Genomic DNA, 72,089 nt, shown 5'->3' on the forward strand with positions numbered 1-72,089 from the left:
TGGAAATTGTGGTTGAAAGGTTATGAAATGGAAAGGGATGGTATTTGAGGTTGGAAGGTTTGATGGTTGAGGTGGTTGTGTCCATGAGGACTACCTACGTATTCACGTGAAGTGAAATCAAACCAGATCGTAGTTCTGAGGTTTGGTTAATTTTGTTTGGGTGTTGTGGTTGTATCCCTCTTGTGTAAGAAAGTACTGCCTACGTATTCACCTGAAGAGGTGAAATCAAACCATGCTCGTAGTTCCGGTGTGTGCCTAAGCTATGTTGTCAGGGCCTTAAAGTGCATGGGTCAGGAGGGTATATTCCTTTGGTGACTCGAAGAATCGATTTCAGATAACTCCCTCTGATCACAAAGAGTTATAATTAAGTTTGTAAAAAATTTCCTTGTCGTGTGAGCACACCTAAAAGTGGACTCTACGGATGAATTGGGTATGTCCCGTTTTGAGTAGTAAAGTATTGAAGACTCCGTGTCTGGGTCAAGGTAAAGCGAATTGGATATTTGGAATGTGGAGCTCGGAAATAAAAGGCTTTGATGAACAAATCTCTAGAGCTTGATTTTGTGGAGTTGAGGCTTGATGGGATTATGGCTTGTAATATGGCTTGGAAATGGAGTCTCATGGCTTGATGTAGCCTGAGCACATAAAGGTAGGTTAATGGACGCGAGATCAAGTTTCCATGTCTTAGCCATAAAGGTTGGGTATACTTGACGATAGTGTTCGATCAAGTATGTTTTCTACTCGATCGAGAGGTTTTGCTATAAATTACTCGATAGAGAGGTTTTAAACCACTCGATCGAGTACTTCTATCTGCCACAAGGTTTTAATATCATTTAGGTTAATAATTGTCTTTCCTATAAATAGGAAAGACGTCATTAGGTCAAAACACTCTTCTTTTCTCTTTTTCTCTCTTGTTTTACCTCTGGTTACTGTTCGATTGTTCTGCTCTCTTTTCCGGATCTCTTAATCTGTAATTCTCCCTTTTACTCTTTCTCTTTCTTTTATTCTCTTCTTAGTTTGTGATGATTATTATTCCTCTATCCCTTATACTTGCTCTTTTCTTATTTATGTCTAGCTAATTTAATCGCTAGGATTTAGGGGATTCGATGAACTGTTGTTAGTTGCTAATTAGGTTACGGATCTTTCGTTGTTGTTATGTCTATGTTGTTAATCACTGCAATTAACTGTAACTAGCTACTTGAATCGATGCATTTAGCTTAATTAATCTTGGTAAGCCTTAACTTAGACCGGAAGGTTGGAAGGGGTGAGACCCGCCGTGAACAATAGGATGCTTTATTGAGGGCGGAAGCTAAGCTAATAGTATTTTAGGGCGAATTGAGACCGGGAGGAGATATTCGTTGCCCCTTAGACCGACACACGCGACCGATCTGTAACCTTAGCAACAGTTATCCGATATTCATTGATGACATGACAATCCTCGTTTTCTCTCTTTCTTGTTAATCCCTCTTATCCTTAATTCTCTTGCCTTTAATCTTGATTAGTTTAGAAAACAAATTACAAAACCCCCAATTGTGACCGTAGACAGACTAGAATTAACAAGTAGATAGTGACCGCCTCCTTGTGGAGATCGACCCTACTTACCGCTGACTTCTGTTGGTAGTACTTAGGTATTTATTCTTGGTACTGAAACGAGGGTATAATTAAGCTCTCTCTGAGTGTAGATATATTTCAGACTCTTATGATCTGAAAACACCTTAAAGGTTGCCCCGTAGAGATAGTGCCTCCAAATCTTAAGAGCAAAGACAACTGCATCCAGTTCTAAATCATGAGTGGGATAGTTCTCCTCATATGGCTTCAGCTGCCTTGACCCATAAGCTATAACCTTCCCATTCTGCATCAGAACACATCCCAACCTATTCTTTGAAGCATCAGTATATACGTCAAAGTTCTCACAACCCTCTGGTAAAGCTAGGATAGGAGCCGTGGTCAAACGCTCCTTTAAGGTCTGGAACGCTGTCTCACAACTCTCATCCCATCGAAATATGGTATCTTTCCTCATCAAAGCGGTCATAGGCTGTGCTATCGTAGAAAAGTCCTTCACGAACCTCCTGTAGTAACCAGATAGACCCAAGAAACTCCGAATCTCAGCAACATTCTTCGGTGATTCCCACTTGGTCACTGCCTCTATCTTGCCAGGATCCACGGACACACCCTTTTTGGATATCACATGACCCATAAAAGCCACTTCCTCTAACCAAAACTCACACTTAGATAGCTTGGCATATAGTTGATTGTCTCGTAAGGTCTGCAAAACTAACCTCAAGTGCTCCCCATGCTCTTCCTTAGTCTTAGAGTAGACTAAGATGTCATCAATGAAGACGACCACAAACCTGTCCAAGAACGGACTAAAAATCCGGTTCATCAGATCCATGAAAGCTGCTGGTGCATTCGTCAAACCAAAAGGCATCACTACATACTCATAGTGACCATAACGGGACCGGAAAGCTGTCTTGGGAATATCCTCATCTGCTATCCTCAACTTGTGATAACCTGACCTCAGATCGATCTTAGAGAACACCCCTGCGCCACTCAGCTGGTCAAACAGATCATCAATCCTAGGCAAAGGATACTTGTTCTTCACCGTGACACGATTCAGCTCCCTATAGTCGATGCATAGCCTCATGCTCCCATCTTTCTTCTTCACAAACAACATTGGTTCTCCCCATGGTGACACACTAGGCCGGATATACCACTTGTCTAACAGATCATGTAACTGTTTCTTCAACTCTTCCAGTTCTTTAGGTGCCATACGATATGGTGCTTTAGATATAGGACTTGTTCCCGGTTTAAGCTCCACATTGAAGTCGATATACCTCTTTGGTGGCAACCCCGGTATCTCATCTAGAAAGACATCACTAAACTCTCCCACCACATGTATACCAGAAGCTGTCAGCTGTTCCACGCGCCGATCTCTCACTTGGCAAAGAATCAAGGGACACTTCTTCCTCAAACATGACTTTAAGGTCATTACCGCAATGAACTTATACTTAGGCCTCACAAAAAACCCCTTATAAGACACCCTTAGGACCCTTTAAAAACACTTTCTTTTGTCGGCAATCTATCTTAGCGTCATACTTACCCAACTAATCCATCCCGACGATGACCTCAAACCCATCCATAGGAAACTCTAGCAAGTTGACCGGTAAGTCTACCCCTCCAACCAACATGGACACATCCCTATACAACTTGACACATGACACCGACTCCCCAGAAGGTATAAATACATCATCCTTTACAAGATCAAACTCCCCCAAACCCATAGACAAAGCATGGCCTCTAGACACAAAGGAGTGTGTTGCCCAGAGTCAAATAAAACAAAAGACGGTGTATTATGAACAAGAAAGGTACCGAAAACTACATGGGCATCATTCTCAGCTTCCTATTTATCCATCATGAAGAGCTTTCCACTGCTTTTATGACCTCCACCCTGGAACGAGGTGTTAGAAGTACTCGGCTTAGCTGCCGAGTTCTTAGTCACACTGTTGTTCGGGCGCTGATAAGATCCTCCACTGTTGCGGTTGAAGCCGCCATTGTTTTTCTGCCCTCCACGGTTACCCCACGACCCAGATGGCATGTTGCTGGCAAAACTCTGACTCGGACCCTGTGAGAAACTTCTCTGGTAAGCCCCCGACGTTCCTCCAGCTCTGGCACTAGTACAGTCATACCTCTTGTGGCCTATTCCCCCTCAGTTGAAGCAAGTAAGATTGGATTTGTCACTCACAATCCGTCCACCACCCCTACCCCATGCTCACGATCCTCCAGAGAACCCAGCTCGTCCTGAAAAAACGCTTGACTAGCCAAAGTTGCCCTTCTTGTGGCCCGACCGGTTGCTACCCCCACTCTCTGCTTTCCTCTTCTCAGTGGCGGTCCTTTCCGTAGCTTCCTTGAATAGGTCCACTAACCTCTCCACTTGCCCAGCCCTTAAGTCCACATCCTTCAGATCGGTGATAACCCCAGCTGGTAACCGGTTCATGATCTTGGGTGCCAAACCCCTCTCAAAATGAAGAGCTAAACCCCTTTGCCCTAACTGCATGTCTTCCGTATAGCAAGATAACTCCAGGAAGCGGTGATAGTACTCTATGACCGTCATGTCGTTAGTCATGGTAAAGGAATCGAACTCGGATCTCATCTTATGACAGATGTGTTCCGGCACAAACTGTTTCCTCATAGCGCTCTTCAAACCCGACCACGGTATAACACCGAGCCCCTCATCCTTGTAGTAAGCTCTGGCATCTTCCTTTACATTCTGCCACCACACTGCAGCCTCACCCCTCAGGTAGTACACTACCTGCTCAACAGCTAACTCCAGGGGACACTTCACCACTTCAGGAGACTCTCCATCTCACGGTGCCAGTTATCGAGCAGCTTGGGTTCCCGTGTGCCCTCATAAGTTGATGGGTTGAAGCGGGCGATGATAGTGCTCAGGTGGGTAGCATCCACCGGTTTCTCAGCCCCCTTACCCATATTCTTAAGAGCTTCAAGGAGTGCATCCTGCTGCTCGATCATACGAGCTACCTCATCTGTGGTCATCTCGGATGCTTGAACATACGCGGCTGACCTCTTTGGCGGCATTTTGAGCTGATAAGAAGCAAGGAAACGTAAGCACAAAGCCTACGGCTCAAAATAAACATGACCCTCCGCCAGAGAAGCACTCGGCCGTGTATGGTGAGATACTCGGTCGAGTAGTCCACTCCAGTAGCCAACGTCAGAAACACAAAAAACATACTTAGTCGAGTGTGTGTGATACTCGGCCGAGTATGTATGATACTCGGTCGAGTATGCTCTACTCGGTCGAGTATGATCTACTACTCGGTCGAGTATTCACAAGCAGAAGCTACTGTTTCGTACACCTCAAACAACACTCGGTCGAGTGCCTGTTACTCGGCCGAGTACCCCTACTCGGTCGAGTACCCTCCCTGCTCGGCCGAGTCATGCTAAAAATGAGCTATTACTAACATAAACATACTTCACACATGCTTTTCAACCAAGATATATATGATATGTCACTACCCTTTGGAAAGCCACATAATAAACACTTAACATGCCAACATGTTCCATACTCAAAGTTTAACATCAACAAATTCTTGATACATCTTTCAACTACTATCACGTTCCACTTCTTTCATCATTTCATCCAACCATACACAAGATTCAAGTTACAAGTTCTACACACACATGACTCAACATACAACAGTTTCCCTCATGTGACGGGCTTGAGATCGTAAGGGCCTCAATGCGACTTCGGGACATCTCCCAAGTCTTTGCGGTAGCTCCAAACAACTCACCCCGGGTTCATTTTATTTAGACTCCCTAAGTTCATTGAGTTCATTAGTTTAGGTGCCAGAATCGTTGCTCTGATACCACTTTGTGACACCCCCACATACCAAGGTGCCTTACCAAGACCACCCTAGCATGAGAGACCGTCACCATTTCGGTTGCCCGAGGTCAGTAGATCAAAGTTAACAATCCAAATACAATTAATAAAGTATAAATGATTAAAGTTTACATATTCTCCAAAACCAAAACCAAAGTACAACAGTGAAAGTTTAACAACTAGAAATGAAAGCTAAGTCTCTTAACGGCGGAAGCTAGACTTGAGTGATGACTCCCCATGACTGCCCCATAGCTAAAGAACTTCATCACCTGTCACAATCTGCTCACCATCCCCAAATGGCACCACAGATTTTATGAAACAACAACGGGGTCAGTTACTGAATAATCAAAGTAAGACAAGTACAAAAGGCAACCAGCTGATCATCATCCACCTCCAAACTCCCGATCTCACGCAGTAACCGACTACACACCAAAGTGTGTAGCCCTGCCGGATTACCCATTGCAACAGGTAATCCTCATCGTCAGTGGGGGAGCGCAGCCAATCCCTACCTAAGCCCCACTCATCAACAAGCAATAATCCTGTTCATTAATGTGCACATCCCTTCCTGTGGCGCGTTCCATAGAGGGCGAAAGTAGGGCGTGAAGCCACTCCCGCAAGTGACTTCACTTAACCGAGGATGTGCCTCACGAACATCATTAACAACCATCACATCACCAACATCAACTCCAACACACCAACGATCAAGAGATAAACAATCGTACAACAATACAACATACACTTATAATGATTAAACAGTAAACCGAGTAGGGAAACTCTACCTTAGCACAACTGCAAAGAGACACAAGCAAGGCAATCTAGAAAGGCTCCTCTACGAATTCTTCACCTATCAATAATCACATAAATTCCAATTACCACATGCATCACCCTTTTCCCCCAATTCATAAATCAAAGTAAACCCTAAAAGATAATCAAAGAACTAATAAAATCAAGGACTTACCGACACCAACGATAGAACAAAAGATAAAGAAACTTGCTAACAATCACACACACCAGGGAGAGATTTGGAGAGGATTAGAGCGTCGTTGAAATGTTTAGGTTTTGTAAAAAGTGATTAGAAACTGGTTAACACGTTTTATATAACTCTAATCATCTCTAAATCAAACCGCGGAAATAACATCCGTCAGACTGGATACTCGGTTGAGTATAGAGAATACTCGGCCTCAGTCGAGTATTCCATATACTCGGCCGAGTATTCCTAGGCAGTAAGCTGTCCAGGATACACGACACCCCTTACTCGGCCGAGTAGACCATACTCGGCCGAGTAAAAGCTTAGAAAATCCGTAGTATTACAATAAAGGGAAGAGAAGGATGAAAGTAAGCTGAGAAAACGTCGACCAGAGTTAAGGAACATGAAAGTAAGGAATCATGTAAATGTGTGATTGCATCATGAGAGGATGTGAGTTAATGGTTATATAGGAGTTTCAGAACAGCATGTTAGCCATGAGTTTTAAGGAATTAAGGAGAGTAAAAGTTGGTAAAGTATTGACACGATATGAGATTTTGGTGGGGAGTTAGGAGACGATACAATTACGGATAGAATTGGAATGAGTGTTCAGGCAAATTTTGTTGATAGATTTGATGTTCGATATTTGGGATGTTAACCGAAGATGGGAAAGGAATCGTGATATTTAGAGATGAGTATAAGAGATTTGTTATACAAACGGTGGTGGTGTTGTCACTAGTGGTTAAGGATGATGATAAGTAGGAAAGATAGCCATTCTAAAGAGGTTGATTTTTTAGAGGCCGGATTGGTATGTATGGTTGTGAAGGAATATACGATGTGGTTATAGGAGGCGGTTGCTAGTAGTTGGGTATTAATGGTATGGTTACATTTGTCAGGAGGTGATAGTTATGCGAATGGGAGAATGTGTTATGAAGGGCACGCGAGTTAAGCTCGGGCGAGAGATAACCTTTAACAAGTGGTAACTTACGTGATCAGGATTGACTAGTTGGATGTGATTACGGGTCTATGATATGTATAAATATTTGAGTGAGGTTCTGACCTCACGATAAGTGGTATGGTGTAATAGTTATAAAGTTGTTATCTGAATATTCTGTAATATTTGAGTGATCTGGTATGGCTAGTTATACTTGTATGTGTATTCATGATATATGTTTATTCAGTGTAATGGTATGGATGATATTCGTGAGGTTCTTATTTGTTTATTCCGTGTAATATGTTGCGTTGTGATCTAGTAAAGCGGTTTTGAGTAAGTTTTCTTGTCCGGGAAGTTATACTAAGTCAGTGTTTATGGGATTGTATAAGTTGTGATGGCTATCGATGTGATTGTTGTGCCTCGGGTGGTGATCCGGGCACGGTACTTTGTGTTGTGATGCGGGTATTTTCGCGCTGCGGTGCGACTGTTGGTGGCGGAGTTGCGATGCAGTCATCGGTTGTGGTGGAGTAGGCGGGATGATTACGATACGAGTTTTCGAAAGTACATACCAGTAATACATAGATTGTTGTTTTGTTTATTGCAGTTTCCTGCGAGTTTCGATTTGGACAGGTAGACGGTTATTTTGTTTATTGATGTTTGTTACCAGTTTCAGCTTGGGAGTGAGGGTAGAGTGTGATATGGAAGAGAGTTGTGTATGTTTCCGTTGTTGTTATGGTATAATGATATCCTGTTTATGGGACACAGTTGCGAGAGGTTGTTAGAGTACTTTTGATCTTCTTTTAGAGGAAGCATTGGTTGACATAGTAATGGCAAGTGATTTGTGGAACGTGTGTTGTACTAATTTGGAAGCTGCAGATGGTTCATAATCTTTTATTGGGACAGTGAGTATAGGGTGTTGGAAATTAGTATCATGTTTAGTTGTGGATAAGTTGTGGTAATAAAAGGGAGAGCTTGAGGATCTAGTAAGAGCGTGTGTAACAATTATGGATTGTGAATTATGATTATGGAGATAAACGCATGTATAGAGGAGTATGTCGTTTTGCGGTAATATTGAAGAGTTGGTGTGGTGATTTTGCTGAGGAATTTATGGTATAGATTAGATGGAGTGCAGTATGAATTGAGGAATGTGGGCTGTTAGAGGAAGTGAGACCTGGATATAGGAATGGTTGTAGGTGTTGAGGTTATAGTCGGTTATCTTTGACATGCGGTGGTAATGCGAATTTTGGGAAGTATAGCAAAGGATCTAGTATTAGTGAGTTACGAGGACGTAACTCTTATATTAAGAGGAGTAGGATGCGACAAAGAGAACTTGATGGTTGTACATGTTGCGGTATAATTGGGAGTTTGAGCTTTGGTGTAGAATAAAGGATGGATTTGTGTTGTGGTTGATATTATTAACGGTCATGACCGTGCTTATAGTGGTGCGATGCTTAGAAATGGGAGAATACTTTGATAGTGTTGACAGTTGGATGATGATGTTTATGAGTTCGATAGTGTTGACAGTTGGATGATGATGTTTATGAGTGTGAGTAAACTTCGAGGACGAAGTTCTTTTTAAGGGTGGTAGAATGTAACATTCCATTTGGTGGTAGACCTTGCTTGGTGGATTGTCTTGATATTGGGTTTTCTAGTGGATAATATGTTAGTGAGACGAACCTAGCGGCGTTTGTGGATGGTATTTTGAAGTGAATGGAGTTAGTGTCGAGAGACTATAATGTGGTGGATACAATATCATTTGCCATTTTGTGGAGGTAGGCATAGTTGGTGGAGTTGGTGTTAAGAGTTCATGTTTTATAGGTTGGGGTTTTGTTTTGAGTTCTTAGTTGCGTTGTTGTGTCTTGATCGAATTAGTATGTTTGTTTTTGAGTATGGGTTGAACGTCAGGGACGAAATTTCTTTTAAGGAGGGAAGACTGTAATACTACGGTTTTCTATGTCTTTGGGTACTCTATTGAGTGGGGCTTAATATGTCGAGTAAGTATGTTTGGATACGAAACAGTAGTCTGCCTGATGGGTACTCGATCGATTATGTGTGACACTCGATCGAGTAAGGGTCATTCGATCGAGTAAGTTACTTTTACGGGTTGCTTTTGACGGGATTTGTTAATAACGCGTGATTCATATTTAAAGGTTTCTGTCACTTTATTCATCACTTGTACTTTTTCTAAAAACCTTTCAAAGAGAAAATAAGTTACGTTGTCTCCGTCGTCGCGTTACTTTCAAATCCCAAAGGCTAAGGTTGTCGGATCGTCACGTCTTTACGCCGTTGAGTTCGTCGTTTCGAGGGTAAGATCCTTGTATAGTTTTTATATCGTTGCGTTGATTTTGGGTGAAACCCTAATTGGATAATTTGGGGGTTTGGGAGTATTTTGATACTAGATGGTGATTGTATGATTGTATATTTGATAGGAGGTGATTTCGTAGAGGAATCTTGCTGATTCGCTATTGTGACGGTATTGGTGATTACTTTTCCAGGTAGGATTTTCTACTCAGTTATTGGTTACATATGTGTTGGTTGATTGATTGTTGGTGGTTGTTGATTAATAACATTTGTCTATATCGTATTATAATTGATTATTGTGATTTTGTAGTTGGTTGTGATTATTTATCTGTGGTTCTCGAGGTGCGTCCTCGGCTGTGTGAAGTCACTTGCGGGAGTGGCTTCACGCCCTTGATTTGCCCTCTGTGGAACCCGCCACAGAGGGGATGTGCACATTAGGGAAAATGGGTTATCGCTGGGATGAGATGAGCGGGGCTTAGGTGGGAACGGCTGCGGTCCCCCGCTGGCAGTGTCGAATACTTGTTGAGATGGGTATTCTGGCAGGACTACACACTAAAGTGTGTAGTCAGGTGTGTGGAGTTATGATGGAGATTGGGTGATTGTTGTATTGTTTCTGTTGTATTGTTTTTGTGTAATTAGTAACTGACCCCGTTTAAATGTTTTAAAAACTGTGGTGATCCATTCGGGGATGCTGAACAGTTGTCTAACAGGTATACTATGGATGAGCGCGGGATTAGCTGGGGATGGAGTTGCCACAAGTCTGATAGTAGTCTTCCGCTGTGTTGTCTTAATACTTTTGTTGCTTTAGTTGTAGTTTGGTTTTAGAACAGTTGTACTTTACATTACAGTTGCTTCTGATATGTAATCACTTAAACTTATCTATTAAAGTACGTTCTTTTATGGTCTATTTGATATACATTGCCTCGGGTAACCGAGATGATAGCATTCCCATGCATTAGGTGGTCCTGGTAAGGCACTTGGTGTATGGGGGTGTTACACCCACACTCATGAAACACCATCAACCACTACCAACGAAACCTCCTCTCATGATAACACCTTAAAAAACACGAGCAATTCCTCCGTGGCCCACGATGACTGAGCATTAGGCAAAGGACACCGCACCAAGTTTCCAAACTCATGCCTTAAGGGTTTCATTCGACCCCCGATACGCCCCTTGACGCATCTACTCGCTCCAGAAACATCGTCTCATGGTACAAGGTATCCTACTTCACATTTTGTTGATTATACGAAGTTTTCTCCAATGCATATTTGCGTTGGGAAATAAATATCCCTGTTTTATTGCGAGCAATCTCGAGACCCAAGAAATATTTTAGAGGACCAAGTCTTTCATATGAAAGCATGTATTAAGATCCTCTTTGAAGCGATGAATGACGTCGGTGTTATTGCCACAAATGGCGAGGTCATCCACGTAGACGAGAACGTGAACTTCGGTGTCATTCGTTGTCATGGAAAATAAGCAGTAGTCGTATGGGATCGGAATTGTTTAAAACCATAATTTATAAGAGCGGTGGCGAGTTTGGCATACCAACAATGGGGCGCTTGACGAAGACCGTATAATGATTTTCGAAGACGGCATAGGTTCCCATCAGTGCTCGAATTAAAACTAGGGGGCGGCTTCATATAGACTTCTTCTTGAAGGTCGCCATGTAGAAAGACATTGTGAACATCCATTTGGTGTGATTCCCAATGCTTGGCCGCAACAATGGCAATCAGAGTTCGGATGGTAACGAGTTTCACCGTAGGTGCGAAGGTTTCATTATAGTCAACTCCTTCGATCTACTTGTCGATTTCCCATTACCACCAAGCGAGCTTTGTAACATTCGATGGTTCCATCGGCATTATATTTTATTTTTTAAACCCATTTCGATCTAATTGCCTTTTTATTTGGTAGGAGATGCTCAAGAGTCCATGTGTTATTTTTCTCTAAAGCGTCAATCTTGAGCTTTATGGCGTCTCGTCATTCCTGTACCTGCCTCGCTTCTACAGGGCTCCTGGGTTCTAAACCAGCACTTGTTCCAATGGATGCTAATCATCACCAGGCCATCTCCACTTCCAACCTTATAATGGATCCTCAACCTTATCGACGACTTGTGGGACGTCTTAATTACCTCACAATCACTCGACCGGAACTTACTTACACCATCCTCATACTAGCCCAATTTATGCATGCACCCCGACTCGATCATTGGCAAGCTGCACTCCAAGTGGTGCGTCATATTAAAAGCAGCCCTGGCCAAGGGATATTACTCCATTCGAATTCTCCGACTACATGCTTATTGCGATGCCGATTATGCAAGCTGTCTCACAACACGGCGGTCACTCTCTGCCTACCTTGTGTTCTTGGGGTCCTCACCTATATCTTGGAAAACCAAGAAGCAAACAGTCGTATCCCGCTCATCCGCTGAAGCCATATACCGTGCCATGGCACATACGACCTGTGAGCTCAAATGGCGTAAAGGCCTCATTCGTTTCCACGGTCTCAATAACAACTTTCCTATTCGTCTCTTCAGCGACAGCCAATCCGCCATCCACATTGCTCGAAATCCCGTGTCCCATGAACGCACTAAACACATTTGAAGTTGATTGTCACTTTGTTCGGGACGAGATTTTACAAGACACTGTATCTACAAGTTACGTCCACACGAAATATCAACTAGCGGATATTCTCACTCAAGCTCTTGGGCGTACTACATTTGATGATCTTCTCTCCAAGTTGAACGTCTCAACTCTCCACGCTCCAACTTGAAAAGGGAAGAGGAGGGGGTAATAGAGTCGTTGCTCAGCACAAGCCATAGAGCCGTTGGCCATTTATCACAATCAAGGCCACAAATCATTCCATTCCTATTCCATAAATATTATAGCTGTTGTAATTATCCTTTCCGTCAATACGTGATTCTCTATGTATTATATATAGAATAACATATGGTATAAGGAGAACAACTCGAATGAATATACATCAATTACATTGCTCACATTATACGATTCTCATTATCCTCCATTATAAAAGAGTTGGAAACTCCTAGTAATATTGAACTCCTACATTTTTCTCAAAAATGGACAAACAAACAAGTCCCTATTTTGTAATTTATGGGATTTTTCAACTCTCATGATCTATGAAGAACAACCTAACACGTACTTAATTTTCCAAATCAATTTACATCTCCACAAAACTATCTTTTTGTAAACGTAACTAAAAAATTGCTTAATAATCACTTCTATTAATTGTTCATTCAATCAGTAGTAGACTCAAAGATAAATGAAGAATTACACTATTATGATGATATTCATATTTTCCTATTTACTTATGTAATTCTCATTTTCCTTAGCATAAGTTCAAAACTTTAAAAATAGGACCACGATTTTCTAATAGGTTGCTTCCTTCTTATGAGTTCATGTAAGTTAATAGTTTCATGGAGCAACTAGCTCAAACTTAGTTAATCTATGTAGATAACTCCAATGGTTAAATTATAAGCTTATAATTTTAAGAAATTGTAAGTAAGTCCCCAAGTTAAAACATTGGAGTTGATTTTAATAAAATTAGACCATAGCTTAAGCTCGGTATGGCTTTAGAAAAAAGCTCATATGAGCTCGTTTATAATTTTCAAATTAAATTTTCTAATTTATAACTATGTACAATACTAAATATACTTTATCTTCATGCGTGTGTGTGTATGTATGTATGTATATATATATATATATATATATATATATATATATATATATATATATATATATATATATATATATATATATATATATATATATATATATATATATATATATATATATATATATATATATATATGGCCAGGATCCGGTGAGAACCACTAAGATAATGAGAACCGTGAGAACCATCATTAAATCTCTACCAAATCTCGATTTGAAAGTTTAGGTGAATCATTTAGCCTTAACTTAGTTTGTTCAAACACATTATTTGGTATAACTAAACAAAATTTATTGATTTTATTAACAAAATATAAACATAATGTACAAAAATACAATTAGGTATACTAAAACGACTATAGATTCACCAAAAACGAATACTGGGTGCATGAAAATTTTTACATGCATGAAATTGATTACTAGGTGCATGAAAATAACGGGCTCTACATGCACGAAAACGAGTTCTAGGTGCATGAAAATTGTTAGATACGAGAAAATGGGTAGTCGGTGTATGAAAATTAATAAAATGTATTTCGCCTCGATTTGTGTCAATAATTTAAAATGTTTGGACCAAGAAATATGTTTTCTAGCCATCAAATTCAATGTCGAATCCAATTATGTCATTATTTTTTTAAAAAAATTTCCGTAAGATGGAGTTCTCACGGTTCTCGTTATCTTGACGGTTCTCATAGGATCCCAATTCTATATATATATATATATATATATATATAAAAGGACTCATGACCCACCACTTTCATCTGGAAATGGTTCTTCAACCATCCTTTTACCGAAGATAAGAGAGGAATGTCATTCCCAATCAATAGTATGTCATCGACATACAATATCAAGAAAACAATCTTGCTCCCACTCGACTTGACATATAAGCATGGTTCCTTGACCGATCGAGTGAAACCATACTCTTTTATCACCTGGTCGAAACGATGATTCTAACTCCGAGAAGCTTGCTTAAGTCCATAAATGGAACATTTAAGCTTGCATACTTTCTTAGGATTTTCAGGATCTATGAAACCTTCGGGTTGTACCATGTACAATTCCTCCTCCAAATAACCGTTTAAGAAGGCGGTTTTCACATCCATCTGCCAAATTTCATAGTCATGAAAAGCGGCAATCGCTAAGATTATCCGAATGGAACGCAGCATAACTACGGGTGCAAAAATTTCATCATAATACAATCCGTGCACTTGAGTGAAATATTTTGCCACTAGTCGTGCCTTATAGGTATCTGGTTGCCCTTCTATAGAATGCTTTATTTTGTAAAGCCATTTGCACTGAAGAGGTCGTACCTTGTTAGGTAAATCAACAAGATCCCATACGTCATTCTCATACATGGAGTCCATCTCGGATTTTCCAAGTCCTTACTACATCTCTTGGATTTTCCAATATTGATGGTTGAGATTGAAAGCAAGAAACACTTAACACTAATTAGTTTCCTATACACTAATTAATTCCACTTTCTCTCTCTAGCTTTAATTATACATTCACTAATTGATTATTCTACACAATAAACACTATCTTTTGTCTTCTTATACTTTCAAGTTTATACAATTTTGTTTTTTTGAGAGAGAAAGTTTATACAAATTTTATGACACTTTTACTGTTTTAAAAGTGTAATTTTAACAAAAAAAAAGTGTAACTTTAACAAAAAGAAAGCGGTTTTGACGGATATTATTTTGAAATTTCAAATTTTGAAGCAAGTTTACCATAAATTTTGCGTTTTACGACAAATTTGAAAATTTGAAGCAAGTTTACGACAAATTTTGAGAAATATTATTTTGAATTTTTTAAATTTTAACACAACTCATTGTAAATTTAGTGAGTTATAATTGTAACTTTAGTCTTTTAGAATTGTAACTTTAGTCCACTAAAGTGTAATTTTAGTCCTTTAAATTGTAATTTTAGTCCAGAAGTGTAACTTTAGTCCATTAACGTGTAATTTTAGTCCATTAAATTGTAATTTTAGTCCATTGAGAGTGTATCTCTAGTCCATATTAAAAGTATAACTTTAATTCATTGAGACTTTAAGAGTGTAACTTTAGTCCTTTGAGAGTGTAACTTTAGTCCATTGAGAGTATAACTTTAGTCATTAAGAGGGAGGGTAACCTTAATAGAGATAAGTGTAACTTTAATGGAGATAAGTGTAATTTTAATAGATAAAAGTGTAATTTTAATGGAGAAAAGTGTAACTTTAATAATAGAGAAAAATATAAATTTAACAGAAAAAATGTAACTTTAATAGAAAAAAGTGTAATTTTAATAGATAAAAGTGTAATTTTAATGGAGAAAAGTGTAAGTTTAATAAGTGTAACTTTAATGGAGAAAAATATAATTTTAATAGAGAAAACTGTAATTTTAAGAAGTGTAACTTTAATAGAGAAAAGTGTAACTTTAATAGAGAAAAATGTAATTTTAATAGAGAAAACTGTAATTTTAAGAAGTGTAACTTTAATAGAGAAAAGTGTAACTTTAATAGAAAAAAGTGTAATTTTAATGGAGAAAAGCGTAACTTTAATAATAGAGAAAATGTAACTTTTTCATTTGTAATTTTAATAGAAATAAGTATAACTCTAATACAGAAAAATGTAATTTTAATAGATAAAATTGTAACTTTAATAAAGATAAAGATGAATGTAAATAAGTGTAATCTTAACTTTACTAGAAGATAAAAATCAACAAATAAAGAGGAAATATGAAAAAAAATAGATCTAGTTTTAACTTTTCAAAACAAGATCTATCTTTTCCATTTGTTTTTTTTAAAAAAAATACTCAAATCTCCGTTATCAGTACACCACCAACCTAACTTTACTAAAAAAATAATAATAATTAAAAACGTTAATGAACCACCAAAACTGAAAAACAAAACACCCAAAGAAAAAGGAAAAAAAAAGCACAAATAACATTATACCTCCAGTGCTACAATAACATCATACAACCAAGTTATATCTTATCGAGTTTATGTGTAATTTTTTTGAGCTTTCTTAAAGTTAAGTTTTTTATGTTTAAGTGAGTGAGTTCAGCAATTTTATGGTATAGCTCGACTTCTTTAAAACAAAACTCGAAAACTTTATTATATAGCTCAAGTTCTAGAGCATACAACTGGGTACAACTGGTTGTAGGATCTATTAACTGAAAAAAAAGTGGTAGGAGATCTGAAAAAAACGAGGAGAACAACACCACCATAGACATCCAACAACGCGCCATGACACCCGAAAATAAATAAAAAATGCATGTAACAAGACAATAAAATACAAATAAGATCTGAGAAAAAATAAAAAAACGAGAACAAATAAAAAAAACGAGATCTGAAACATTAAAAGAAAACGAGAACAACAAATTATACTTAAGAAATCAAAAATCTACTACATATTATGTAGATCTAAGATTTGTAAAAAAAAAACCACAAATAAAGACAAAAAAAATCGAAAATCAGAAAAAAAAAAAAAAACAAAAAAAAAAACAAGAAAAACGAGATCCAACAACAAGAACCGTGGGTGGTGGTGGTTGGCATGGGGCAACAGGCGAGGTGGTGGTTGGCGTGGGGCAGCAGGCGAGGTGGTGGTTGGCATGGGGCAGCAGGTAGTGCGGTGGTCGTCGTGGTGTTCTGTCGGGTGAGGGTGGAAAGGTGTGTGGGGCTGGTGGGTGGTGGTGGTGTGCGTGAGGGTGAAGGGATGTGGTGTCGGTGAGGGTGGTGAAGGGAGTTGGCCGTGGGCTGGCACTACTACAATTCTAAGCTAAGAGAACGGTCACTAACCGTTCTTAAAACAACTTTCAACCGTGCTGTGGCCAAGCGTTCTCTTTGACATAAGAGAACGGTTAACACGAAGTCAAACCGGTCTCTTTGTAACTACAACGAGAACGGTTCTATACTACAACCGTGCTATTATGATATTAGAAAGAGAACGGTTACATATGGAACCGTTTTCTTTGTAAAGACATAAAAAGCGCCAATTTGGTAAAATGAAATTTGGCGCCGCGCCAGTTACTTTTTTCAAATTTGGCGCCATTATAGTATTTGAGGTTCAAGGAGAACGTGTATTGCATGAACCGTTCTCTTTGATTTTTTTATTTTTTTTTAAATATTTTTTTTCGAAACCCCTACACGATTAAATCGTATAGTTTATAGGAATTCTATATATACGTGCAATTCAGAAACTTCACAGCATGTATTACGGAACAAAAACCAAACTTTTTCATTTAATTGGAATTCATGACTATAATTCTTTACAAAAATTGACAAAATCCTATCCAAGTGCAAAAATAAGTATACGTATAAATATCGAAAAAAATGTATAAATAAAAATCTTTCAATCCGCATCACTTATTCCTATCCAAGTGCAAAAATAACTCTGGTAATCATCGTCTTCATCCACCATTACTTGTCGGCTTAAAATTGAGTGTGAATTCAGCCCAAATATTTCGCACCTCGTCAATTTGCTCAACCGTATATGTCGTTGGGGCGGTTAACATGAACTGTATACATACACCCAAAACTTCAGTTAATACTAGCTTGTTACGTAAAATAATTACCAAGACGGAAAGAATAAAACAAAGAGATGAAAATGATTGAAATGATAAGGAAAAATACATACATTATGGGCGACATTAACATATCTTGCTTTGATAAGCTCCAACATATATCGGCAAACATAATATCCGCATAATACGGTCCCAACCGGCTACCGAGGACACTAAATTAAAAAACCACAATGAGTTGATGAGTTCTTTGCAAGTACATGATCAAAAGTTCAAGAAAATGTCAGAAAATCCAAGAGAAGGACGCTTTTCCAATCAAGTCTAATTCAAGGCATATAAGTTTCAAATACCAACAGTGGAAGAAAAAGGTTCCAGTAGAGTTGTTGTAGTAGTAGTAGTAGTAATTCAAGAGTAGTTTGTGAAAGCAAGCTTAAAATAGCAGAGTTGGTGTTAAGGATATTGATATTGGGTTTGGGTGTCCTTGCAACTGCCCTTATCGTGTCTAACACTCAGGTCCAACTCATCTTCTCCATCAAAAAGAAGGCTAAATACACTGCCATGAAGTCTCTCCTGTAACAACTTTAACCCTCCCTACTCATATCTATCTATATATCACCATCACAATTCACACGTACACTGACATGCTGCCTATTCCTTGCTACATATACTCAGATGTCTTACAGGAATCGCCACAGGGATCATTCTCTTTAGCAAACCTATAGCATGGCTCATCTTCTCCGGCGATCAGGTTTACATACATACTGTGCGGCTCATGTTGTGGTATAGTCAATAAATAAATATGCACATTATAGAAGATATACCTTAATAATTTTCCAAGAAAGCGGTTTTGCGTCGAACCCGGCAAGTGGATCAATTGAGTTTCTTTTCTCGAATGCTCTGTATTTCAATTAACTAAAATAAGTACTTACTTCAAACATAATTCAAACCACAATAAGTAGTGTCTCAACCATTTTCTAACCTAGTAATTGTGTCCACGAAAAATCGGCGAGGCTCCGTATATGCAGCAGGATCACACCAATACACAATATTATCAGATGGACTAATCGCAGCCAACATCCAATGATCACTTCGATTACAACAAGGGAACAATGAGAATATCTTCACGTAGTTAACAACAATAATAAATAAATATATATAAAGTTCGAGAAAATATGTATACCTTTCGTGATAAGTCGCAAATATAAGTTTTCGACCCCCGCCACATTCCCTACAAGTCATAGCTCTAGCAACATAACCGATCGAAAATCTTCACTTTGGTGAAAATTTTGACAACAGCTCGGGGGACAAGAATCCATATAAAGTACTAGACTTCATAGTATCACTAAGATCACTCAGATACCTACAACAATTGCAACTAAACTTGTTCAAATAGTTCATAAAAAACAAGTGAATTGAAGAAAATGGTAAACAGGAATGAAACTTACTGTTAATGCTATAAAATGTTCAAAATTCTTACCTCATAAGAATAGCAATGTGAGAGGCTCCTATCTCGCCCTCGTCACACCAATGAATAAGCTCCTCATAAGAAATCAAAGATGTGTAGTTATGAAGGTGTAATACATGGTCATCAATAGGAACGTTTATAAGTGCTCCGCTCGTCTTCAATATGCGAGCCTCATGTAGTAAAGATTTCATCAGCGGGGTTCTCAACTTTTGCTTAAACTCAGAGCTAACTTCTACACCCAGAAAAGTCGGGACCAAAGGTTGTGGAAACCTTTGAGTCGTCTTCTTCTTCTTCTTCATTATGATCCCCATCTTTATAATTTTTTTTTCCTCAAAACAGTTAGCATTTATAATTACTTAGTATAAGATAATAATTTGAATTTAAATTTTTTTTATAAAATTACCTTAGTAGGAGTATGAATATGATTGAGAGGCCATCGAACATATGAGTCCTTTGCATCGAAGTACTATCAACTCATCTCTAATAGGCAGGCAACTTAGCATTTTCCGATCCAGAAACACTTTCTTAAGTTCGACTTTCTTATAACCATCAAGTAGTGAAGCGCCGTGAATAGTTACGAATTCCCCCTTACCTTCCATGTACATCAAGCCTGATGCCACCATCTTGTTTGGATTCTCAGGTAATGATAATTCACGATCTCTCCAACCCTTAAAAATTTTAGTAAAACCTTTACTAGGTTTCGCATAAATAATAATAAGTTTCGTGCAAATCAAAATGATAAATCGAAGATGATACCGCCGCTCACTAGGTGGCTCTTCATGTGGTATTTTTTCACGGGGTATCTCTATACGGTGTGACAGTTGTTTGGATTGCTCCTCACTGTCTTTAAGGTGTGGATCTTGACGAGATTGTTCTCCACTCTCTTGTATAGAGATACTACGAGAACCATCAGGAGATTCATAAGCATTCGATCCTTGAGTACTCATAGATATTCCTTTCATGAAACATTCTATTTCTTCTTGACTTGGCTTCTCACCACTTTGCCAAAAATGCACCATCATCTTTTGCATATTTGCCACTTGTGATTGCAGAGTATTTATCTGTATGTCGTAAGAAATAAATTTTTAAATCATGCTTGAAATTAAAATATTCTAGGTATACATAATTAATTACCGTCTGTTTGAGAGAATCAACTTCTGTCGGCGGCCTTTTCGGAGGCTTCCCAAAATATTCAGTTATGCAAATGCCGTCAGGAACTCCCCGTACACGGCCACCATGTTCAGGTTTGCCGAGTGCCTTAGCAAGTATATCTCATTCTTTCTAACGAATTCATAAAATTCAGCTAAACCAGCATCATATGTAGGATCACCTCTTTTCCCATCCATCATCCACGTACGATCCATATTAATCTAAATAGTAGAAGAAAGTAATAAATATTACAACGAATTTTTTTTTTTAAATGTACTCAGCCGTAAATACTGTGAAAAAAATAATCCCTATTAGAAAATAACGACATATTTAATAATTAAAATAATAACTATATTGTTATAATTTGTTAAAAATCAACATTTAGTTACTCAATCCTACAAAAAAATAATATAATTAACCAGCATACATTATCAATATAGTATAATGACCTCGAATGTAATTTTTGATTTCATGTAGATTTGTGAAAACTTTATATGAAAATAAATAAAGTGAAAACATGGAAGTGAAAATTAGGCTGATGGAAGAGAAAATAGCAAATAAAGTTACTTATACTGTCTTTCTGAGGTAATGGAAAGGAGACATTATCTAGCTAATTAAAGTCACTAGATTAGAGTTTACACTACAGTTATAGCCAAACTACATGCTGCATCTATGAAATTTGGTGGAAAAAGAGTAGCTGCAGGATGCAATTGCACCTCTGCAGGCCTGAAACTGTGGCAGAAGAAATATTCGGAAAGCCAAAATTCGACTTGCAAAGAATATCATATACCCATGTAAGGAAAGAGACAAAACATGGCTAGCTAGGTTTCAATTTTGAAGGAAGTAAGACTGAAACTGTGGTGAATGTATCCTATATTTGACTTGGTTTTGATGCAATGATGCAATAATATTTACATGTGATCCAAAAAAAAAATTAAAAGAAGTAAGTTGTGAAATGTCTTTAATTGAGAACCGAATTAAGGAAGTAGTGACCTGAAACACATGGACGAACTCAGCATACACTTAACTTGGTTAAAACAGAGGATGCACTATAATTGAAATACAGTTGATTACTGATTAGCAGGACAATAATATTGACCAAACTTGACCTTTTAAGACGGGATGGCACTACTAACTATTGAAATACAGTTACTCTCTTCTAAGACGGAAAATATCCATTCTAATATTTAGACAGATTAAATAGCACCCTCTTAAACAGAGATGGGGACAGACTTATTATACTCGAGAAATCGATTAAAATTGGGAAAATTAGTGTACTATATTTGTATGAATTACAACAAAATAGGAAAGGAATACTCATTCAACTCATAAAGACGGAATAATTGATACTATGCAGGACAACGAAGCAAGCAGGCTCGCTTTCGATAAGCGGCGGTGTAACAACTAGCAATCATAATCCACTTAAGTACAATCATATCATCACCAAATACTAAAAGAATCACATCAACATACATTAAACTAACATTATTGTAGTATTATCATAAAAACTTAACATTATTGTAATTCTGTAAAAAAAAATGGGCATACCAGTGGCAACAATAATCAGCAACGATGAAAGCAAGCGGGCAAGGTGGTCGACGGTGAAGAGCGAACGCGGAATTGGCAGATTATAAGGAAGAAATTGAGAGTGGCGGTTGGAATGACGGCAAGACGAGAGAGTTTTTTTTCTTTTTTGAGGGGAAGACAATGACTCCTTATTTGGGTTTACGTGGAAGACGGGCTGTCTTTTACTTCTAGTCCGGTTTTGTCATTGGGCGTTCTCTTTGTTGTATCAATGAGAACGGTTTCTTGATTTAACCGTTCTCTTTATAATATTAAGGCGGTTGGTCAAACTAACCGTTTCGTTGTTAATCTACCAAAGACGGTTGGAATCAATCACCGTTCTCTTGTGAAGTCATATTTGCGCGCCCATAACAAAAATAAGCAAGAGAACGGTTCCGTTATCGACCGTTCTTTAAGTGGCGTTCTTATAGCTTAGAATTGTAGTAGTGTGGTTGAGGGAGGTTGTTGTGGTGGTGAGATAGGTGGTTTTGGTGTGTGTGGTGTGGGGAGTCGTGGTAGGGTTGTGGTGATAGTGTGGAGGTGGGCGGTGGTGGTCGTGGGGGTAGGTGGTGGTGGCCGGCGGTGGCCGGTGGGGTTGGGGAAGGGAGGGGTGATTTCTTTATTTTTGTTGGGTTTTGAATTTTAGGGGTTTTGAGATTGAGAGGTTTTGAGAGAGAGAGTGGAGGGGAAATTGTGAGGATATGATATAAGTAGGTGGGAGGAAAAAAGTATATATATTGAATAAGTGGTTAATTAAGATTAATTAGTGTGGGTAGTGATAGAGTGGATTTAATTAGCTTTAATCCCCTTTTTTCTTGTGTAAATCTCAGCCTTCCATTTCCCTCATCCAAAACAGGAGACATGTACGACTCGAGGAAGGAGGTGGACTTACATGATCCTAATACTATATATATATATAGAAATAGGATTCTGTGCGAAGCTAAAGTTCGGTGCGAACTTACGAACCAACTTTGAAATAGTCAGATGAGGACAATGACCTCTCATCAATCCAACACATATCACATTTCTCTGAGTACTGACTCCAACTTCCCTCTTCTTATCTTCTTTTCTTCCACCTGCAACGTCATTCTCCAACGCCGGCAGACCTCTAACTCCGACCATCAACACCGTTACACCCCTAACGCCGACGAACTCACACACGTGCCTCTTTTTCTTTGGTTTTCTGTCAGAAAATCAACAGTCACCAGTTTAGCACATCTCCGAGGCAGGCGACACCACCGACAGTCATTAATAGGGTTAATTTTTTGCAAGTCATCTTTGTTTTTCATAAATCTGTGATTTCCATCACATTTTTTCTTAAAAAATGAGATCTATGGTAGTGGTGAGGCGCGTCGACCGAGGCAAAATGGCCGTGGGTTGAACTATTGTTGGCAGTGGTGGTTGTTCGAGAATCAACAACTCGGGTGGTCGATGAACGGTCCGAGTGATAGAAATAGACGGTTGGTGTAAGGACTGAACAACCAATCACATCGTCTAAGTTAGAGAGATAAAGGGTGTCACCATGGTTGACAGGGATCAGACCTGCTGGATTCACCACCTCTTTTCGAGTGATGGTTAAGGGGATTGTTAATTGGGAAATTTCGATGTCTTTCACCCATGAAGCCATTGTAGTTTTGATAATGTTACATGAAATACAATGTGAAGCTGTAAGATTTATAAGGGTGAAAGGAAATTTCTGAATGCTTTAAAAAACGGGTGACAGTTGCAACTGCCTTTGTTCATGACCAACAAAGTTTAATAATTGATCTATTTTCTAAGTATAAAGTTACCTGTTGTCATGATGCAAAAATAAAGCAAAAAGTTAAACTCATTTATTTTACTAGATACACACCTTTACATTGTTAGATACACGTCTTTATTTTACTAGATACACTCATTTATATTACTAGATACACACCTTCACATTGCTAGATACACGTCTTTATCTTACTAGATACACTCCTTTATATTTCTAAATACACTCTTTTACATTGCTAGATACACATCTTTATCTTACTAGATACACTCTTTTATATTTCTAGATACACTCCTTTACATTGCTAGATACATGTCTTTATCTTACTAGATACACTTCTTTATATTGAACCATGAGTCCATGACAGATCAAAATTCAAGATACCTACTGGTTATTACTGTAACATAAATTGTCTAATGGATCTTCAATCAACAACTCCAAACTAAATATTAGACATCTCAACACTTACAAAATCAATTAGATAAAAACAACAGGAGAAATGGGAGGATTAAGATTTATATATTTGATTAAATACTCGAAAAACAATCGATTACAAAATCACTATTTGCGAAAGCATTCCGTGATTTGCAATCCCACTATTTCACCATTTTAAAAGCCCTTTTAACCAAAATCGAAATAACTTGCAATTAGCTATGGCAGAAGGAATTAGTTAGAGAGAGAAATGTAAGCTAGGTCTGCAAAAGGGTAATACAAATGACAAGGTATTCATTAATTTAGGTGTATAGCGGTATTTATATACATGTCATAAGGTAATATACATGTTGTCACACTAGCTCACAACTATCATGGAATCCAAATTGAGGAGACCCCTGTATCATATACACAAATTTTGTAGATTGTATGCCCTTTCACTTTGCTTAATGTTGTATTGGTTGAGACTGAAAATGTTTCGGCTGCTGTTGTTGTTGGAGGTGGGTTCAATCTGACCCGTGTATCATCCACCAGGCCTGGCCGAAACTTGCTGCAATAACTCCCCGCCTTTGACTGCGGGTTCGGATCAAACCGTCGTGAGAAAATTTCGCGCGATAATGTAGTCCATTGTCGGTTCCACTCCAAAAAAAGCAGTACCCACAAAGATAAAGTCGTGATCCAACCCCCGTAATTCGCTACTCCATGTTTTATAACTTTGGTGAAATTATCCTTGTGCTTCTCACCGACTTGTCAGGACTCATCGGGTAGTTTAAATCGGGCATGTCTTGCCCGAAAATCATCACTGCAAAAGCCGAAACTGTCTGGAAAAGGGCAGGTATGAAGAATGCAATCCTCCAAGCAGTAAAGCTCTTGGCACCAATCTTTACATGAGATTGTATACGAATGGCATTATGAGTTGCACCTCTTCCAAGGTTTCCCCATCCACCTGAGAAGTACGGAACACGTTAGCATCAAAATTGTCGTAGTGACACTCTTTACTGATACAAAAAAAGGGATTTTTGCCAGTTATCTGAAACCCCATTGGCGCGACCTACTACAGGAGGTGAAAACATGGAGCTCATCAAGAACTGAGTCGAAACAAACGTGGCCAAAGAAAAACCGGTGAAAAATCGGACCAAAAGAAACCCGGTAGCTGAATCTGCACTGGATGTCAGGTACACAACAGGCGCAGTCAAGAGGGTCAAGGATATGTGTAATGACAGTTGTTGCATAAGATCCTAAAATAAAGTCCTGCGACCAGCTTTCCTTTCACTTTCAAGAGGAAAAGGTTCTGAATCATGATATAGGCAATAATTTTGAATAATGGCCACTGGCCACCTTATAAGTTATTGGTCACCATAACTCAAAGGACATGACTACAAAATTTAAATTTTGATTCACACTAATACATAATTAAAATTGTGGTGTTGGTTAAATCTTGCAAGTTTTATAAGTTTCTAACTTGGGGAAAAACCCACTTAGCCATTCATTTGAGCAAACTTCACTCTCGTCAATAAAGAACAATGTAGATCTCCAACCTTTGCAACCAATTGATCTTTTATGTCAGCCACAACAGCAAAATTGACTCTCTCAGCATCACTAGAAAAGAGGGAAAGAAATAGTATGACTATATGAAAGAACACAAACATAGCATCATCTAGAAAAAATAGTTTATGTAGGGTTGATGCGAAAATGAGCAGAGCAACGAGGCATACATAGGCTTAGGAAGTTAATCTTCTGTCAACAGTCCATCCTTCACCAGTTCTTCAAGAAAAATGAGAAGTGTGTTTCCGCAATTGGCAGCCTGATTTCAAAAAAAAATAATTCACATTCATGTAATTGTCCTTTGTTTTCATTTCATTTTGTGATTGACGGTCATTGATCTGATTTAAACATATCTAACATTCTTCACAGTGACCAATTAATATCTCCATGTTTTTAAATGTGAATACTTGGGCACTATCTACACAACTTCAGACTCCATGAAAATAATTGTGTTATTCAACTGAAAATTCTTTACAGGAGACTGAAATTGTAGGGAATGAACAAAAAAAGAAAAAAGAATAAAACCTGGGAAGTGGTCTCAAAGTGAAGGAGATCACGACCGAGGGCACTGCCTGTAACCAAAGTACCTTATTTTATCTTCTTCGTAATCCTTTCACCAGAGTACATCTTACCTTGATTCACAGGGTTAGAAATAAACCATAGGAGTCGCCTTAAAATACCAGATACAACAAATACACATGGTATTATTATCGGATACACATGGTATTACTACTAGACACACAACTCGATTTGTGTATCCAGTAGTAAAACCATGTATATCTCGGCTGGTATTTTTTGTATCCACGATCTAAAGATCAACTGCGACCACCCACCTGGCCACCACCACCATCAACACACCCGATAATAATTCATGGTATGTGTAGATACCCGTATCCGTCGATATTGGAATTTATAGAGAACCCGACAAACACCCGATGATGATAGGACACATGTATTCTTTAGTTGTCATTGTCATTATTTGGGTTCGTTTTACGATGTAGAATGGGCGTCGTCGATGAAGTATTTTATTAATTTAAATGATATTTAAATTAATGTTTTTTTAAGTGATTTCATTTTATTAATTTAAATGATATTTAAATTAAAGCTTTTTTAGGTGAATTCAATTTATTTTATTTTGAATTTATTTTCTCAAGTTTATTTTATTGAAAATAAAATAAATATTTGATTTGAAAAATCATTTTATAAGTATATTTGATTTGAAAAATCATTTATTTTAATGTGTTAATTGATTTGAAAAATCGATTTAAAAATCGAGAAAAACTCGTTTTGAACACGCGTTTTGGAGCGCGATTTTTGCTCAGTTTTTGAGCCCATTTTCTTTACGAGTTGGCACGAATCTCGAGTACACTAACCAACCTAAGCCTCTACCCATCAACCACAGTTCGAATCCCTTACCCATGGCCCAAAATCCCGTCCCAAATCACCCCCAAACAGCCCGCATACACGAGCAGCCCCCCCTGTTTTGCAGCTCAATCCCGAGCCCAAAACTCGCTCCAAACACCACCAAAACCCGTGCCCATTAACCCTAACCCATACCCTAGTATCCTACCCATATTACCTTACCTTAACCACCAAGATCTATGGTTTGTGGATCCGTCTAAATACCATTGGATTACGAGAGTCATTCAAATCGAGTGATATAGGGTACAAGTCTTTATCTTTAATCACTCGTAGTCGATTGGCTTTATGCTTTTCGATGAAAGGTGTAAAGTTGACTTGAACGGTTCCAAGTTCCCAAAAAACTTGGTGGCGACTCTAATTTGTCTTAATTCGATTCGAAAGAACCTCGAGTCGATTATGCCTAGTGCAGATCCCGCGGACGCAGTTCCCGAGGGCCTTGTCCACAGTTTGGCGACTCCCGCTGGGAAAAGAGGACTAGTTACACTTTGTTTCTAGGGTCTTTTCCTCCAAGGTGAAACTTGAAAAGAAAGTGTTGGAAAGTAAAACATTACTCATAGTGCTACGATTCATGCATAAACCCTTAAGGACTTGCCCGGGCCGTCCCAGCGTTTCTTCGTGATGCGTGGGGGGCGACGTCCCACTATGCTAGGAAGCTGCACATTGCTCGCTTCCACTTCACCTTGCGTGGTTCTTGATGGTGGGGACGATCTTCTAGGTACTCTACCTTAAGACACCTTGCTCTATAAGACCGCAAAAGGATGGAGGGCATAGACCTTCTTATAGAAGACTTGCCAAGACTTAGAGATGTCTAGGAGCATACATCCTTATAACATGAGAATGACAATGTGCAATTTGTTTTCCCGAGTCTTTTTCGAAATTTCCCATGTCCTTTTCAAAACCGAACTTTTGAACAACTTACTTTCAAAATAGCATGGTTTTAAAAACGCGGAATGCTGCCCAAATAGGACTAGAATTTTCGGCCCAAAATGAGCTTTTATAGCCGGCATGCTGCCCATTTCAAATCTCATTTTCGAATCAATCTTTCGTTTTTTTCAAAACCAATCCAAAATGCCTCTCGAACCTCAACCAAGCATGAAATGCGTCAAGTCGTATCCGGGTCATGGCCACGTTAGGCCGGGTGTAATTCGTTCTAAGAGTCTAGAACACGACCTTGTTGGGTCACCCAAGCTCACCTCTTGGGCTTTGAGTCATGTTGGTCGACCATTTGGTCTAGGATAGTCCACAAAAACGCCCAAGCTAGGCCATTTAGGGCGTTTCACCCGAACCCATGGGCTATGTTCGTCCAGTCACGGGTTTGGTCACACCGAGTCCAGTTTAAAATCGTGCCATGACAGTTTGAGTCATGTTGTTTTGTCGAGCCTAAAATGAACCAAGGTCTAGATCCAACCGTGAGTCGAACCTCTGGTTAGTCAATCTCAAGTCGAGTCTTTGTTTGAGTCAAGTTGGGGTCGTGTCCTTAAGTGTGCAGGGGCTCTTACTTTAAATATTGACTCAGTACGGGGTTTTCTTGTAGAAAGGCCGCCAAAAACCCGACGTCAAGCAATGGAAGATGTTAACAACTGTTTACCGAGGCCGTGAACCTCATGATGACCCGAATGGATGCAATCGAATCTAAGCTGGGTGAAGATTCCCCTCTACCACTGACTGATCTGGAAAAACGGTTCAAGTTCATCGAAGACCGTTTGAAACTCTCCCAGGGGAAGAACATTCACTATGAGAATGCTAGGGCCTATGCCCCGGTGCAAGATAAGTTGCCCACGAACATGGTACTCACTGACATCCCAAAGTTTAAGGGCACAGAAGATCCAGTCCACCATGTTAAGGCCTATAAGGGGTACTTAGCACTGAAGGGAGTACCTGCTGACATGCTCTCTGAAATTTTCGCTCAATCTCGGATGAACACCGAAGGCGTGGTTCTATAACTGGACCTTAAGAACTTCCCCACTTTCGAAGATATTACGGTGGAGTTCTCGCAAGCACTATGCTGATAATGTCGAGATTCAAACCAACATAAGAACATTGGAGGTGATGACACGAAAGACAAAGAAGGCTTTCTGAATTCCTTGCAAGATGGCGCTACGAAAGCGTGAAATTAGCCAAGAAGCCTGATTTAAGTTGAAATGGTAGATAAGTTCGTAAAGAATCTACGACTATTTACCGCAATGCTTTGAAATACCAGAATTTTGGCTCTTTCAAAGAATTGATAAGAATCGGGATAAAGGTAGAAGATGATGTCATAGGGGAGGTGAAAAGCCGAAAGGGTACCAAGGGGCCTCATCGTCTAAGGGCAAGGCCCCAGCAACGACCCATTTGGATGAAGCCATCAATCTCTTAGAAGGGCAATCGAAGAAGTCGCAGCGCCAAACACCAAGGGCATTCACCGATATCGGATGTACTTATACATACGCTCTCCAAAGGCTCATAGCCCTAGGAAAACTGAAGCCTATTGGTCCAACTCCGGACCCTCCCGCTGAACAACAAGGTAAATGGTATAAACCAAATGCCTACTGTGCCTTTCATCAAGGGAAAGGCCATGATACTGAAAGGTGCTATCGACTGAAGCACGAAATTCAAGACATGATTGAGAATGGAACACTCCCGATCCCAACTGTTAAACCCAATAACATCACCAATCCATTTGGTGATCACACCAATTTTGTTTCTGTCGAAGACAATGTCGATTATTCCCATCTTATCCGCCCATGTCACTTGAAAGGGGTGTTTATCGGGAAAATATTTGTGGATTGCTTTGAATTCTTGCCAAACCCGAAGAATGAAATTCAAATCGGGAGTCTCGCTCTAGAATGTACTCCTCTCGTTAACGAAGTTAATAAAAGAAAATTAGATTCGCCAACCTCCATCAATGGCGTAGATCCTCAGAGGACTACCCCGGGATGGAGGCAAACCATCACAGGGATCAAGGACAAGAGCCGAGCTTCTAAGCTGACAGCCGAACAAGAGAAAGCTCAAGACCAGATTTGAAAATTATGAGTCGGGATCTGTTTTCTTATCTTAGTCAAGTCGAGTCTAGGACTTTCTTTTCTTGAAGTTGAGTCATTTATTCCACGATGACCTAGGGTGTGTCCTAGGAATCGTTCCTTCGAGTCTGTTAAGCATGTGTCATTCCAATAAAAGTTGCAGTTTCGTTTCCAAATATGTCTTGTTTTCAATCCTCAATCATTCCGGAAACATGATAAAATGCACAACACACTCAAAGGCATCCCTGGGGTGGAAATATGTCCCGTTTCAAAATGTAAGGTACAATAGGATTCCGTGTTTGATTCCTTTACCTATTCCATGTCTGGTGGTAGAAAACCTCCATCTGAACCAATGTTTGTGGCAAGCTTTTAGATGATTCTATGACAAACCCGGACTAGCTCCTTGTTTCCCCTATCGATGACGGAAGGCTAGCCTTTTCCCCAACAAAATCATCCCATCTCGAAGAGAGAAGATATCAACCCGTTCTAACAAGGAATTGTTAGTTCCTACCCAAATTAGTTGGCGAAGCCCAGTTTTCAAGGTGTATCCATTTATGACTAAGAGAATGAATAGAAGATCATTTTCAAAGAGAGAAAAAAGATGAAAAAGAATGAGAAAATGAGAAAATGAGAAAAATTGGAAAAATGAAAAAAAAAATGAAAAAAAGATGAAAGAAAAAGAAAAAAAGAAAAAAGATGTTGAAGTCATTGCAGAATGCTTTTGGTTGAATGTCGAAGTTACGGAAGCCAGAAATCAAGTCAAGTACCCATAGTTGAAGTTCAATGGGCGAAGCCCAAAAGCTTAAGTAGTAACCTCTTTACCCTCTAAGTCCTTCCTGAGACAGTTACAAAGGGATAGTCGGGAATTTTGAGAATTATTCCGCTTGTGTTGTTACACCCAGCCTTTAGGGTCCAGACATGGGAATTTGAACCCACATCATTTTTCAACCCATTTGCACTCGTGGTTGATCAAACCCGAGACACCCATTCCAACCACATCAGCAGCCATAGACCTTGGCTTTAGCACCACAAAACAAACCTTCAGAATGATGGTTAACCATTCCAACTTGTTATTACCAAGCTCCACATCCCAAAAGATCCAAGCCTTTTGTACCAACCCTAGACACGGGATTTAACAGTACTTTACAGGCTAGAATGGGATACGACATGATACCTTAGGTGAAACCTTCGAGTGTGTACACACAATTAAAATGCCAAGTTTATGCACCTTGATCGAACTACGTCAGATTTGATTTCGCTCCACGCGAATACGTAGGCAGTCCTTCAGAATAAGGGATTCAATCCACTCATCAACCAAGTTGTCATCTTGTCGGTTTCTTACGGGTCCTAACCAAGTCCAAATGAAGCCACCTTTGTTTGAGTCGGTCTTAGCACTTGATGTAGGCTAGGATGAGGATATAGGTTCGGATGAATAGTATCGAGTCTCAGAGTGAGCTTTATCTAATGGTTTAGGCAAAGATGCCGAGTCATATAGATGTGGGTTTGTCTTTGGGAACAGAGAAAATATGAAAAACCCAATGAAAAGAAAGAAGGCGTGGAAGAAAAATAGTAAAAGCCCGCTGAAAAGAAAGAAGGCGGTGGCAAGAAATGATGAATACTCGCTGAAAAGAAAGGAGGCGAGGAGAAGAGTGGCAGGATGTTCCCAACAAGAGTGATATGTGATGTCCAACTGTTCTCATAAAATCAGTCTGTGGTTAGTGTTTAGGCGAAGCTAACGTTGTTGCTCCGTGAGTTTAATCCACCTTGTCAATGCCAAGTGATCTTGATTCCCATGTGCCCTTGGGAGCACGCCCATGCCATACGATATCTCTGTCTCAAGTCCGATGGCCTTGTGATTCCAATTTGCCATCTTTTGGCGCCAGAATGGCCAATTTACATTTCTACCCCCAACAAGTCAATAATTGAATTAAAACCCGGGCACACTTACGGTTTTATTTTCCTTTTTGTTTTACGGTAGCGGGCTACGCCCACGTGCCCACGTTGTTTACAAGGCTTACAGAGTGTCTGAGTCGTATTTCATGCTCACCTATCAAGGTTCGATTTCAAAAAATTTCAAAATTTCAAAATTCCAAAAACTTTTTGCGAATTATGGATAGATGATCCAAGTAGTGGAATCTTTTCGGGTCGATGACCCCAATCTTTCGAAATTCAAAAATTCAAAATTCAATTTTTGAAGGGCCGATGGCCCAACATTCCAAGTGATGTCAAATTCAAAATTCGGGTCGATGACCCAATTACTCAAAATTTTCAAATTCTATTTTTGGGTCGATGACCCAATATTTCAAATAATCCAATTTTAAGATCGATGATCCAAATGTGCTTATGTGATGATTATTGCTAGTACGTTTTTGTGTTTCAAATATAGCAGGATATGCTTCAACTGGGGGCTCTAAAGTCTTCGACTTTAGAGCCATTCAGAATCGGGTCTCGAAGCCGTTGGCTTCAGAGACCATTATCAAGATGTAAAGGATGACATCCACCAAGAATTCAATTCAATACAAGAGTATGAAATGGAAGAATTCCGTAGCTGAAAGCAAATGATGAAAGCGGCGACAACCTCCTTGGAAAGTCCCGTCCCATTCGGACAAGTGCCGGCAGATGATAAATTTTGGGCAAATGTCGTGAGATGATGAATTTTGGACATACGCACAGATGATAAACTTTGGGCATGTGTCGCAGATTCGAACTACGACGCTGGTTTGATTCCGTCGTAAACGGATACGTAGGCGCCTAAGGATAAGGCTCAATCCACCATATATGCAATTTTATGGGTCGACGACCAATGACGATAATTTGACACAAAAGAAGCAAGAGTCAATCCCCAACGAAGTTTCAGGTATGATCTCTTCTTATGGTCAAGTAGTTTATATACGCAAGTCTAATGGACTATAAACGACCGAAGAATCCTCGGTCGAGAGGGACTGGGGTATACTTTGACTTTCGCCTTGTCCAAGCCTCAGTCAAAGTGGGGGCTCTGTAGATACCCGTATCCGTCGATATTGGAATTTATAGAGAACCCGACAAACACCCGATGATGATAGGACACATGTATTCTTTAGTTGTCATTGTCATTATTTGGGTTCGTTTTACGATGTAGAATGGGCGTCGTCGATGAAGTATTTTATTAATTTAAATGATATTTAAATTAATGTTTTTTAAGTGATTTCATTTTATTAATTTAAATGATATTTAAATTAAAGCTTTTTTAGGTGAATTCAATTTATTTTATTTTGAATTTATTTTCTCAAGTTTATTTTATTGAAAATAAAATAAATATTTGATTTGAAAAATCATTTTATAAGTATATTTGATTTGAAAAATCATTTATTTTAATGTGTTAATTGATTTGAAAAATCGATTTAAAAATCGAGAAAACTCGTTTTGAACACGCGTTTTGGAGCGCGATTTTAGCTCGATTTTTGAGCCCGTTTTCTTTACGAGTTGGCACGAATCTCGAGTACACTAACCAACCTAAGCCTCTACCCATCAACCACAGTTCGAACCCCTTACCCATGGCCCAAAATCCCGTCCCAAATCACCCCCAAACAGCCCGCATACACGAGCAGCCCCCCCTGTTTTGCAGCTCAATCCCGAGCCCAAAACTCGCTCCAAACACCACCAAAACCCGTGCCCATTAACCCTAACCCATACCCTAGTATCCTACCCATATTACCTTACCTTAACCACCAAGAAAACCCCCCATACGAACCCTAGAAAGCCCCCCAAAAGCTGCTGGACAGCAGCTATGCTCAAGAGGCCCGACTGCCTCTCCCTCTCTTTTGCCCTACTTTAACTCCTTATAAATACCCACCCTTCACCATACATTCGTTCCTCTAAGTTCTCCATACATACTACCTTCACTTACAAGCTTTAAACTCCAGAAACAAACCCTAATTGCCTCTAAAAAACCCTCCACAAAACCGACATCCAAACTGAAACAGTTTGTGTGTCCTCTTCGAAAAACAATTCGTTCCTCCTTCAAACCTCCATCAAAACTCGAGTTTCTTGTTCCTAATTAACCATATAACATCCATCTACACATTAGACAAAGATTTACGAGCCAAATTGCCCTTGAGAGTACACGAAATCCCTCGAAAAACAGAGTGTTATACACTCTGTTTTCGCGGTTTGTTCCTGTCTGTCCAGTTCTGTTTGTGCTCGTTTTTCGTGCCCAATAACTCAAAAAGAGCAGGGGTTGCTTTAAGATCTCTGTTCTCCTCTCTTTCTAGTTTTCAAAACATCTTTTAAATCGAATTTTCATCGTGAAACGAGGGAGAAATCATCGTTTGAAAGTTGCTGTCCAGATTTGCCAAAAACGCGTGTTTGCTTTGTTTCTTCGTCGACGACGGCCTCTCGAGATAAAATCTACCATCGATTACGACCCAAGACGGTGTCAACGATACATGTAGGTTGAGGGTGCATCAAATCCTCCTCTTTCTCCTTTTTTTATTTCGTTTTTTATGTTTGTTTTTCTTATAGTTTATTTTTGTTTGTTTATCGCTTTTATTTATCGTTTAAATTAACTACGAAACTAGTTTAGTCCGAGTATGAGTTAAAGTACCACCATGAACACCCGCGTTGACTTAAGATGGGAAAGAAACCGCTACATCAGTCGGTCGTACACCCCCGTCTCATTTACATATCCTCGTGTTCAAGGTAGGGCATTAATAAAACGAGTTCTAACTTCGCTCTTCGCTTTTGACCCCTCTTTTGTTTCGTGTGATTCGACCCACCTTAGGACCCGTCACATGTTAGTATGACCTCTGATTGTTAACATATAACTCATTTAGATGACATTAGATCAATTTGATAACCTAATTAGACACATTAGGGTACATCGACATAGCTTTAAAAACCGATTAACAATTTCAGAACTTAATTGAATTCATCTTCCCTTTCACTAATTTTCTCGCTAGCATGGAAGTGCGTGCTTAACACCTTTCCATTTGCACTCGTTGACGATTTAGAATTGTACCTAACCTAGTTCGTATTTATTTAATTCAATTTGTAATTAATTAACCTTTAATTTGTTTTATTTATTTCTAATTTTTTAAAAGTCGTTTTAATTATCTTTTATGGTTCAAAATCTGTAAATTTAATTTAATGAATTTTTTCGTAATTTATTTTACTGATTTCGTAATTAAAACATAATTAACTTTGCTTTTCTCCAAAAACCGTGCCTTGCACGGGTCTGTCTGACTTCTGATCCGTGCACTGCACGGGTCTGCCAGTTTTAGTTTCTTTTCTTCTTTTGTTTCTTTAATTGTTTACTAATCCTATTTTAATAAATATGGATTGGTGAATAATTTTAATAAGTTGGGTTCAATTTAATTAATAAGTTGTACCTAATTTATTTCAAGCCTTTGTACTTATTTATTTTAATTTAATTAGTTTAATTCTAATCTAATTTGTTTATTAACTAATAATTCGGCTAACATTTTTAATTAGTCTAACTTAGCTTTAGCTTTTTTTGTTTACATTTGTTTCGTTTATTAAGACTTAATAGTTTAAGTTGTATTTTGTTAGTTTGTATTGTAATCTGAGTCAAAGTAATTACGATAGTTGTTGTAATTAGATTGAGTTGTAATTTATTTCTCGTTGTGTCGGCATGAAATGTCTGGGTTGTAATAGGATAGATCCCAATGGCTCCCCATTCCTCCTAAGCCGTGTTTGCGCATCTTTTATTTCAAATCAACCAACATGCTAAAACAACTTTGACAAAGTTAGTATTCATGCATTAAACGACATAGAAATTGTTGTCACATGTTAGGGTTTTAAAACGATGTTTGCATATCATATATCGTAGTAGCTATGACCTTGTTTGAAATCCGATACTTGACTTAGTAGAGGCCGTTATTGACGGGCGGGGTTAGGTGTCCTTATGGGCTTCCTAACACGTACCCTCACCCCTTACTCAAGATCTATGGTTTGTGGATCCGTCTAAATACCATTGGATTACGAGAGTCATTCAAATCGAGTGATATAGGGTACAAGTCTTTATCTTTAATCACTCGTAGTCGATTGGCTTTATGCTTTTCGATGAAAGGTGTAAAGTTGACTTGAACGGTTCCAAGTTCCCAAAAAACTTGGTGGCGACTCTAATTTGTCTTAATTCGATTCGAAAGAACCTCGAGTCGATTATGCCTAGTGTGGATCCCGCGGACGCAGTTCCCGAGGGCCTTGTCCACAGTATGCCTAACATAGCGCATAAAACCGCCAGCCAAAGTGATAACGTCAATTAACACAGCTCCAATCAGAGGAAACTTCTCCTTCAATACCTTCAACGTCAATTGACTGGATCCTTCGGATTTTAACAAACAATAAGATATATTCCCTCAGACTTGATCGACCAAAAACATAAATACTTACTGCAAGACAAGGTAAACCAGAATTATTTCTGTGACAGCACTCGAAGAATAGACTGAAATTCCATAGTTTTGGCAATACACCTATGTTACTCAAAGTCGGATAATGGTGTCCAATACTAGTGCATATGCAAGTGTAGACTCTCCAGATACACATATGAGTACCCTAGATACACAACTTAATTTGTGTATCTGACAATAATCATATCCCTTCAGATACACATATGAGTACCCTAGATACACAACTCGCTTTGAAAAAAACACGACTTTGGAATAAAATCCAATTGAAACAGGCAATGCACAGAAAAATGAGTTCCACAAACGACACAACACAACTACTCAAAAGCTGGTTAAAAAAACCTCACATTAAAGACAAGTCCGTTACCTGTATAAATAGCTTCTTGTCATGGCCAGCTGCAGCAACTCGAAGAACAGATTCGGCAGCTCCAACCGTGTTTGCCAAGCACGCAAAAAAAATTGTTTGCTGCATCATGTGAAATCTGCCACTCCAATGGATCCACTAGCACCCTGCATACACATATTAAACAAAAAATTAATCAAAATTCCACCACTTAAAAATCAGGATACCCATCATTCGATTACAACAGATTAATCGAAGTTTCCAAAGTTTCCACAGATACGCAACACCACCTCCATCTACGAGCTCGCACCACTCTGCACTCCTCTAGTCGGCACCTCCCGTACAGTCCTTCGACCACTGCTGAGCAGCCCAGCATCAGAGACAGTGGCTTGGACCACCGCAGCCATCCAACAACACCAACATTCAACCCACCTGAAAAATCATAAATATGCAACCACCACCATTTGAATACTCCGATGACCAAAGACGATATACAACAATCTCATATCCGGATGTCATGCCTTTTGAATAGGACATGGCTATTTCATTAGTAATATATACATGTATCCAGAGTAATATATAAGTGTATCTAGAAGTACTATTCTATGTATCCACATAACCATCGAACCCATGACCCAACACCACACATGAGTACATGACTAGTCCACCACCGCCTCCGCTCATTCCCACGACCATCACCACATACAGCCACGTACTGCCCACATTGCCGTCACCACACACCCACAAGACCACCCGAGTGATCACTCTCACATTTTATGAATCATTGTCGCTGAATAAATCAGATAGTTTCATAGACGACATAGCACATATGCAAATGGGTAATATATATGCATTATCTACCATCAAAATCACAAAATTGTTTGACAAAATACGATCTCAAAATCAATTACTAAACCCTAATTTTTCAAATTCCAATTGTTTAGTAAAACCTAATTTTGTAGATAATTCGTGAAAAATGAAATAGAAGTTGGAATTAAAGCTACCTTTCTGAATATGGAGGTGTAGTAATGGAGTTAGTGTGCATGTGTATCGATGGCCTGGATGGAGGAAATGCGGGAGAGAGAATGTTAATTAGACGGAAGTTGGAGATAAAACGAGGGTAGTGAAATGAGACGCTTGGTAACAGATGGTGGCGATGATGGCGGGCGACGGCGGTGGTGATAGTGGATGAGGGAGAAGGAAGTCAGATGTGCTGGTAGGGGGATAAGAATGAGATTGAATGAACTCAGGGTATGATGCGCGTGTTTTATTGATTTGGGGAGTTAAATGCAGTTAAATACGGAACTTTAGTTCGCACACGACCCTTCGACCCTATATATATATACATATATATATATATATATATATATATATATATATATATATATATATATATATATATATAGTAATAAGATCAAGTGAGTCCACCTCTTACATTTGAGTCCATAAGTCCCATTATGGGCCATTGGATCTTGGAAATGGAGGGCTAAGATGAGAACCCAAAAATTAAGGTTAATACTCTAATTTTGCCATCTTCCTCTAATTTTCTCATTAACTACAATAATCCTCCTCATCTTTCATTCATCAATTCATTATCACATCTCCTTATTCTCTCTCTATATCTCACTTCTCCATATTCTCTCCAAAAAAACCAAGAAAAAAAAACCCAAAAAACCAAACAAATAAAAAACCCAAAAAATCCAATTAAATCATTTACTCATCTTTTCCTATTTCACCATCCACCTACCACCACCCACCTACCACCACAGTCGCCAACCGCCACCGCCACCACCACCACCACCGCCGCCGCCGCCCGACGTGTTTTTTTTTTTTTTTTTTTTTTTTTTTTTTTTAAACTTGATGTTTGGGTATTCTTTTTATTTTCTTTGTTGTTTTTTTTTTCTCCTTATATCGTCTTGCTATATAATATTGTTTTAAATTTGTGAGTTTTTTTTAATTTTAATCTTAGATCTACTAAAGTAGATCAATTTTCATTGACCCGTTTTTTTTTTCATTTTCGTTTTGTTTTTTTTTTTTCAATTTTGATGTTTTGGTCTTTTTTTTTTCGGTTATTGACATTCTTACAAATTATAGTGTGATTTTAGTACTAAATCTATTAGTTATGAAATCTCATTTTTTACTTTTTTCTTGTTGATATCACTTTGTTAATATCCGTTTTGTTATATATATTTGCCAAATTTCGTATTTAAAATTTTGTCTTGGTATTGAGTGATTTAGGATCCATTAAACTTACTTGTTCGGTTAAAATGTCACTTTTTTTCGTTAAAATTACACTTTTTTCCGTTAAAATTACACTTTTTTCCGTTAAAATTACACTTTTTTTGGGTTAAAATCACAGTTTTTTCCTTGTTAAAAACACACTTTTTTGTGTTAAAATTACACTTTTTTTTCCGGTTAAAATTATAGTACTAAATCTATTAGTTATGAAATCTCATTTTTTACTTTTTTCTTGTTCATATCACTTTGTTAATATCCGTTTTGTTATATATATTTGCCAAATTTCGTATTTAAAATTTTCTTTTGGTATTGTGTGATTTAGGATCTATTAAAATTACTTTTTTGGTTAAAATTACACTTTTTTCCGTTAAAATTACACTTTTTTCCGTTAAAATTACACTTTTTTTTGGTTAAAATCACAGTTTTTTCCTTGTTAAAATTACACTTTTTTCCGTTAAAATTACACTTTTTTCTGTTAAAATTACACTTTTTTCCTTTAAAATTACACTTGTCTTCATTAAAATTACATTTATCTCTACTAAGGTTATCTCCTCAATGACTAAAGTTACGCTTTTGGACTAAAGTTAGAACAATTTGGACTGAAGTTACACAAATTTGGACTAAAATTACACAATTTGGACTAAAATTACACAATTTGGACTAAAGATACACAAATTTGGATTATAGTTATACATTTGGATTAAAATTACACTTTTATGGACTAAAATTACACTTCCGTGGACTAAAATTACACTTTTGTAGACTAAATTTATACATTTGTGGATTAAAGTTACACATTTGTAGACTAAAATTACACTTTTTTGTACTAAAATTACACTTTTGTGGACTAAAATTACACTCATAAAATGATAAAAGATGCACACACTATCAATTTACTAAGTTACACTTTAGTGGACAATGATTGGAATTGCACAATCTAAATGACTCAAAATAAATGAATTGTATAACTTTAGTTCTAATTGTGGAATTTTACTCTAAATTTAGTTGTAAATAGTGTATTATTAGTTCAAAATTATTCGTAAATAGTGCATTTTCAATCTAAAAATGTATTTTTAGTCCAAAATTGTATACTTTTAGTCCAAATTTAGTTGTAAATATTGTATTCAATTTAGTCGTAAACTCCATTAGTTCGTCCAAATAGTCCAAATTAGTTAGTCCATATTGTCCAAAATGTCCAAATTAGTTAGTTCATATTGTCCAAATTAATTAGTCCAAATTGTCCAAATAGTCCAAATTGTCCAAATAGTCCAAATTAGTCTGTCTAACTTTAGTCCAAGAGTGTAACTTTAGTCATTAATAGAGATAAGTGTAATTTTAACAGGAAAAAGTGTAATTTTAACCGAAAAAAGTGTAATTTTAAAGTAGAAAGGTGTAATTTTAAAGGAAAAAAATGTAATTCCAACAAGAAAAAGTGTAATTTAACATGAAAAAGTGTAATTGTAACAGAATTGAGTGTAATTTTAACATAAAAAGTGTAATTGTAACAAAAAAAGTGTAATTGTAAGAAGAAAAAGTGTAATTGTGACAGAGAAAGTGTAATTGTAACAAGAAATAGTGTAATTCCAACAAGAAAAAGTGTAATTTTAACAGAAAAAAGTGTACTTGTAACAGAATTGAGTGTAATTTTAACATAAAAAGTGTAATTTTAACATAAAAAGTGTAATTGTAACAAAAAAAAGTGTAATTTTAACAGGAAAAAGTGTAATTTTAACAGGAAAAAGTGTAATTTTAACAGGAAAAAGTGTAATTGTAATCGAAAAAAGTGTAATTTTAACAGGAAAAAGTGTAATTGTAACAAGAAAAAGTGTAATTGTAATAGAAAAAAGTGTAATTTTAACGAAAAAAAAGTGTAATTTTAACGAAAAAAAGTGTAATTTTAACGAAAAAAAATGTAATTTTAACAAAAAAAAAAGTGAAATTTTAACTGATATTAACAAGGCGAGATTTGTAAAAAAACCAAGATAAACACCAACAATATTAGATCTAAAATAAAAAACGATGTAAAACACCAACAAATTAAATACAACCGTTTACAAAACGGAATCTATACCTTAAAAAAACGGAATCCGACACAAGTAAACACGGAATTCAAATTATATAAACATTGGAAACCTCAACAAAAACCGAATCTGAAATAAAAAAAAAAAAAAAAAAAAACCAAAATAAAAACCAAGAATACTAGATCTAAAATAAAAAAAAACCGAAACAAGAACAAAACAAAAATGAAATGAATGGTAGATAATTAAAAACCGAAATAAAAGAAACCGAAATAAGAACAAAACATTGTGGTTGTATCAAACAAAAACCAACATATGTTTGTAAAAAAAAAAATCAGAAACCAACATTAAAAATAATTAAAACCAACGAATCTAAAAAAAATCAGAAACCAACATTAAAAATAATTAAAACAAGAACAAAACAAAAATGAAAGGAATGGTAGATAATTAAAACCAACGTTTGTAAACAAAAACCAAAAACGAGATGGCGGGAGTAATGGCGGTTGGAGGTCGGGGTGAACGAATCTGAAAAGGGAAAGAAGGAGGTCGGGTGGTGCGTGGTTGCATGGTTGTGGTTGTTGTTTGTTGTCGGTGGCGGCGCGTGCTTGGGGTTGTTTGAGGGAGGGAGGGATGGTTGTCGGTGGCTGTTTGAGTGAAGGAGGGAGTTTTTTTTTTTTCTCAGATTTGAAAGGTGGTTGTTTGTGGCTGTTTGAGGGAAGAAGGGAGTGGTGGTCGTGAAAGGTGGCGGTGGTAGGGTGCGGGGTGGTTGTTTGAGGGAGGGAGGGAGGGAAGGAGGGGTGGTTGTCGGTGGCTGTTTGAGGGAAGGAGGGAGTGGTGGTCGTGAAAGGTGGCGGTGGTAGGGTGCGGGGTGGTTGTTTGAGGGAGGGAGGAAGGGAAGGAGGGGTGGTTGTCGGTGGCAGTTTGAGGGAAGGAGGGAGTTTTTTTTAAATTTTCTCAGATTTGGTTTTTTGTTTGATTGGTTTTTATTGTTTTGGTTTTGTTGATGAGAGAAAAATGAGTGAATGTGTGATATAGAGAGAGAGAGAGGAGTTTGTAGGTGGGATAAATGATTATGAGGGATGGCTGATTAGGGAGTTCTTTAATTGAAATGAGGAGCTAATTAGAGGAAAATGAATTGTGGCCATCCATTGAGATGCAATCTCCTCCCTCCATTCCCTTCATCCTAAGGCCCTTAGAAAGACTTAGGGACTCAATTGATGGAAGGGACTTAGAAGAACTTCACACTATATATATATATATATATATATATATATATATATATAGTATTAGGATCATATGAGTCCTCCTCTTACATGTGAGTCCATAAGTTCTCCTTAGAGCCCTTGGATGAGGGAAAAGGATGGCTGAGATTTACACAAGAAAAAAGGAGATTAAAGCTAATTAAACCACTCTCTCACTACCCATACTAATTAATTCTAATTAATCACTAATTCAATATATATACATTTTCCTCCCACCTACTTATCTCTCATCCACACAATTTCCCTCATATTTTATCTCAAAAACCTCTCATCTCTCAAAATCCAAAAAAATCAAAAAAATTTCCCCTCTTTCTCTCCAACCCAACCCACCGGCTACCACCACCTCCCACCCCGCTACCACTGTTTTCCTTCCCGCCGCCAATAACCCACCCACCGACCACCACCTCCGCACAACCACGCACCCACTGCTCATAACCACCCGACACCAACACGACCCACAAACCACCTCGCGTCACCCCTCAACCTCCCGCCAACAGCCTCCCCAATACCGCCTCCACCACTAACAACAAACATCAAACACCACCGCCATTCACCCACGAGCTTCTCATGTCGCCGCCACCGCCTCTCACCTCATCTGCTGCCGTCGACCACTCTTCTGCTCATTTTTTTTTCTTTGTTCGGTGGTTTCGTGGTGGTTGTTGCCGCCTTCTCTTCTCATTTGTTTTTTTGTTGGATGTTGTCGTTGTGTTTGTTAGGCTGTCGTGGTTGTGTTGCCGTGGTGCTGTGGTGTGTCAGGTAGGGGTGTTGGTGGCGGTTGGTGGTTGCCGCCCCTCTCCCTTCACTTTTTTTTTTCGTTTTCAGATCCCTGTCGTGGGGGTGGCGGTTGTTGTTAGTGGGACAGTTGGTGTTGCTGGCGGGACGGTGGCGGTGTTGCTGTGGGTGATGGGGGTGGTTGTTGGTGGGTCAGATCTCGTTTTTTTTTTTGGAATTTTTTTTTGTTTTTCAGATTTTGTGTTATTAGTTAAATTATGGGCATTTTTCCACCTCTTCTCCCTTTCTTGTGTTATTTTATGTATATTAAAATTATACTTTTTTCTTTTAATGTTACATTTTTCTCTATTATTAAAGTTATACCTTTATCTATTAAAATTACACTTTTTTCTATTAAAATTACACTTTTCTGTTAAAATTACACCTTTTTCAGTTAAAATTACACTTTTCTCCATTAAAATTACACTTTTTTCTGTTAAAATTACACTTTTTTCCAGTTAAAATTACACTTTTTTTCAGTTAAAATTACACTTTTTTCTATTAAAATTACACTTTTTTCTGATAAAATTACACTTTCTTCTGTTAAAATTACACTTTTCTCCATTAAAATTACACCTTTTTCTGTTAAAATTACACTTTTCTCCATTAAAATTGAATTTTTTTCTGTTAAAATTACACTTTTTGTTGTTGTTAGAATTACACTTTTTTCTGTTAAAATTACACTTTTCTCCATTAAAATTACACTTTTTTCTGTTAAAATTATACTTTTTTCTGCTAGAATAACTCTTTTTTCGGCTAAAATTACACTTTTTGTTGTTGTTAGAATTACACTTTCTTCTGTTAAAATTACATTTTTCTCCATTAAAATTACACATTTTTCTGTTAAAATTACACTTTTCTCCATTAAAATTGAACTTTTTTCTGTTAAAATTACACTTTTTGTTGTTGTTAGAATTACACTTTTTTCTATTAAAATTACACTTTTCTCCATTAAAATTACATTTTTTTCTGTTAAAATTATACTTTTTTTCTGCTAGAATAACTCTTTTTTCGGCTAAAATTACACTTTTTCTGCTAGAATTACACTTACTTCTATTGGACTAATGTTACACTCTCAATAGACTTGGTCATATTCTCATATTCTCATTGGACTAATGTTACACTCTCAATGGACTAAAATTACATTCTCAGTGGACTAAAATTACACTTTCCTGGACTAAAATAACACTTTTCTGGACTAAAATAACACTCTCATTGGACTGAAATTACATTTGCCTGGACTAAAATAATACTTTCCTGGACTAAAATAATACTCTCATTGGACTGAAATTACACTTTCCTTGACTAAAATAACACTTTTTGTCGTTCAAATAACACTCGTAAAATGCTAATATATATGCATTATCTGCCATCAAAATCACAAAATTGTTTGACAAAATACGATCTCAAAATCAATTACTAAACCCTAATTTTTCGAATTCCAATTGTTTAGTAAAACCTAATTTTGTAGATAATTCATGAAAAATGGAAATAGAAGTTGGAATTAAAGCTACCTTTCTGAATATGGAGGTGTAGTAATGGAGTTAGTGTGCATGTGTGTCGATGGCCTGCATAGAGGAAATGCGGGAGAGAGAATGTTAATTAGACGGAAGTTGGAGATAAAACGAGGGTAGTGAAATGAGACGCTTGGTAACAGATGGTGGCGATGGTGATAGTGGATGAGGGAGAAGGAAGTCAGATGTGGTGGTAGGGGGGATAAGAATGAGATTGAATGAACTCAGGGGATGATGCACGTGTTTTATTGATTTGGGGGAGTTCGTACAGTTCGTACGGAACTTTAGTTCGCACCTGACCCCGACCCTATATATATATATATATATATATATAGAGAGAGAGAGAGAGAGAGAGAGAGAGAGAGAGAGAGAGAGAGAGAGAGGGGGAGTTCTAATGAGTCCACCTCTTCCATTGAGTCCCTAAGTCCCTCTAAGGGTCATTGGATGGACTCAATGGATGGTTGAGATGGATGGAGAGGAAAATAATTAAGGACTATTAAAAAGAAAAGGAAAAAAATGTGGATGGTTGGATTGAAATGGATGATTGAGATTGAAAATAACAAAAAAAAAAAATTATCACTAATCAATTTTCTATACACTAATTAAATTTTCTTTCTCTCTCTAGCCCCTAATTAATCAGTTTTGAATTTCAGATTTTACGAGTGTAAATGTAATGTTGTATGAGTTTTATGAGTGTAACTTTGATTCTTTTTGTGACGGAAAATTTGATTTTTTTGGTGACAGATTTTATGGCGGTTTTGTATGCAAAAAATTGAATTTATACAATTTCAACATTTTACGAGTGTAAATGTAATATTTTATGAGTGTATTTTTGATTTTTTTTTTGTGACGGAAATTTTGAATTTATATAATTTTAACATTTTACGAGTTTAACTTTGATGTTTTACGAGTGTAAATGTAATATATTTTGAGTGTAATTTTGATTTTCGTGTGACGGAAATTTCTAATTTATATAATTGAACATTTTACGAGTGTAACTTTGATGATTTACGAGTGTAAATGTAATACTTAAGAGTGTAAATTTGATTTTTTAGGCAATTTTCTATATAAATATTTGAATTTACATAGTCTTAAGATGTCACAAGTGTAAATTTGATGGTTTACGAGTGTAAATGTAGTATTTAAAGTGTAAATTTGAAGGTCAACGAGTGTAACTTTAATGCTTTAAAAGTGTAACTTTGGTTCTTTGAGTGTAACTTTGGTCTTTTACGAGTAAACTTTAGTCCGACCACCAACAAACACCACCACCACCTTCGTTCTCCACCACCAACTCATACCCACAAAAAGATCTATAGTAGATCTGAAAAAAAAAACAAAAAAAATGAGATATTTGAAGAGTGTAACTGCAAAGAAATACGAGTGTAACTGTAAAGAAATACGAGTGTAAATTTAAAAAAAAAAGTGTAACTGTAAAGAAATACGAGTGTAAATTTAAAGAAATAAGATTGTAATTTTAAAACAATATAAGTGTAAATTTAAAGAAATACGACTGTAATTTTAGAAAAAAAATATGAGTGTAAAGAAAAAAAAGTTAACTTGGTAGGTCTAAAAGAATGTAAAGTATAAAACAAAAAGAGATTTGAAAAAATATAAAAATACGAGTGTAAATTTGAGGAAATACAAGTTTAACTTTAAAGAAATACGGGTGTAAATATAAAATAATAAGAGTGTAAATGTAAAATAATAATATATTACAAGTGAAAATCTGGAACAATAACAATAACAATAACAATACCACCAACAATAACAATAACAACCAACTTTATTATGAAATTTAAAAAAAGAAACAGATCTTAAAAACACAAAGTATCTATTTTATAGATCTAAGTGTTGAACCATATAGATATATATGTTTATGTTTTGATGATGTCAAGAGTGCTTTATATTTTATATATTCGTTGCGCGTAATTATTTGTTTAGTCTTTTAGATTGGACTTATTAATCGCAAGCATTAAAGAATTGTGACGGAAGCATACAAGAACATATCATGATCATGCCCTCATTCACGGTTCAATATATTACAAGATATTGAAGAATTATTCAAGCATTCATGAGAAGATGAAGCTCATTTAAAGATTGACCAAGCTTGAATGATGGAGTAGCCTTCACTCGAAGATCTCCTAACGAAGATTAGAATAGCGTAGGTGATTATCTCGTAATGATAACGTAAGAATGGACTTCTTACATTGGTAAAGTTATAGCCTCATAGGTATAACATTAATTATATAAGATCTCAATGTTATAGCTCTTCTACTATAACATTGAGATGTGAAGTTTACAAAACACACGACAAAATAGTTATTAAATTGTTTTTGGAAAACCATTTTAAATGTTTTCGTAAAAGTATTTATTTTACAAGGGAGCTTATTTTAATATTGAGTATGGTTCTACTATGAGCTTATAATTAGTAATTATGATTGAATCAACTTATGAGTTGAGGCATCTTGCTAATTAGGGTTTCTAGTTTCTACATAGTCTATAATACCCTAAACCTAATTTATCTTACCTAGGGTTTTCGTGAAAGAGGAATGGGCTTATGAGTCGTTTATTTCTCATACACGGTTACTCTTTGTACAAGTTAGGGTTTTATGTAAATCATTATAATATTTGATTAGAGATTTAATATCTCTTTTATATTATTTTGATTTATTCTTTCCTTACTTATAAGATATTATTTTTGTAAAGATAGAAGGAAAAGATTGAGTAAATCTTTAAAATAATATTTGATTAGAGATTTTTTATCTCTTTATTATTTGATTTCTATCTTATAAAAATATTAGGGATGAATAGTGCCGCGTGAATAGTGCCACGTGAACAGTGCCGTGAATAGTGTTGTGAATAGTAAAACGTGAATAGAAATTTTCTTCTTGCACAATAAGTCTTTGCTTGGATAAGGGTTAAGGTATTAGGATAATATTTGTTAGAGATTTCTTTATCTCCTTATACTATCTTTCCTAATCTCCAAGATATTGATGAGTTGTTAAGATAGGAAAATATTATTTATTAAGGCAAGTCTTGGAAAAAAATTAAGGAAAGATTTAACCTAATTCTTTCTTGCTTTACAAGACTTCCACGGCACTTAGGGTTTTTGCTGAACTGACCCTTGCTCCTCTTTTACTATAAATACTCTATACTTTACATCATAAAAATTTAAGACCTTTGAGCATAACTTTCATATATTTTCACAAAACAAAAACCGTGTTTCAAAGCAAGAAAATCGTTTTGTTTATTTTCGAAAAAAGTTCGTGTGAATTATAAACTTGTGCATTCGTTCTTATAGTTATCGTTATAAGATAATAGTGCTTAATTGATTTCTCACTCGTTCATTAACGTGAACTTTTAGTAGAATCATTAGTGCTTTCTTATTAGCGTAAGTTAGTCACTCGAGTATTTAACGGTACTCATTGAGTTACAGCTAGAGTTAGTTGTACGAGTTGAGTTAGTAAATTTTTAATCCGTAGAAAGGTACTAAATTTATTAATCGAGAATAGTGGACGTAGGTTTCGATTTGTGAAACTGAACCACTTCAAAAACCGTGTGTCTCCTCTCTTTCATTCTTTCGTTTACTTCGTTTTAATCGTTTGTTAGTTGATTAGTTAAAGTTTAATCAATAAACTTTAAATAATCAATTATATATACATAATCGAAAAAGCTTTCAAAAGTTTTAAATCCTCAATTCACCCCCCCTCTTGAGTATTTTGGATCGATAGACTCTTCAATTGGTATCAGAGCCTCGTGCTCTTGATTGCCTAACCGCAAAGAGGCTGATCTATCTTGTTTTGAATTATCTTATCGTTTTATATTCCGCTGCCTATCACGTGATAAATGGATTCCAAATATCTCAAGTGTCCCGTCTTTGATGAGAAGAATTATGGATTGTGGAAAAACATGATGACTCACTATGTGAAAGGTCACGATTGGGAGTGCTGGAGGATTATCCAAAACGGACCGCACAAAATTCTTGTTGCATCCGAAGAAGGCACTACCTATGAATATATATATATATATATATATATATATATATATATTTATAAAGAGAGAGAGAGAGAAGAGATCAGATAAGTCCTTGTTTTTTGGTTGAGTCCATAAGTCTTAATCTAAGCCTTTGGATGAGAAAGATGAAGGGCTGAGATTAGATCTAAGAAAGTGAATGAATGGCTCAGATTATAACAAAATATGTGGACTAGAATAAACCTATATAAAGAAAAATCCCTATCTTTTTTTCTCATTTTCTGCCTCCCTCTTTCTCACTCATCATCTCTCTCTCTCTCTAAACCCCCACCTCTCTACAAACCCTAAATCTTTCCTCTCCACAACAACCACTACCGCCTCACTTCCTCCTCTCTCTAACTCCCTCATATCCTCTCCTCCGCCATCCCTGCCACGACACCCCTGCCATGCCACCTCCTCCGCCACGCCGCCTCCTCCCTTCCTCTTCCTCCTCCCTCGGCATCACCCAACACTTCCTCTCTGCCGCCATCGCGCCGCCTCTCTCCCTTCTCCCCTTTTTTTTTCAGATCTGAGAAAGAAGTTGTTGGTTATGGTGGTTGTTCATGTGTGCGGCTGATGCGGTGGGTATTGGTGGTTCTGCTGCCCTCTCTCCCTTTTCCTATCTTTTTTTTTTCAGATATGAGTGGTGGTGAGTTGTTTTTTTTTTTCAGCTGTGGTGGTGGTGTTATGGCGGGTGGTGAAGGGAAGTCAAGGGTCAGGGGTTTTTTTGGTGAGATTTTAGGGTTTACGGTGGTGTTTGGTTGCGATGGGGGCGGGGTTGTTCTTGTTGGTGTTGTTCTTGGTGTTGTTGATGGTGTTGCTGTGGGGGGTTTTTCCAGTTTTTTTTTTGCTGTGTGGGGGGTGGTGGTGCTGTGGTGGTTGGGGTAGGAGGTGATAGGATGATGATGGTGGTGGTTGATAAAAGAAGAGTTATTAAAATAAAGTTACACTTTCGAGGACTAAAGTTACAAATTCAAGGAATAGGGTTACACTCGTAGGACAATAAAATTACATCTCTATTGACTAAACTTTATACCTACAGACTAAAGTTATATTCTTGAAAAACAAAAGTTACACTGGAAAGGACTAAAGTTACAATATTAATGTATATTAATTCAAATTTTTACATACAAACCCATATATAACTAATTTTACGACTCCAACGACTAAAGTTACACTTGAAAGGGGTAAAGTTACACTCGTAAAAGTATATACATTCAGATTTATGCATAGAAACCATCATACGACTAAAGTTACACCTAAAACGACTAAAGTTACACTTGTAGGGCAGTAAAGTTACACTCCTAAAATTACATAAATTCAAATTTATTTATTTAAAATTACATTTTTATAACATAAATTAAATTTTTTGTGAATAAAATGGCTTGAAAAGGTTGAAGTTACACTCTAAAAGTTAAAGTTACACTCAAAAGTCATTAAATGAATAAAGTTACACTCATATTTGTGCAAAAGAGAGTTACACTCAAAATATGTGTGGTGAGAATAGGATTTAGGGACTCAACCAAAATGAAGGACTTATCGAACCTCTCTCTCTCTCTCTCTCTCTCTCTCTCTCTCTCTCTCTCTCTATATATATATATATATATATATATATATATATATATATATATATATATATATATATATAGGAGTTCTAATGAGTCCAACATGTGTCATTGAGTCCATAAGTCCTTCTAAGGGTCATTGGATGGACTCAGTGGATGGTTGAGATGAATTTGATTAAGGGCTATTAAAAAGAAAAGGTAAAAAATGTGGATGGTTGGATTGAGATGGGTGGTTGAGATTGAAAATTACCAAAAAAAATTACCACTAATCAAATTTCTATACACTAATTAATTTTTCTTTCTCTCTTTAGCCCCTAATTAATCAGTTTTGAGTTTCAGATTTCAGAAGTGTAAATGTAATGTTGTATGAGTTTTACAAGTGTAAATGTGATGTTTTACGAGTGTAAATGTAACATTTTAAGGGTGTAAAATTTATTTTTTGAGACGGAAATTTTGAATTTATATAATTTTAACATTTTACAAGTATAAATGTGATGTTTTACGAGTGTAAATGTAAAATTTTAAGAGTGTAAATTTGATTTTTTGTGACGGAAATTTTGAATTTATATAATTTTAACATTTTACAAGTGTAAATGTGATGTTTTACGAGTGTAAATGTAACATTTTAAGAGTGTAAATTTGATTTTTTGTGACGGAAATTTTGAATTTATATAACTTTAACATTTTACAAGTGTAAATGTGATGTTTTCCGAGTGTAAATGTAGTATTTTAAGTGTAAATTTGAAGGTTTAAGAGTGTAAATTTGGTCCTTTGAGTGTGACTTTGGTCCTTTATAAGTGTAACTTTGGTCCTTTACGAGTAAAACTTTAGTCCGACTACCAACAAACACCACCACCGTCGTCCTCCACCACCAACTCATATCCACACAAATATATTAGTGCAAATCTATATAAATTTAACAAGTGTAAATGTACAAATATATGAGTGTAAATGTAAAGAAATATGAGTGTAAATGTAAAATTATGAGTGTAAATGTAAAGAAGTACGAGTGTAATTGTAAAGAAATATGAGTGTAAATCTGAAAAATGCATGTAAATGTGAGGAAATATAAGTGTAAATGTAAAGAAATACGAGTGTAAATGTGAGGAAATACAAGTGTAAATGTAAAGAATTATGAGTGTAAATGTAAAGAATTATAAGTGTAAACGTAAAGAAATATGAGTGTAAATGTGGAGAAGTACGATTGTAAATGTAAAAAAATATGAGTATAATAAATATATTTATTAGATCTCGAAAAAAACTACAAAACCAATAAAATATTTTATAAAAGAATTAAAAACCTAAAAACATAAGAAATACGAGTGTATAATATAGATCTACAAAACCAAAAAAATTCTAAAACAAAAAATTGTAATCTAAAACAAAAATAGATCTGAAAAACAAAAATAATAATAATTAGATCTCGAAATAAAACACAAAACACGAATAACGTTAACTGGTACCCGACACGAAATAATAATAATTAGATCTCGAAATAAAACACAAAACACGAATTTTTAAAAGACGAGATTAAAAAAAAAAAAAAAAAAAAAAACCACTAAATCAGATCCACAACAAACCAGACGCCATTTCCGCCAAAACAAAACAAAACAGGAATCACATAAATTGGAAAACGATGAACAAAAAACCAAACAAAAAAACAAACGCCATTTTTGCCACCACCAACGCCGTCCTCTTTCTCACATCCTCTCGTCACATGAACCCACAAACAACCACAAACCGACAACAGATCTGGCGGCAGTGTGGGGTGGTGCGTGGGACTGGGTCGTCGTGGTGGAGGATGGGATGAAAAGGTAGGCGAGGGGTACGGTGGTGGTTGAATTTTTTGGGTTTTGAATTATTTGGGTTGGTGGTGGGAGGTGGTTTTGAATTATACGAGTGAAGTGGTGTCGGGTCGTGGTGGATCTGGGGGCGTGAGGGAGAGTGAGGAAGAGAGGAGGTGGTGTCGGGTGGTATTTCGCAGCTGAGATCTGATTTTTTGGTTTTTTTTTGGTTTGTGGTTGTAGGTGGTGGTGGCAGAGATGGTAGATTTGTGGTGGTGTGCGTGGTGGTGGTGGTGGATTGAGTAGAGAGGTGAGGGTGTGGTGGTGGCAGATGGGGCGTGTCGGGACAGGAGGGAGTTGAGGGTGGTCGGGGTGGGGTGGTGGGTGGCGGTGGAGGTGGTGGGTGGGGTCGAGTAGGTGAGGAAGTGGGTGAGTTTTTTTTTGAATTATTTGGTTTTTGATTTTTGTTGGATTTTTGAGAGGAATTGAGTTTATTTGATTTTATTGGTTTGTAGAGAGAAGAGGGGAATGATAATTGTGTGAGATGAGAGAGAAGTGAATGAAAAATAAATAATATATAGTAAAATTAGTGGTTGATTAGTGAAGGTAGTGAGGGAAAGTATTTAGTTAGCATTAATCCCCTAATTTTTGCACTAATCTTCCCTTTTTCTCTTTCAATCTCATCCCTCCATCCCATCTTTTTAAGGGTCCTAAAGAGGACTTATGGACTCAATGATTTTGGTGGACTCACTTGATCCTTCTTCTATATATATATATATATATATATATATATATATATATATATACATATATATATATATATACATATATATATATATATACATATTAGGTTATGCTTAGTTTTATTTAGAGTCTTTGCTTTAATCTTGTCTCGATTGTTAGTTTGTTTTAGTAGTTGATTGTTGTTTGTAGAGTGTGTGTGATTTTTGCCTTTCCCTAGTGTGTAAAAACACTAGGAGACTTACGATTTGTTAAGTGTATGCCTAGAAGGAATCACCAAGCTCTTCTATTCAACTCCGACCCCGAGAGGCTTTTTAGAACCTTGAGGACTAGGACTCTAGAAAGAGTAAGGAATAATTCCACCCAAGCAAACATTGATCAACCAAACTCACACATCCCACAAAATTTTGATACAACAACTACGATTCAACCAAATACCACAATTGAGACTTTAGTAGAGAACCCCTTTCATAACTTCCTTAATTACAATAGTCCACCTCAAACACCACCACATCAAGAACCAAACCACCCACCACAAATGGCTCTTAGAGATCACAACCGGCCTAACCATAATGATTCATGTAATCCCATCAATTTTGGCACCTTGGCCCCAAACAACTTTGAAATGCATCCCGCCCAAGTCGGGTTAGTTGAGAAGGACTTGTTTGGAGGTCATATTGAGGAGGATGCCCATGCTCATCTCCGGAAGTTTAAGAGGAAAGTTTCGATGATGAAGAAGAATGGGGTGTCCGAAGACACCTTGAGAATGATGTTGTTTCCGTTTTCGTTGACGGGCAAAGCGGACCGGTGGTTGAACATTCACCCACCGGATACTTTCACTACTTGGGATGACTTAGCCCAAGCATTTATGGCCAAGTACTACCCTTCCTCAAAGACCGCGATGCTCCGCAACGAGATCCATACGTTCCAACAAGAGGATGGGGAGTCCTTAGGTGAGGCTTGGGACCGTTATCAAGATTTGATAGCAAGTTGCCCCCACCATGGAATACCGGAATGGTACATTACTCAAACATTCTTCCAAACTCTACTACCAAGAACTAAGGAGATGGTAAATGCCTCCGCAGGGGGAGGTTTTGACCACTTGAATGATGAAGAGGGCACGGCATTGATCAAAAAAATGGTAGACTCGGAGGCAAACTATGGTTCTAGAGGGAACATGCTACGAAGGAACGGGAAATTTCCTAAAGAAAATGCCTCCAACTCCGAGACAAATGCCAAGCTCGACTTGCTCACAAAGCAATTTGAGAAGTTTTCAAAGAATCAAGTGAACCAAGCCGCGACCTCATATGGGCCGCCCATGGAAGAAGTTGCTCAAGTCACGAGTTGTGAACTTTGTGGAGGAAGTGGTCATACATATGACTTGTGTGGCAACAATTACAATGGTGCCTATGATGAGAATGCTCAAGAGGTGAACGCTTTTCAAAGTTACAACAACAATCCTAGACCACCAAGGCCTCCTTACAACAACCCAAACACCTACAATCCAAATACCAATTTCTACCACCCCGGGTTAAGGAACCACCCCAACTTTAGTTACAAAAGCACCAATGTTCAAAACCCCCAACATCTCCAACCACAAACCCAAACCAATCCACCCGGTTTTGCTCAACCAAGGGGAATTCTCCCAAACCCGAGAAATAATTTTGGAAATCAAAACCAATGGTCAAGCAACAATCTACCCCAAAACTATGGCAACCAACAACAAGGGCACCAAGAGTTTGGTGGAAACCAAAGCAACCAAGGGTTTTACCAAGGGAATCAAGTAAATCAAGCAAATCAAGGATTTGGGCAAGGGTATGTTCAAGGGTCTCAAGAACAAGGTCAAGGATCAAACTTCAACAACTATGGTCCGAGAGGTAACTTCCAAGTGGGGCAAAACAACAACCAAGGTCCCAATGCTAGATATGACTATGGGTTCCCTTTACCCATAGCCAACCAACCTCATCAAGAACCCCAAGGTGAGCTCTCTCAAGTAGAGCTTTTGAAGATGATTAAGAACATGCAACTTCAACATAGCCAAGAGATAGCTAATTTTGCAAAAGCTACTCAACAAGAACAAGCAAACTTGAGAGCTACATTTCTTAAGGACATGAGGGAAATGGAATCTAGGATGGCTTCTCATGCTATGGCTAACCCTCAAAGGCCGCCCGGTGGTTTGTTGGCTCAAGGACAAAGCTCCAAAGATGCCTCAAATAGCCACCATGCTCATGCGGTAGTGCTAAGGAGTGGTTTAGAGCTTGAGGACCCTTACAAAGATCTTGAGTTGGAAGTTGATGAAGATCCCAAGGGGAATGAGGTAGAAATGGATGATGAAGAGGAAAGCTCACCCATTGAGGCTTCGGGTAAAGCTAATGAAGACAAGAAAGGAAAGAAAGCTTGTGAAGATTTGACTAGAAGAGGAATTCAAGTGGACAAGGGTGTTGATGGATATGTGGAAGACCTCCCTTATGAGGAGGAAGCTATTGAAGAAATACCTTTGCAACATTCTAAAAAGGTAACAAAAAGTTCGGCTCCTCCAAAGGTATCTTCCAATTCCCAACTTGTTTCTAAAATTCCTTACCCTTCAAGAGCCATAAAGAGTAGGGAAAACCTCAAGTATGCCAAATTTTGTGATATGCTTGAGAAACTTGAGGTTACCCTACCCTTTACGGAGGTGATAATGAACATGCCAACCTACTCAAAATTTTTAAAAGACATTTTGACAAAGAAAAGTGTCTTAGGTGACCAAGAAATAGTGGCTATGGAAGAAGCATGTAGTGCTCATATCCTTAACAAATTGCCCACTAAACTTGGTGACCCGGGAAGCTTTTCCATTCCTTGTGTAGTTGGCGGTGTTCCTATCTCAAGAGCTCTTTGTGACTTGGGAGCAAGTGTTAGTGTTATTCCTTTGAAGGTTGCAAAAAGGATTGGCATTCAAAACTTGGCCCCCACTACCATGACTCTCCAATTGGCGGATAGGTCCGTCAAACGCCCTATGAGGGTGCTTGAGGACGTGCCCGTCAAGGTTGGAAAGTTTTTGATTCCCACCGATTTTGTTGTCCTTGATATTCCGGAGGATAGCCACACTCCCATCATCCTAGGTAGGCCATTTTTGGCCACCGGAGGAGTACTCATTGATGTGAAGAATGGGCGGCTAACCTTCCAAATTGAGGGCAACAAAATCGAATTTAACTTGCCAAATTTGATGAAAGGTCCAAGTGTAGAAAGATTGAGCACAATCGAGGTAATTGATGAAGTAGTGCACGAGGTAGCCCGTGAAGAGGCGGAGATGGAAGAGGTTTTTCAAATCTCTTTGCATGATGAAGCAATGAAAGAGGATCACGAAGTTGATGAGGAACTATTAAAGAAAGTGGAGGGCTTTCTCCCTCCAAAGGTACAACTCAAACCCTTGCCTCCCTCACTCAAATATGCTTTCCTTGATGAAGGAGAGGCCTATCCGGTGATCGTTAATGCTAACCTAAGTGAGTCCCAAGAAAAGAAGCTTTTGGAAATCTTGAAAACTCATAGAGGAGCACTTGGGTATAGCATTGATGACATCAAAGGCTTAAGTCCGAGTTTGTGCATGCATAGAATAGTTTTGGAAGAGGGGAGTCAACCCAAGGTTGACGGTCTTAGGAGGATTAACCCAAAGATGGCCGAGGTGGTGAAAAATGAAGTGTTGAAACTCCTAGAGGCCGGTATTATATACCAAATTACCGATAGCAAATGGGTTAGTCCGGTCCACGTGGTACCCAAAAAGGGGGGGATACAAATGGTTGAACAAGAGGATGGCACCACTCTACCCACTAGACCCGTGACCGGGTGGCGAATGTGTATTGACTACCGCAAGCTCAATGCCGCCACCCTCAAAGACCATTTCCCAATTCCCTTCATTGACCAAATGCTAGAAAGGCTCGCGGTCCATGCATATTATTGTTTCTTAGACGGTTATTCCGGGTTTTTCCAAATTCCCATCCACCCGGATGACCAAGAGAAGACGACCTTCACTTGTCCAATAGGGGTCTATGCCTACCGTAGGATGCCATTCGGGCTTTGTAATGTGCCCGGCACCTTTCAAAGGTGCATGATGGCAATATTTTCCGATTTCCTTGAAAAAAGCATGGAAGTCTTCATGGACGACTTTAGTGTCCATGGAGACTCGTTTGAGCTTGGTCTTGAGAACTTGGCTTGTGTGTTGAAATGGTGTGAGGAGCATAACCTCGTCCTTAATTGGGAAAAGTGCCATTTCATGGTTGAGGAAGGGGTTGTCCTCGGTCACATCGTTTCAAGGAGGGGTATTGAGGTCGATGGGGCCAAAGTTGCGGTCATAGAGAACTTGTCACCCCCTTCCAATGTTAAGGGAGTGAGAAGTTTTCTAGGCCATGCCGGGTTTTATCGGCGTTTTATCAAGGATTTTTCAAAAATAGCAAAGCCCCTAACCTCATTACTCCTTAAGGATTCCCCCTTTGTGTTTGATGATTCTTGTCTTGAAGCTTTTAATAGGTTGAAGAGAGCATTGGTCACGGCACCGATAATCCGATCTCCGGATTGGAATCTTCCCTTTGAGATACTGTGTGATGCTTCGGACTTCGCGGTTGGTGCGGTACTTGGGCAAGTTGTGGATAAGAAGCATCATGTGATATATTACACAAGCAAGACTCTTGATCAAACTCAATGTGGATACGCTACTACCGAAAAGGAAATGTTGGCAATTGTTCATGCCGTGGAGAAATTTCGGCAATACCTTGTTGGGTCTAAGGTGGTGGTTTACTCCGATCACACCGCCTTGAGACAATTGATGGTGAAGAAAGATGCGAAGCCCCGGCTCTTGAGATGGGTCCTTCTTCTTCAAGAATTTGATTTAGAGATTAAGGATAAGGCCGGTTCGGAAAATGTTGTTGCCGACCACTTATCTAGATTGACCGTTGAAGACCATGGGATACAAGACAAGTGTGGACCCATAAATGAGTGGTTGCGGGATGATGGACTCATGGAAGTTACCGCCAAAACCCCTTGGTTTGCGGATCTTGCAAACTACATTGTGAGTGGTTTCTTACCGGATGAAATGGAACCTAGAGAAAGGAGGAAGTTGAGAAATGATGCTAGGAGATATTTTTGGAATGACCCACATTTGTTTCGCAAGTGTGGGGATGGAATGTTCCGAAGATGTGTTTCAAGAGAGGAAGGCTTAGAGATTGTGGACCGGGTTCACAATTCCGCCTATGGGGGACACTTGGCCACCTATAGAACAATTGCCAAGATCCTCCAAGGTGGGTTTTATTGGCCCTCCATGTTCAAAGACATTCACTACTTGGTTAAATCTTGTGATGCTTGTCAAAGAGTTGGGAACATTGGGAAGAGAAGTGAGATGCCCTTGACTAACATATTGGAGATTGAGCTTTTTGATTGTTGGGGCATAGACTTCATGGGACCCTTTCCCAACTCTTGTGGAAATGAATACATCTTGGTTGCGGTGGACTATGTATCCAAATGGATTGAAGCGGTTGCCTCCCCCACCAATGATAGCAAGGTTGTAATGAAGCTTTTTAAAGGCACGATTTTTCCAAGGTTCGGAACACCAAGAGTAGTCATAAGTGATGGCGGATCTCATTTCCGCAAAAGTACCTTCAAAGCTCTACTTGAATCACATGGAGTGCGGCACAAAACCGCACTTGCCTACCACCCTCAAACTAGTGGGCAAGTGGAGGTTTCTAACCGCCAAATTAAAGCCATTTTGGAGAAAGTCACCAACAAGAGCCGGAAATATTGGTCCCAAAAGCTCCCGGATGTCTTATGGGCATTGAGAACCGCCTTCAAGACACCCCTTGGCACCACCCCGTATAAGCTTGTGTACGGGAAAGCTTGCCATTTGCCGGTGGAGTTGGAGCACAAAGCTTGGTGGGCTCTTAAAGAAATGAATTTTGACTTTGATGCACGGAGAAGTGCGGTTTCTCCAAATGAATGAGCTTGAAGAATTGAGATTGGAGGCTTATGAGAGCTCCAAAATTTACAAGGACCAAACGAAAAAATGGCATGATGGAAAAATCATGAAGAAAGAGATAAGTGTTGGGGACCTTGTTCTCCTTTTTAACTCCAAGATTAAGGTGTTTCCGGGCAAGCTCAAATCAAGATGGTCGGGACCCTTTAAAGTGATGAAAGTATTCCCTTATGGTGCCTTCGAGCTTTGGAGTGAAGAAGGGGGAACTTTTAGGGTCAATGGTCAAAGAATCAAGAGATACTATGACGGTGATAGCAAAGGTCCTATTGAAGTACTCTATCTCGGGGAACCCTCCCGAGGAGAGGAAAGTTGAAATTCTTGAAAATGAATTGGTTTGGTGGAGTTCCACAAGAACCACCATTTGTAAATAGCATGCATGTAGATAGAATTTGAGATAGTTTGGATTGAACATTCTTGACGAAGTTGAACTTGGAGGTGGGACCCCTAGCCTCGCCCGAGATCCCGACACGAGTCGTCGGTTTGAAAGTTGAAAACTCGAAAAATGGGCAAGGATGGGAATTGGAAGTGTATTGTTGAGTTTGAGAGGAAAAACGAGCTGAAAACGAAGAGATGTAACTCTCTGCCGGTGGACCGGCAGCCGGTGCCCTCCACCGGTAGCGCGTTGAAATTTTTTTTGTGAGAAACTTGAAGGAACTAAGCTGAGGAGAATTCCCTGCCGGCAGGCCGGCAGCCGGCCCACCGGCAGGGAGATCCATACCTGTTGAAAAAGGCGAAAAGTTGAAAGAGAGGAATCCTCTACCGGCAGGCCGGCAGCCGGCCCACCGGCAGAGGAATGCTTACTGAGCCAAAAATGAAGGAAGTATTAGGAGAAGAATCCCCTACCGGCAGGCCGGCAGCCGGCTCACCGGTAGGGGAACCACTGAACATAAAAAAGGGGAATATAGGGGAATTCTCTGCCGGTGGACCGGCAGCCGGTGCCCTCCACCGGCAGCGCGTTGGATTTATTTTGAAGAATTAAGAATCCCCTACCTAAGAGGCGGGGCGCTTGTTAGCCAACCGGCAGGGGATCTTTATAATGCACGAAACACACCCGTGAGTCCCCATTTTTCTCAAATTCCTTTCTCTTTCCTTCTTCACTCATCTCCCTCATCCCTCACCTCCATTAACCCTAACCCACTCACCATCACCATTAATCAACCTCCTCACCTCACCCTCCTTCATCCCCCTCATCCTCCTTCCCTTCTAGTCTTTATTTCCTTCATCAACCATGGCAAACAAGCGGACACGGTCGGAAATGGCGGAAGCTCAACGGCTTTTGGTCGAGGCGGCGGCGAGTGACACTAACCCGGATCCCGACTTCCCGGATGTTGAGTTCGTCACACAAGAGCAAAAAGGTAAATTTATCTTGTTCAAAAATCGCCCCTTAACCCCGACTAAATTCATTTGTCGACCGGCTATGAGAAATATGGGATTAGACAACGAAACCTTTGAATTGTTTAAGGGTGTTGGTATGAAAGGCTTGTATGATTTGCATGAGGAAACTTATCCCCGCCTCACATGGGAATTCCTTAGTAGTTTCCGTCTTGATAAGCACCGACAAACCCGTATGGTCGAGCAAATACACTTCCGGTTGATGAACCGTGATCATTCCATGTCCCTAGGAAGGCTTTGCCAAATTTTCGGCCTTAACAACCCCCCAAAATTCAAGGCACCCGAGACCGCTCACTTTTCTCGGGTGTGGAAAGCCATTTCGGGCTTAGATGACCAAACCGGCGTGAAAAGGCCGGAAATTGCGTGCCACAATGCCCCCATTCGCATTTGGCATCGATTTGTGGGAGGTTCTATTTTTGCGACTCATGAGCCATGGGTTTTTCGGGTTACCGAATTGGAGATTTTGGGGTCTTACTTACTCACCACCCCGGCCCCCTATGAAATCAATGTGGGTCACCATTTGGCCCTCCATTTGCAATCACTTTCTAAATCACCGGGGCAAAAAGTCCCTCTTCATGTGGGTGGGATAATAACCCGAATTGCTAAGAGCCTTGACCGCCCGGTGAACTTGAACAACATGAGGTGGATCCGGGGGGAGACCTACATCACCAAGCAATGGTTAACGAAAAACCTAGAGTGGATCAAGGTCAATCCTTTTGATGGAATCGAGTATTGGCAAGTTCAAAAGAAAAATTCCGTCCCAATTCCCAATGCCTCCAAATTCAAAATCAAGCCCGGTGAGGAGTCCTACCTCCTTGAAATTGAGGAGGAGCCCGATCAAACCCAACCTCCCCCGACCAACCCCATCACCTATGGTCGTGACAACCGGAGGGAAACTCCATCCTCTCTCCACTACTCCATGCCCTCCTTCCGACCACCCTCCACCTTCCAACCTCAACCTTGGGGGGGTAATTTTGGTGAAGGCTCCTCTAGCAACGTCCCTCCTCCCCCGCCTCCTATGCATGCCGATTTGGTCAAATTCATGAGTGACATGCGGTTGGGTTTGGAAACCGCCGCTAGTGAGAGGCGGGGCATTGAGCAAAGGTTGGATCGGATATACTATGACACCTCCGTGGGTCAATTTCCGATTTATGATGATTACATGAGGAGGAACTACGAGCACCCTCAACATCTCCACCCCTCCTACTACCTTGAACCGGATGGTGGTTACCACAAGGATAACCGGTTTGTCTACGCCGACATCAATATCCGGCCGGATTATTTCGCCCCACCCGTTTTTCCCCCTCCCGCTTCTCAAGAGGAGGGGCATGATGCTCAATGGTTCGGGGGTACACCCTCCATTTTCTCCCACCCCGAGGTTGGGAGTGGCTCCGGGGCGGCCTCCGGCGGCTTCCTTTCGTCCGGCGGGAATTTCGGCGATTCCACCGCTCCCATGAACACCGACGACTTCCTTAGAGAGTCCGCGTTTGGAGCGGTGGACGGAGATGGCAATGATGATGATAATGATAATAATGATGATGATGATGACGGGGACCTTGAGTCTTAGGCGGCCTCGCGTTTGGCCTATCTTTCCTCCCTTTTCAATCCAAAGCCTTCGGTATGCTCCCATATTCAATCCAAATGTCAAGTATGTACCCCAACAATCCAAACTTCTCATTCATATTTAAATTTTGTATGCATTTAGTTAGAAATTCATATAATTGCATTCATATAGGATTGCATTAGATTTTAATTTGTAATATATTGTCACATTTAGTAATTGCATTCACCTAGGATAACTCGCATTGTAATTTAAATTCTACATATAGAATAGAGCATGCATTGCATTTTTCAAAATAAAAAACCAACTAAAAAATTGAAAAATGACTAAAATCACCAAAAACATGTTATTTTCTTTCACTCAATTGCCCTCCCATGTAAATGAATAAGTGTGGAGAGGGCCCAAAAAAAAAAAAAAAAAAAAAAAAAAAAAAAAAAAAAAAAAAAAAACCAAAAACATGCATTTTAATTTCAAAAATCAAAAATACCAAAAATATGTTATTTTTATTTCCAAAAATTCAAAAACCACCAAAAATATGTTGTTTATTTTTCCTATTCTCTCCCTATACTTTGTTCCATTGAGGACAATGTAAATTTCAAGTGTGGGGAGGGAAGTATCCACTTTGTGAATATTTGTTTGCACCTTTAAATTTGATAAAAATTCAAAAAATGCCTAAAAATTGAAAAATTTCAAAAATTCCAAAAATATTGCATTGTATATATATGTTTGTCTAACAAGTGGCGCAGGCACATACGGGACATTTGAGGCATTAGGAGACTAGAAGACCGCTCGGTTTAATCTTTCCTATCTCTTTTTCCTTTACTATTCTTTCCCTTTATATTGTTGGATATATGGAGGAGGATGGGCTATGTTGATGAGGATGTTCCATTTTGGAACTTGGTGTGTGTTGCTTACGTCTTTGCTAGGTTTAGACAATTGTTGCATGTTTATTTAGGTTGCTAGTACTTAGAAATGCATTTCGTATCTTGTGAATATGTGTTTGTTGCTTTATTTACCCTTTGCATCAAGTTTGTACATAAATGTGGTCTAGGAAGGGAGCATGATACCTCAATGATGATATTGTCTTGGCCTTGTCTTTCCCCTCCTATTGGCTTGCACCTTGTGACACCCTCGTTATACGGGAAATGAGGCTAGACCGGAGAGTTTTGACCACCATGTGAGACCAAGACCGTAGACTAGGCCTAGATTTCGACATAGCTACTTACAAGTGAGATTTAGAGCCTCCTTGGGACCGGTACATCCATACCCGGTCCCCCTTTAGGTGTGAGTAGGCTCCTCGCGTGGCATGTCACATCACGACGCACAAGCATGGCGTCCTCTCCTTTTAGACCATGAGATGTTCATCTATATGCATATTTTGAAACAGCAAGTTGCATTTCAATTTTTGAGCCTCGCATTGCCAAATAAGCCTAATTTTTCGACCCTTTAGACTAGGACCGATTTTGTTCACCCCTTTGAGCCTTGACCGTTCATTTGATACCTACGATACTAACTACAACCCAAAAACAACCGACCTTGATCAAGAAAGTTGTCTATGAGTTTTGGTAGTATGAAGAAGGGGATTTGAATCTTGGTTTAGTGGATGTGCACAATCCACTTGAGTCGAAATGATGGCTTAGTTTGGCTTGCTTTGAATGAAGAGGTTTTGAAAAAGAAAAGAAAAAAAAAAAATGTAATGAAAAAGAAAAAAATGCGTTGCACCTGTACTTTGTTTGTTGAGAAAAAGCCGAGCAACACTCCTTATGCATCATTAAAGGAGTAGAAAAAGGCGTTGCAAAATAAAGGGGAAATGATGTTTTTCCAAATGAGTCGGATTTTCAACTTTTTGTGTGATTTAGGCAACTAATATCCTGTTCTTTTTGATTCATTCATTTGTTGTAATAAGTTGGGAAGAAAAGGGGAAATTTTGACAACTTCTTGATCCTAAACTCCAAATGATCCATAACGGTGCTTGCACCAATCCCGTTTCGACCCATCGCCTAACCCCATTACAACCCTTGCTTCTTATATGCATATTTTTCCTCTTTTTGCATCTCACTTATGGTCTTGTAGGAGAGAATTCCATGTTAGATTGCGGGCATGTCTCACGAGTCGAGTAGTTGAGTGATTTTGGTTACTTTTTGCACAAAAATCACCCGTTCCAAAAACGAAATGAGAGATTAGTGAAAACCGTGAGGAAGTCGGTAGTCTTGGTCCCCTTAGTCATGGGTCAATTTGGTTGAATATTGAGTGTGTCATGTGATTCTCGAAGGTTAGGCTTTGTTTCCCCCTTTCCCGCCTTTGAATTTGTTTCCTAGGCATTTGGTTGTCAAATTGCGGTTGCTTGAGCCACCATTAGGGCATTGACACCCCGCCGAGACTATGAGATGGTATCTCCCGACCAAAACCTTTAATCGTTCAAAGTAAAACGGCCGCTTAGATGAGGAAAGCGGTTTGATTTTTGTGATGCATCATATATGTTGACTCGTGCTTAATTGAATGTTTGCATCAAAAATTTTGTAGCAAGACCCAACTTGCCTTGCAATAGGGCACTCTCCCCTCATGAGTGCCAAATTGTGAGTTGAAGAGGCGTTGAGTGCGCTAATACTCGATCGGCTTAAGTAGTAGTTTAGTTGAGTGATGCTTATATTGTGCACTCACTCTCCTTGTCTATTTTAGTAGGGACTTGTGCATTGATTTTGGACTTACTCGAGGACGAGTAAGGTTTAAGTGTGGGGAGGTTGATATGTGAATTATTTACACCTTATTTCCCTCTTTCTTTGACGCATTTAGGCTCATAACGAGTCGGTTTCGTGTGCCTTTCCTTGCATTTGTGCCCGATCCCCGTACTTGTCATTTTGTGTGCCCTTTTGTAGGAACCGAGTCGAGTATGAAGGAATTGGGGCAAGAAAAGGCATTCTAATGCCTTTACATGAAGAAAAGGGAGATGAAGGATTTTTGAAGAAGAAATCCTCTGCCGGCAGGCCGGCAGCCGGCCCACCGGCAGGGGATATGGCTATATGGAGAAAGTGGAGGAAACCAGCCAAGAGAGTGTTCTCTGCCGGCAGGCCGGCAGGCCGCCCACCGGCAGGGAACACAAACCCATACTTAGAAAATTTCTGAAGAAGTTTTTGGGCAAAAGTTGTGAAGACGCTGCTGCCGCACAAGCACAGTAGCCAGCAGCCTGGTCAACCAAGCAGAGGGCACTGTCATGAAGAATTGGAAGAAAATCTCAAGAAGAGGAATTCTCGGCAGCGGCAACAGAGCCCGCCCACCGGCAGGGGAATTCATGAACCTCAATTTTCCTCGTTTTTAACGACGCGCTGCCAAGACTGGAGGCCGCAGCCCGGCCCGCCAAGACAGGAGCACTTTACACGCAAATGGGCTTTTCCATTCTTTCCTCCCTTAATCCAATGATAGCCTATAAATACCCCCTCCTTAAACCCTTTTGCACATAACCCTAGATCTGAGAACTTTCCTTATTAATTGTAATCCTTTCTTAATCAAGCACTAATCTTTCCTTAATCTTTCCTTAATATTTAGTAAAACTAGTAATTGTTAGTTAGAATCAATAGTTTACTCTTGTTCTTTGAAGTTTGTATTGGGGATTTTGAAGGGTTTTCCTTCTTATTAATCAATCAAGCATTCATCTTTCCTTTTGTTGGTATAATTCCTCTCCTTTCTTTTACTTGTTTATCATTTGTTTACATTTTCCTTGTCTTTTGATATTGCTATAACATTCATCATGTCTCCTCCTTGTGTTGTTTGCTTTTCTTCTCTATTTAGCATAATTTCCCTTAACATGAGTGAGTAGATCCCTTCTAGGGTTTAGGGTGATTCTTTATGGAATTTATGGGCATGATTCTTTGAATATTTTGGTCTTTGGTGAAATTGTTTAACTTTCCTATTCATTGCACTCAAGGTGTTTGTTGATTTGCTCAAGTGAAAGCTTTTGCCTTTCTTTCATTATTGCTTAATTCTCCCTTGGAATGAAAGTTTTTGGGGGTCTTGATGTTTGTCTAGGAGGGGTGTGATACTTAATGAAAATTAGTAACCACCTTTAAGATAGCCAAGACATTGGTTCTTCATCTTAGGTTAATCTCTCACCATTGACCCTTTTTTATCTTCATGTTTGCCCCTAAACCATATTGATGACCCCGAAGGCCCTAGCTTTTAATTAACCGTATTCATTATCATCAACTTGTTTGTCTTTTGCTCTAGTGATTATAACCAAAACCCTTTCTTTTAATTTTGATTAAACTTGACTCCTAATCGAACTTTGTAGCAACCCCCGCCATCCTTGAGTTCGACCCCGACTAAATACTACGCTTTTTCGGGTTTTACAAATAGTTTTGGTATAGGAAGTAGACGACAAATTTTCTATTATCAGGGAACCGCTGTTGTTAAAAAGCAACGTATGGCATTACTAATGCGGAAATACGAGCTGTTTGCCATGGAGCAAAATGAATCAGTTGACAGCATGTCCTCTCGCTTTTCTAGTATCATTAATGAGTTAAAGAATTTAGGAAGAACATTCGACTCCGAGGAAATTGCTAGGAAAATTCTTAGAAGTATGTCTCGCAGATGGAGACATAAAGTGTCTGTTATAGAGGAATGTAAGGACTTAACTTCGTTATCCTATCAGGAGCTACTCGGAACCTTAATGGCTCACGAGATACTCTGAATCAGGATGAGGAGGAAGCTGGTACAAGCAAAAAGATGGCCTTACAAGCTGAGTCTAGTAAGATTAATGATTCTTCAGATATTGAAGATGAAATTGTGTTGCTTATTAAACGACTCAGGAAAAAGTTTTTCAATCAAAACCAAAATAAAACAAATAACAAATCAAAGCAAACTTCCAAGAAAACTTCTGAGTCAAAAGGGTCCTTCTCTAACCGTGGATGCTTCAAGTGTAGTGATAATGATCATATGATCAAAGATTGCCCTACATGAAAGAAAATAAAAGACAAAGATCAACGTAACAAGACAAAGAAGGAATTCAAGCAAGTTATGATGGCATACTGTTGGGGAGACTTGGACTATGAAGATGGTGAATCCGAAGATGAGGAAGAAACGGCAAATCTTTGCCTAAGCAACGTCAGTCTTGACCTATTCTCCGACAGCGACAATGAAAGTAATGCTTCTAAAGCCGAGATGTGTCTTGTTGGAAATTCAGATTCAGATTCAGAGGATGAAGAGGTAAGCTTTCTTGAACTTAAAAAGCAAGTTAAGAAACTTTCTAAGAGTGCCTTGATTAAAACTTTTGAAGAAACCCTTGATTATTGTCATGAACAGAAATTAGAGTTAAGAGACCTTAAGGAACAAATTCTAGACATTGCTGAGGAAAACCAACTTCTAAAAGCTAAAGCCAAAAAGCTCAAGTCTAAAGTTATGGCTACCCCAGCTATAATTTCAGACATGACAAATACTGAGAAAAACGCTCTTGAATCAAAAGTTAAGGCTAGTGATGCCATAACTTCAGAGCTCAAACTCAACATTAATCATCTTCAAGTTAAAGTTACAGCTAGTGATGCTATAACTTCTGAGCTGAAGAAAGTCAATGAGATTTTAAAAGATGAACTTAATGGCGAAGATAGTGTGGTTTCCAAACATAAGAGAGAAATTACATTTCTCTCTAAGCAATTGAAAGAAGCTAGTGACAGTATGTCTGAACTTAAGAAACAACATGATAATGAGAAACGTGTCTTGAATGAACGTTTTGATAAATTTCGTGAAGATTTTGAGAAAGGTAACTCTTCCAAGGATTCAAGTGTAGATCATTCGAAATGTGAAAAAGAAATTGAGTCCTTGAAAGAATTACTTTTACGCGCACGAAAAGTTCATGATAAGTGGGAAGGAAGCACAAAGGTTTTAAACTTCCTTACTGAACAATCTGATAATAACCTGAAGATGGGACTTGGTCATGAATGCTATAGCCGTAGAGACCATGATAAATGCAAATCTAATCCTTCTGATTACGATTTCAGAAAAAGAAAATATGTTAATCTTCCAGAATACTTGATTTGCAATTATTGTGGCTCTACTGGACATATTCAAGTCAATTGTGTCAAACTTGCTTTGGATAAGCAAAAGAATGTCGAATCTGTTAAGACTTGTGATTTCATAGTGGAAGATGATGTCTCAACTATAGATGAATCTAACAACAATGAAGAACGTAATAATGAGTTTAGATGGACTTATGATATGGCTTTTGATTACTCATCTGTTCCTCCAAAATCAAACAAAATAAATGAGAATCAAAAGCATACATTCAAGTCTAAAGTTCATAACACTAAACCTAGAGTGTCTCATGAAGGTATTAGACCCATGGCTACTTTTTTTAGAACAAAACCTAGACTACCTTATGTTCCGATTGTTAGACAAAGACCAAGACAACCTAATGTTAAAGCCAAAAGAATAATAAGACAAGTATGGGTTAGAAAGGATCAAATCTACAGAGTCACTAACCATAAAGGACCCAACTTAGCTTGGGTACCTAAAAGCCTTATTTGATTCATATGCAGGAAGTGGTGAAAGAAAATAATCTATGGTATCTCGACAGTGGATGTTCGAGACACATGACAGGAGACATAAATCTTTTTCTTTCACTAGAGCCCTTCTTTGGTGGCAAGGTTACTTTTGGAGATAACAAGAAGGGTAGGATTATTGGAGTAGGAAAAATTGGAATTTCAACCTCTCATTCAATCGATAACGTATATCTGGTAAGTGGTCTTAAACATAACTTACTTAGTATTTCTCAATTATGTGACAAAGATAACAAAGTTGTTTTTCATGCCGATGTTTGTCGTATCATAATTGAAGGTACTAGTAATGTTTTACTTGAGGGTCACCGTAGGACGAATGTGTATATGATTGACTTAAATGTTGTCAATTCAAATTCCTTCTCATGTATGAAAGCAACCTCAAACGATTCTAGCTTGTGGCACAAGAGGTTTGCACACATTAGTCCAACTATTTTAAAGAAACTTAAGTCTATGGATTTAGTTGAAGGCTTGCCCTCAATTAAATTCGAGCAAGAGAAAATGTGTGACTCATGTGCCCGCTGCAAACATGTTAGATCCTCATTTAAACCTAAAAGAGTAGCTAGCACTAAACGACCACTTGAGTTGGAACACATGGATTTATGTGGACCTATGAAAGTTAGAAGCCGTGGTGGATCTAAGTATATATTTGTTCTAGTCGACGATTACTCAATGTATGTCTGGCTAATCTTTCTTTCCTCTAAAGATGAAACTTTCGATGAATTTGTGGCATTAATGAAGCTTGCCCAAAATAAATATGATAAAAAGCTAATTTCGATTCGGACGGATCACGGCACGGAATTTGATAATCAATTGTTTATAGAATTTTGTAGGGAAAATGGTGTGGGGCATAAATTCTCAGCACCACGTACCCCACAACAAAATGGTGTCGTGGAACGTATGAATCGAACCCTAGAGGATATGGCTCGTACTATGCTTTTGTGCAGTGGCCTCCCTAGAAGTTTTTGGGCAGAAGCTGTTAGTACCGCATGCTATGTACATAATAGAGCTATGATCCGACCTATTTTGAAAAAGACTCCCTATGAACTTTTAAGAGGGAGAAAACCCAATATATCACATCTCCGCTGCTTCGGGATCAAATGCTTTGTTCACAATAATGGAAAAGACAATTTAGGAAATTTGACCCCCGAAGTGACGAAGCTGTTTTTCTGGGATATTCGGATCATAGTAAAGCTTACAAAGTGTTCAATAAAAGAACCTTGCGCATAGAAGAAAGTGTTCATGTTCGCTTTGATGAAGATAATGTGTTTGATAATGTTGAACAGGAAGAAGAGGATCCAGATGAGCCCGATTTCTTTTTAGCAAGAAATGATCCTTTAAATGAAGATGAAAACATTCAAGGTATTAATGATGAACTAGATAATTCTGCAAACGATCCTAAGAGAAGTGATGAGTCCGTAGTTAATAATACTATTGACCCTTCCTTAAATAAGGAAAAAGATCTTGAAGTTATACCTAATGATGTTGTAACTTCCGATCCAAATCATGATAAGTCTAATGAAGTTAGTGATACTTCTGAAGAAAATCCCGAGTCTAACTCAGGGGGAACAAGTCATGATTCCTCGTCTGCAGATGGTGCGAGTTCATCAAATGATAATGAGCCTAGAGTTTTCAAAAAGTGGAAACATCAAATCTCCCACCCTTTGGACAAAATCCTAGGGGATCTAGAACAAGGCATTAAAACTAGAAGGTCCTTAAATAATTTCTGCTCGTTCTTCTGTTTTCTGTCAACCATTGAACCTACCAATATCAAAGAAGCTCTTGCTGAACCTGATTGGATAACTGCTATGCAAGATGAGCTTCAACAATTCGAACGTAATAAGGTATGGCACTTAGTGCCACGACCTAGTGATCGAACTGTTATTGGTACAAGATGGGTGTTCAGAAATAAACTGGATGATGCAGGACTTATTACAAGAAACAAGGCACGACTAGTTGTCCAAGTCTACAATCAACAAGAAGGGATCGATTATGACGAGACCTTTGCACCCGCAGCAAGACTTGAGGCTATTCGTCTCATTATTGTCTTTGCTGCTCATAAAGGAATGAAATTATTCCAAATGGGCGTTAAGACTGCATTTCTTAATGGCTATTTGGAAGAAGAAGTTTATGTAGAACAACCTCCCGGATTTTTAGATAGCAAGTTTTAAAACCACGTTTATAAATTAGACAAAGCTTTATATGGTTTGAAACAAGCTCCAAGGGCATGGTATGGCAGATTATCCAAGTTTTTATTACAAAATAATTTTAAAAGAGAATCTGTCGATAAAACTTTATTCCTAAAATCCGAGGGTTCTAATTTACTTATTGTGCAAATTTATGTAGGCGATATAATATTCGGTTCTACTAATGAAAAATTGTGCAAGTATTTTTCAGATCTAATGACTTCTGAGTTTGAAATGAGCATGATGGGAGAATTGAAGTACTTTCTAGGTTTACAAATTCAACAAACAAAGGATGGTATAAAGATTCACCAATAGAAATATATCAAGGAACTAATTCGAAAATTCGGTACGGAAAATGCAAAATCTTACGATACACCTATGGTACCTGATAAGAAGATGACTATAGATGAACATGGTAAGTGTGTCGATGAGACTACATATCGAGGTATGATTGGTTCACTTTTATATTTAACTGCAAGTCGTCCTGATATAATGTATAGTTATGTGTCTGTGCGCGATATCAATCGTGTCCTAAAGAGTCACATATGATTGCAGTTAAACGTATCTTGAGATATTTAATTGGTACATCAAATTTGTACTTATGGTATCCACTTGAGTGTAATTTCGATCTAGTAGGGTATTCAGATGCAGATTATGCAGGATGCTCTTTAGATAGGAAAAGCACTTCTGGGTATGCAACGTTTGTTGGACCTTGTATCATCACATGGGGATCAAAGAAACAAAATTCAGTTGCAATGTCTACTGCTGAAGCCGAGTATGTATTTGCTGGACTGGTATGTTCTTAATTATTTTGGTTAAAGCAACAACTATGTGATTATGGTATAAATGTAGGTCGTATGCCTATTATGTGTGACAATACGAGTGCTATAGTAATTTCTAAGAACCCTGCTCAGCACTCGAGGACCAAACATATAGATATTAGACACCATTTTCTACGAGATCACGTAGAGAAGGGCAACATTTCAGTTGAATTTTGTAGTACCGAAAGGCAATGGGCTGATATCTTGACTAAGCCGTTAGCTAGAAAACGCTTTGAGTTATTGAGACTATAGATTGGTTTAATTAGCAATAATTAAATCCGTCATAATTATGTCTAGAAACCTGAATGACTGGCTAGGAAGATGAGATTGTACGATTGTGTTCGTATGTTTTGTTGCAAGTTTAATTATGTTAAATAATGTTTATTTTATGTGATATATCTTGCTTATGTGTATGGTAATATTTAATATTTTGTATATTCACATATTCTTACAAAAATTCGACAAAATCTACAATAAAATGCCTAAATATAATAAAGATATTTCTATCTTATTATATTCCTACACAAACTCTATCTTTACCATATTCTTGTAACCACCTCCTCACAATCCTACCTAAACACCAACACAAAAGATTCTTTCCTTATCTCACAACAAATAGAATTCTTTTCTTATTCTTATCATATAAGAAAAAGGAGATAATACCAAAAATAAAAAAATTGTGCCGAAAAAAGAGAGAGTGTGAAAAAAAAGGAAAGCACAAAAAAAAAAATACACAAAAAAAAAGTAAAAGGCACCGAAAAAAAAGGGAAAGTTGCCGAGAAAAAAAGGGCACCGAAAAAAAAATATATAGAAATTGATATTATTTTCTTTCCTTAGAATT

The 72,089-nt window shown here is 38.2% G+C and overlaps 3 long non-coding RNA genes and 1 other non-coding gene across 4 annotated transcripts; all 4 read right to left on the reverse strand.

The window, feature by feature from the left end:
- Positions 1-17,528: 17,528 nt before the first annotated feature.
- LOC141621272 (uncharacterized) lies at positions 17,529-18,911 on the reverse strand. Its single transcript, XR_012532184.1, has 4 exons — positions 18,746-18,911; positions 18,588-18,663; positions 17,879-17,981; positions 17,529-17,763 (listed from the first exon to the last, which is right to left on the reverse strand). It is a non-coding gene; the product is annotated as an uncharacterized LOC141621272 (long non-coding RNA).
- A 6,000-nt stretch (positions 18,912-24,911) lies between these two features.
- Positions 24,912-26,342, reverse strand: LOC141621273 (uncharacterized). The gene is made up of 4 exons (XR_012532185.1): positions 26,202-26,342; positions 25,847-25,935; positions 25,610-25,730; positions 24,912-25,077 (listed from the first exon to the last, which is right to left on the reverse strand). It is a non-coding gene; the product is annotated as an uncharacterized LOC141621273 (long non-coding RNA).
- Positions 26,343-36,474: 10,132 nt separating this feature from the next.
- On the reverse strand, positions 36,475-37,994 carry LOC141621274 (uncharacterized). Its single transcript, XR_012532186.1, has 3 exons — positions 37,849-37,994; positions 37,135-37,276; positions 36,475-37,011 (listed from the first exon to the last, which is right to left on the reverse strand). It is a non-coding gene; the product is annotated as an uncharacterized LOC141621274 (long non-coding RNA).
- Positions 37,995-53,649: 15,655 nt separating this feature from the next.
- On the reverse strand, positions 53,650-53,756 carry LOC141624943 (small nucleolar RNA R71). The gene has a single exon (XR_012534746.1). It is a non-coding gene; the product is annotated as a small nucleolar RNA R71 (small nucleolar RNA).
- Positions 53,757-72,089: the final 18,333 nt, after the last annotated feature.

This window comes from Silene latifolia, chromosome X (assembly GCF_048544455.1).
Source record: "Silene latifolia isolate original U9 population chromosome X, ASM4854445v1, whole genome shotgun sequence".
NCBI classification, from domain to species: Eukaryota; Viridiplantae; Streptophyta; class Magnoliopsida; order Caryophyllales; family Caryophyllaceae; genus Silene; species Silene latifolia.